General features: G+C 35.7%; 3 protein-coding genes and 1 long non-coding RNA gene across 5 annotated transcripts; all 4 read right to left on the bottom strand.

Annotated features, from left to right (window-relative positions):
* Positions 1-17437: 17437 nt before the first annotated feature.
* LOC117086914 (olfactory receptor 14J1) lies at positions 17438-18542 on the bottom strand. Its single transcript, XM_033216544.1, has one exon. It carries the CDS (start codon positions 18481-18483, stop codon positions 17518-17520), a length of 966 nt encoding a protein of 321 aa, XP_033072435.1. The 5' UTR covers positions 18484-18542; the 3' UTR covers positions 17438-17517.
* Positions 18543-31377: 12835 nt separating this feature from the next.
* On the bottom strand, positions 31378-32322 carry LOC117086913 (olfactory receptor 2B6-like). Its single transcript, XM_033216543.1, is given in 1 exon segment — positions 31378-32322. A coding segment is annotated over 1 exon segment (945 nt).
* A 345-nt stretch (positions 32323-32667) lies between these two features.
* On the bottom strand, positions 32668-60048 carry LOC117086912. 2 transcript variants are annotated; one of them, XR_004438619.1, is made up of 5 exons: positions 59960-60048; positions 58943-59027; positions 57609-57661; positions 35756-35921; positions 32668-32907 (listed from the first exon to the last, which is right to left on the bottom strand). It is a non-coding gene; the product is annotated as an uncharacterized LOC117086912 (long non-coding RNA). The 2 variants fall into 2 exon arrangements; XR_004438620.1 differs by lacking the exon at positions 35756-35921.
* LOC117086911 (olfactory receptor 10C1-like) lies at positions 52479-53574 on the bottom strand. Its single transcript, XM_033216542.1, has one exon. The coding sequence runs from the start codon at positions 53572-53574 to the stop codon at positions 52612-52614; it is 963 nt and encodes a 320-aa protein (XP_033072433.1). The 3' UTR covers positions 52479-52611.
* Positions 60049-72089: the final 12041 nt, after the last annotated feature.

Here is a 72089-nt window from a genome sequence, read left to right as displayed (position 1 = left end):
AGCATAGTGCCTATAGGTATTATGCACTTCAAAATTTGCTAAGAGGGTAAATCTCATGTTGTGTTCTTATCACAAACAAAACAAAAAAGCAGAGGGATTCAAGGAAACTTTGGAAGGTGACAGATGTGTCTATTACTTTGATTGTGGTGATGGTATCATGGATATTTGTATATGTCAAAGTTCATCCAATTGTACATATTAAGTATGTGCAGTTCTTTGCATATTATACTCCCAATAAAGCTGTTTTTTTTTTTAAAGAAAAAATAATCAAACTTAATTTGGGGTAAGACACATTGCTATAAAGAATACTACCTGAGAGTGGGTAATTATAAAAGAAAGAGGCTTAATTGACTCACAATTCTGCATGACTGGGGATGCCTCAGGAAACTTACAATTATAGCAGAAAGTGAAGGGGAAACAAGAACCTTCTTCACATAGTGGCAGGAAAGAGAAGAGTGAAGGAGGAACTTCCAAACACTTACAAAGCCATCAGAGCTCTTGAGAACTCACTCACTATCACGAGAACAGCATGGGAGAGACCAATCCCATGATCCAGTCACCTCCCTCCCTCAACACTTGGGGATTACAATTCGAGTTGTAAGATTTGGGTGGGGACACAGAACCAAACCATATCAACATTCAAAGTGCCAGTTCACATAGCTGTAATATTTCTCTTTTGTCTTTCTCAAAGGTCATCTTTTTAAGGAAACTATAGATTAACCTTTATTTTGGAATAATTATGTTAATATTGCAATACAAGTTCCAGTGACTTGTGTCTGGTTTATTCTTACCATTTATATACTGTTTGTAAGCATTCTACAGTATTTCTCATGTGAAAATTACCTTTATCACTACGTTAAACATATCTGAGGGGAAAATAAATTCCATTTTGTTTTTATTATCTGCAGGAAGCACCTAATGCAAACATGTTCTCTTTTTTCCATTTTACAAAATGATTTACAAAAGAGTTGTTTTAAATAATGTTATTGTTGTGCGTGGCAACCAGGATTTGGAGTATAAATAATTTATACACTGTTATCCAAAAGACTGTTCTGTAAAGCAAAGTGAAACTGTATGTTTCTCTTACTTACAAAAATAATTATGAATTTTTTAATATCATGCAAGTCACTCTCTCTCATGAATAAATAGTTGTTACTTAAAGAGCAATTAACCCGAAAGGTTAGCACATCTTTGAAAATCAATTATTTATTCTTTAGGACCAAAAGGTACATAACTGCATGGTGAAGAAGTGTTTTCATTTGCAAAAGTTCTATCACTAGAAAAATAAATTCAAGCAACATATTGTTTTTTTCTTTTCTTTAACTTAGTCATCCCACCGTTTCCTATCCCATGCTATCATTCTTACATTTTGGAAAGTTTCTTTTTGAATTCTTTGCTCACTAATAAAATTCCTTAGAACCCTAGCAATATATTATGAAAAAGTTCTCCAATACCACTACCTAGTCCTGATATTTCTGTGTTGTCGTTAACATTTGGTTCTTCTCCCAAAAGCTATTTCTCTTATTCTTCAATTCAAAGCTGCTCCTTCTCTCACAGTTTGAGGAGGTGGGTAGGATCAAGGTCTGCATTCTCTAAGTTCCTTATTTTTTTTTTTTCTGACTGTTACTTCTTCTCTTTCATATAAAATATCTTGCCCTTCAAGGCCTACATTTTCTTACCAAAAAATTCTTTACATCTTCTTGTTTTCCTCATATGCTTATTTTCCAGGTATGTTCCTAGCTGCGTATTGGGTGCCTATACCAGTTTTTTCTTTCCAGTATCAAATATGGCCATCACCTAGGCGTCTGTGTTGATGACGCAACCTTCCCACTGACCATCATGCTGCCACAATTAATATCAGGTGGATATCTTGCCTCCCCACATTAACCTCAGACCTCCCTGACCTCCACTCCTTTTTTATTCTTTCTAAAATTATTGTTGATCATCAACCTAGTACAAGACATGGTGGTATAATCCAGATATCAAAAATTCCATTGTGTATAAGGTGAAGTCTCAATTCTCCACCTTTAAATCATTCACCATATAAAGAGAGAAAAGCATATAGCAGATAATTAGAATACGATGTAGTAAGTGCAACAGTTAATATGAAAAGGAGTTACAAAAGTAGTGCAGATGTTATGATCACATCATGAAGATTACCTACGTGTCTACTCTAAGACTGTATCCCACCTTCATAGTCTTTTGTTTGGTATTGGAGTATGCTCTTTGCCATTCTCCCATTACTTCTTTCATTCCAATTTATTTTATAAATGTATAATTTATAGACAGTAACATTCTCTTTTTTAGCATATAATTATTTGATTTTTTACAAACATATAGTCATGTATAGTCATGCAACTATAGACACAGACAAGATATAAAACAATTCTATCACCTCCCAAATCTTCCCATTCCTTTTTATAAACAACACATCACTGATTCTAGCTTCTGGCAACCACAAATTTGTTTCTTTCTTTACAGTTTTTTTATCTCCCCTAATGTAATAATACAAGTAGAATCATATGACATGTATCTTTTTTCTCTACTTCTTTTTTGTTTCTTTGGCTTCAAAGATACTTTCAGTTTCTTAACTCTCCACTTTCCCTAAGTCTTTCAGTTCCTTGTAACTGTACTTATGCCCCTATAGAGCCAGAACTCTATGTCTGTAAAGGGCTAGAACAGTAAGCCAGAGGAGAAAAATTTGCATTTTATTTCTAGGATTTCCAACTTCATAACACATTTATCCTCTACCCACATCTCCAGTGAACACTCCAAACCAGCAGCCAGTCTCTTCTACACATATGGTTCAGAAAATGTGGAGAAAATTCCACACTCACACACTCTGGTGTTGTTTAAAATTAATAGCACTCTTACTTTTCTCTTATTTTATTTGTTGTGGTTACTGCTATCTCCCATTTCCTTCAGGAACTGTCTTAAACATTCACCTTTCCTTCATTACTTTACCCATACTCCCTTCATGCTTGGCAGACAGTCTCACCTTCTGTCCCACAGAAGAAACACAAACCATTAGATAAGTTCATCTAATGCCATTCTCTGTATTTCCAACCACTATTCTGTCTTACTTCAGTCTATAATCAAGTTCAAATACTCAAAGTGTTGTTAAAAATTAGGTCCACCCATGAAACTGTTGCTATGCGCAAGGAATTTATTATTGCCCCTGACCAGAAAAGTTCTGTAAAGAGATACAGGTGGGAACCTGATTTCAGTAGTCAGAGTGAATGGGTAGCCTTTCCCACTCCTCATTTTTCATTTCTTTACATCTAATGTTGAATGAATGATCAACAACTTCTCTTTAACCAACAACTTATTCTTACTTCCATATTGGCTATAATATCTCTAAACTTGGAGGATAAAAGTTATATGAACAAATTTATCTCTTTGCCTTGGAGTAGTTTTCTTAAGTCACAGTGCACCAACTTCGGGGTTTCTCAACAGAAGAACAATTGGCATTTTGGGCTGCATAATTCTTCATGTGTGGGGCTTTTTAAATATGATGAAACAAAGCCACAGAAAGACTAAAGAACTTTCCCTGGCTTCCGGAAACCTTTAGTCACATTTAGTAATGGGTGACATGCTGATTTGAACAAATGATTTTTATGTGTACTGTAAATTTATAAGCAGTTGGTTCCACTATTTCACCTCATTCTCCTATTTTACTGTAGTTTGAATACTTCCACTGGAAAAATGTCGTTTAAATGTCTGGCCAGAATGAGTCTCTAGAGATGGCTCATGATTGATAGGTCCATGACAGATATTAGGATCAGAGTGCAGTCTGAGGTTATATTCCATAGAAGCACACTCTGTCCTCTGCACCAACTAACTTCACACACCAATTATGTAACTCATAACAGCTTAGTGACATGGTACATATCTTTTTCAAAATATAAGCAAATTAATATTAGTAAAGTAATTGCTAAGAGATTCCCATTTGGCCTATGTGTTTGTTTTTGTACCACTACCATGTTGTTTTGGTTAATGTAGCCTTGTAATATAGTTTGAAGTTGGGTAGTATGATGCCTCCAGCACTTTTCTTTCTGCTTAGTATTGCTTTTGCTATTTGGGTTCTTTCTTGATTTCAAATGAATTTTAGAATGTTTTTTTCCAATTCTGTGAAAAACAATATTGGTAGTTTGATAGGAATAGCATTGAACCTGTAGATTGCTTTGAACAGTATGGTCATTTTAACAATATAAATTCTTCCAATCCATGAGCGTGGGTTTTTTCCCCATTTATTTGTATCCTCTATGATTTCTTTCTTCAGTATTTTGTAGTTTTCCTCAAAGAAATCATTCACTTCTTTGGTTACACAGATTCCAATGTACTTTATTCTTTTTGTGGCTATTGTAAACATGATTGTATTATTGATTTGGCATTCAGCTTCAGTGTTATTGGTATATAGAAATACCACTGATTTGTACATTGATTTTGTATCCTGAACTTTATTGAAGTTTTTATCAGCTCTACAAGCCTTTTGGCAGAGTCTTTAAGATTTTCTACGTATAGAATCATATCGTCAGCAAGGAGATAATTTGACTTCCTCTTTTCCTATTTGGTTGCTTTTTATTTCTTTCTCTTGCCTGATTCCTGTGACTAGGACTTCCAGGAAGTACTATGTTCAATAGGAATGGTGAGAGTTGGCATCCTTAGCCTGTTCCAGTTCTTAAGTGTAACACTTCCAGCTTTTGCCTATCCATGTTGGGTTTGGGTTTTTCATAGTTGGCTCTTATTGTCTCGAGGTATGTTTCTTCCATGCCTAGTATGTTGAGGATTTTTTTAATGAAGGTATGTTAGATTTTATCAAAACATTTTTCTGCATTTATTGAGATAATTAAACGGTTTTGTTTTTAATTGTTTATGTGGCGAGTCATGTTTATTGATTTGCATATGTTGAACCAAACTTGCAAACTGGTAGTGAAGTCTGCATGATAGTGGTGAATTAGCTTTTTGATGTGCTGCTGGAGTCCGTCTGCTAGTATTTTATTGAGAAATTTTGCATCTATCTTCATCAGGGATATTTGTCTGTAATTTTCTCTTTTGTTGTTGTGTCTTTACTAGATTTTGGTATCAGAGTGATACTGGTTTCGTAGAACGAATTAGGGAGAAGTCCTCTTCCCCATTTAAAAAAAATATTTCAGTAGGATTGGTACCAGCTTTTCTTTGTACATCTGGCAGAATTTGGCTATGAATACACCTGTTTCAGGGCCCTTTTTATTTTGTAGGTTTGTTTTTCAATTTCAGAACTCTATATTGGTCTCTCCATGGTTTTGATTTCTTCCTGGCTCAATCTTGGGGTGTTGTGACCTTCAAGGAATTTATTCATTTCCTCGAGAGTTTCTAGTTTGTGTGCATAGTGGTGTTTATAATAGTTTCTGAGAATTTTTTATATTTCCATGGAATTGGTTGTTATTTCACTTTTGCCATTTCTGATTACACTTATTTAGATCTTCTCTTTTTGTTGTTGTTAATTTAGCTGGTGTTCTATTGATCTTGTTGACAAGAATAAGCTTTCGGTTATTACTTTGCACGTATTTTTGAGTCTCAATTTCATTCAGTCCTCTAACGAACTTTGGTTATTTATTGTCTTCTAGCTTTGGGACTAGTTCCTGTTTTTCTAGTTCTCTAGGTGTGATGTTAGATTGTTAATTTGAGATCTTTCTAATTTCTTGATGTAGGTATTTAGTGATGTAAGCTTTCCTAACACAGTTTTAGCTATATTCTAGAGATTTTAAAATATTGTGTTTCTGTTTTTATTTATTTTAAATAATTTTCTAAATTTTTGCCTTAATTTTATTGTTTACCCAAAAGCAATAAAATTACTCAGAAGAAAATTCTTTCATTTCTATGCAATTTTTTGGTTTTGAGAGAACTTATTGGTATTGATTTGTATTTTTATTCCACTGTGGCCCAAAAGCATAGTTTGTATGATTTTGAATTTTTTAACTTTATTGAGACTTGCCTTATGTCCAAGCATGTGGTCAATCTTAGCATATCTTCCCTATGCAAATGAGAATAATCTATATTCTGTGGTTGCTGGGTGGAGTGTTCTGTAGATGTCTATTATGTCCAATTGGTCAAGTGTTGAATTTAACTCCAGGATTTCTTTGTTAGTTTTCTGTCTCGATGATCTAACAGTACTCACATTTGTTTCACAATGACATACTCCACAGTTGGCCATGTGATAAGTTTGACCAATGTGACAATCTAAGTAGAGGCTTGCACATGTGGCTTATATTCTTGAAGCACCTGTTCTTCAGATTATCCTTGGAACCTAGCCATCATTTTTTGAGGAGCCCAACCTAGCCATGTAGAAAGGTCATATCGAGAACCATATGGAGGACCAGCCAACATCTCTAGCTGGACTCGGCAAAACCTAATACTAATTTTATTGGAACAGTGGCAAGCTGTCTTTACCAAGCTCTGCTAAAGTAAATAAGTTAAATAGTTATTGTTTGAAGTCACTGTTTTGGGATGTCTCCTTATGTAAAACTAGATAAGTGAAACAGTTGTCCACCTAAAACCTAGGTCAAAACATGTACTCAGTGAGAACAAGACATGACTGTCACTTGTTATCACTTTAATTCCACACTGTTTTGATTGTTGTAGCTGGTGCATTAAGATAAAGAAAATTTATAGGAACTAGAATGGAAATTTAAAAACTTTCCTTAATTATAGGAGCTGTATTTCCCTACTTAAAAAATCCCTAAGAATCTGCAGGATAAAACATTAGAAAAATGAGATAATTTAGCAAATCCCTTGGCCCAGGTATCAAATTTATTTCTATCTACCAGCAACAAAGAGTAAAATGTAGCTTGGAAAATATAATTTTGATAACTACCAAAGTAATAATGTCCAGATGTAAATCTAATAGAACATGGAAAAGCTTTACACAGAATATTATAAAACTTTACTGAAATACATTAGAGAAGATCTAAGTAAACATGGATATTTACCTTGATAATGGTTGAGGAGTTATCTTTAGTAGCTTTATTTTTTTGCTGACATACAGAGTCAATGAAATTTTAATTAAAAGATACTTTTACTTTATAAAAAATTTATTGCACCGATTCTCACATTTCTGCAAAGGAGGAAGAGTGCAAGATAACAAAAAAAAAGTAGAAAAACAGGAACAAAATTCAGAGATTTGTTCTAATAGCAAGAATTTACAATGCATAGGAAATAAGATAGTATAATGTTAGCACAGGAACAGACAGGTAGATGAGTGGACAAAAAGAGAGGGCACTGAAGAGATCTGCATATATGTATATACACACATTGCAAGTCAGTAAATGGCAATGGGGCAATTGGTTTTCCACATTAAGAAAAGAAAAATAAATACATTGAAATATTTCTCACTATACATATATCTAAAAATGAGTTTCAGGTGGATTAAAGATTGAAATATTAAAGTCAAAACTTTAAAACTTTTAAAAGTACCTATAAAGTCATTATCTTTATGTCCTTGGGAATGGAAAACATTCCTTAACAAAAGAACTAAAAAAGACTTTAGCATAAAGCAAAAGACTTATTTTAATAATTCCACAATATAAAATTAGAGCATTTTTACAACAAAGGAAACCACAGAACGAATGAAAATTCAGGCTGCAGAAGGGAAAGAGATATCTGCCACTTTTATTAAGTGGCACAGTTTAGTATTCTAAAGAGACACATAATTCCCTTAAAAATAAGAAAAAGAAAATGACCAAAATGAAAATGAGCAAAAGTCTGCAAAGAAATCCAAATGCCTAGTAAACACATAAACAAAAATGTCTAATAAGATAGAAAAAGCAAATTAAAAGTAGAGTGTGCTATATCTATCAGTATCCTTAGGGTAGTACCTCGTTGGGTAAGTATGTAAAGCTCTGAGAGCTCGTATACAAGGTTGGTAAGAGTGTAAATTGCTAAAACTACTTTGAAGAATAATTTCACATCATATTGGGAAGTTTTAGATATCAAAGGAAAAAATATAATTTTTTCAGAAATTTATAGTAGATACCTTTTAGAAACAGGGGAGTAGGAAAAGGAGCCTAGAGAGCTGTGCATAAAGGGAAATAAAATACACTCACAAAGAATTATGTCTTTAAAAGTTATTGGACTCAAATCTTACAAACTATTAATGGTTATTGTTTCAACCATTATTATGAAATATGAATTTCAGTTGCATTGTTTTTTGTAATCTTCCTTCTGAGGGTAAAAATCAAACAGAAAGATTTACAAAAGTAGGGATTCTGTTTATAATGCTATGACTTTTGGTCCCAAGTTGTGTCATGCTTCTTTATGGAAAGGCTGGAATTCCTTCCCTTTCCTGTCTTAGTCTTTCATTTTCTTTTCTTTCATTTATTTATTTTTTCCCTTTTCTTTCCATCCCATTCCTTTCCTTTTCTTTTCCTATTTCTCTCTGTAAACACATAAGAATACATGCATATTCACTGCACCACTCTGGTAGTGTTTTACTAATATATTCCTGTCCATTTATAAATCAAAATAGAAAGCTGCTATAATTCAACACCATGGACAGCTTTGAAAGATATGGATCATAGGACAATTTTAACTCATGTGTTGATGTGATAATATATCTCATAGAATGTCAACTCAAGAAAGATATAAGACATAGCATAATGTGTGTATGTGCATATTTGTGTCCAAGTTAGTATTGAAAAGTTATATTAAAAATGAACAAAGGGAAAAAGTGCATGAGGTGCAGGGAGTCTAGGAGAAACCAGGAATAAGCTTCTAGGTGTTCTCCTCCAGTGAGTTACATTGATGTGCTTAATGTGCCATCAATGGTATGATGCAGAATAATGTCAACCAGGAAGTTCACTCAAGATTTTTATGGGGGATCAGTCAGGTACGCATATGGCACCTGTGTGACTGACCTCAGCTACTCAGACCCAGCCCACCAGAGCAAAATAGACACCATAAATCACCCTGTTAGCATAATCTATCTGATCAAATTTATATTCAGTGGCCCAAGAAAACAAATTATTTAAAAAAAAACATTTTATTAGGCAGGATATTCCAAGAACTTAGAGCTCCTCTCCCAGGAGCCTGCCAAGAGCCAGTCCCGAATATAGGCCTTTTTTGGGAGTATACAGAGTTCTGCAATACAGACGTGAAAAGTTAACCCTTTTCTGCGTAATGGTTGACTGATATTTTGATATATCAGATGTGTTAGGTGTTTTACAACTGAAAAAAAAAAAGAAGCAAAACTATATTCAAAAAATAATATCGAATTTTTCCTTAAAATACCATAGTGGTAAAGAATGAAAACTTTGGGGCCGAACTGCCTTGAGTTTGAGTCCCAGGGTTAGCTAGTAATTTGCTAGTACTGTAGATAAGTTGATTAGTGACCTGTGCCTTAATTTCCTTATCTTTAAAATAGGCATATCAATATTATTTACCTCACAGGATTTATTGTGAATGTTGAACACAATAATGCCTTTGAAACCTAGAATAATCCTTGGCATAAGTAGTTCTTATTAAGTGTCATTGTTATTATTATAGTTTTATTATACACTAGCATAGGCATAAGAAAGTAGATCTAGAGAGATGAGCAAAAAGTGTTCCAAAAAGCTAAAAGCAAAAAAAAAAAAAAAAAAAAAACTCAAGTTATTTAGGCTATTTTATAATGAGAGAAGTGTTACAGTTTTGCAAGATAGTAACATTAGAGAAAACAAGGTGAGGAATAAAAGAGAAACCTCTGTATTGTTTTTACAAATTTTTTATAGGTTTAAAATTTCTCCAAAGTTTAAAAGTGAGGTAATGTTGTATTCTATCTGAGTAGTAAGTATTAGAAAACAGGGTAGTGCCAAGAATTGGGAGAGCTGAGGAAATGACAGGAACACGTCTGCCCTGCTGGTAGGAGTGCAGCCTCGTGGAAGCATTCTGGAGCACATTCTGGGTATAAAAATTCAAATTAAGTCTCTCATATATTGGACCTGAGCAATTTTGCTTCCAGGTATATATCCTTACACAGGTCCATAACAACACTTGTTTGGCATAATTTATGGTAATGGGGAATTAGAAACAACCCAGATGTCCATCAGTGGGAGAGTAGATCTGCAAAGGCTGAGAATGTACACCATCAAAAAACATGCAAGTTTTAGAAAAAGTGGGCTAGATATAGACATGGTAACATGATAGCTCTTAAAAGTAGTGTGCTGAGTGAAAAAAGTAAGAAACTGAAAAGATTATAATGTAATACTATTTTATAGAATAAAATATCCTAAAACAACAATACTAATAGAAATTAAGAGCCCATAAAAAGTTACACATGAAACTTATAATAATTGTTTTCTTTAGGGGGAATGGTAGTAGAAACAGACAGGAAAGAAATGTTATAAATTAATTAATGTAAGATGAGAGAGATTGTGCACATATTAATGAGGATAGGGTGCCATGAACTGACAAATGTAAAGAATTCAACCTTCTGCACTTCAGATCCAACCACATAATAAAGGGAAAAAACAAATAATATATACAATTTTGTCTATATATATATATCAAAATTAAAATAGTGAAAACCTCTAGGAATCACTATTAAAGAGGAAATTCTTATTTTAATGCTATTTTTACATTTGAAATAATTTAAGGAGCATGATGTGTAATTTTAGTATTCAAAACATAAAATGTGAATAACTAGTAATAAATTCAATAAAGGAACAAGACTGCCTCATAAAGCTATGTAACATTACTGAAAGAAATTAAAGACCTAAAAAATGGGAAGCTATGTCATGTTTATGAATTAAATGACTCAATATTAAGATTTCTATTTTTTCAGAAATGGTCTATAGATTTGATGCAATCCTAATAAAAATGCCAGCATGCTGCTTTTTAGTAGGAATTAACAAGCCAATTCTAAAGTGTATATAGAAATGCAAATGACTTGGAAAATCAAAGCCTAGAAAATCAAAAGATTAGAGGCCTTAAACTATCTGACTTCAAGAATTGTTATAAAGTTGCTGTAATTGATATAGTATGGTATTAGTTAAAAATAAACACATAGATCAATGAAAAAGAATAGTAAGCCCATATATTGACAAGATTCTGAGGCAAATCAATGGGGGAAAATAGTGTCTTTTCAATAAATCACACTAAAAGCTATATATCTGTATAGAAAAAGAATGAGCATTAACACTCATTTTATACTACACTCAAAGATTAACTCAATAGGGATCATGTACTTAATTAAGTATAGAAGCTAAAACTATTCATTTTCTAAATGGTCACTTAGAAAAATATCTTTATAATTTTAGGCTGGGCATGGTGGCTCACACCTGTGATCCCAGCACATTAGGAGGCCAAGGCGGGTGGATCATTTGAGGTGAGGAGTTCAAAACCAGCCTGGCCAACACAGTGAAATCCCATCTCTATTAAAAATACAAAAAAAAAGAAAAGAAAATGAGCCAGCATAGTGGCACACACCTGTAATCTCAGTTACTTGAGAGGCTGAGGCACGAGAATTGCTTGAACCAGGAGGTGGAGGTTGCAGGGAGTCAAGATTGCACCACTGCACTCCAGCCTGGGTGACAGAGTGAGATCCTGTCTCAAAAGAAAAAAAATCTTTATAATTTTAAAGAAGGTATTTTTGGAAGATAGGACACCAAACATGAATTATAAAACAAAAAGTTGATAGATTGAACTACATCAAAATTTTTAAAGTTTTACTCTCCAAAAGAACCTGATGGGGGGGGAAAAAAAAAAGACAACCACAGGAGATTAGAAAAAACGTTTGTAATACATGTATCTGACAAAGGATTTTTATCCAGTATATATGCATATATACACACATACATAAATGTCTTCGTAATAGAAAGATTAACAACTCATTTTAAAAATGGGCCAAGTGTTTGAGCAAACACTTCATAAATGAAGACACACAAATAACTAATAAGTCCATGAAAAGGTGTTCAACCTTGTTGAACAGGGGAATACAAAATAAACTCATCGATATATATCACCATGAATGTGTTTAAAAAGTTATAAGTTTTGAAAACACCTGACAATATCAACTGTTGGTGCAAATGTGGAACAACTGGAACTCTCATACACTGCTTAGAATATTATATTCCCTGGACTATCTAGGGAATATAATATGGAACAACTACCGTAGAAATCAGTATGGGTGGCTGGGAGGATGGCCGAATAGAAACAGCTTCGGGCCGCAGCTCCCACTGAGATCAAAGCAGAAGGTGGATGATTTCTGCATTTCCAACTGAGGTACTCGGCTAATCTCACTGGGACTGGTTAGACAGTGGATGCAGCCCCCGGAGGGCTAGCCAAAGCAGGGTGGGGTATCGCCTCACCCAGGAAGCCCAATGGGTCGGACCAACTCCCTTTCCTAGTCAAGGGAAGCCATGAGGGACTGGCCTGTGAGGAACAGTGCACTCCTGCCCAGATACTATGCTTTCCCCACAGATTTCACAAACCAGGAACAGGAGATTCCCTCGGGTGCCTATGCTACCGGGGCCCTGGGTTTCAAGCACAAAACTGGGCGGCCATTTGGACAGAGACTGAGCTAGCTGCAGTAGTACCACTAAGGCAGTGTTTAAAGGGAAATTTATAGCACGAAATGCCCACAAGAGAAAGCAGGAAAGATCTTTTTTTTTTTTTTTTTTTTTTTTTTTTTTTTTTTTTTGAGACGGAGTCTCGCTCTGCCGCCCAGGCTGGAGTGCTGTGGCCGGATCTCAGCTCACTGCAAGCTCCGTCTCCTGGGTTTACGCCATTCTCCTGTCTCAGCCTCCCGAGCAGCTGGGACTACAGGCTCCCGCCACCTCGCCCGGCTAATTTTTTTGTATTTTTTTAGTAGAGACGGGGTTTCACCGTGTTAGCCAGGATGGTCTCGATCTCCTGACCTCGTGATCCGCCCGTCTCGGCCTCCCAAAGTGCTGGGATTACAGGCTTGAGCCACCGCGCCCGGCCGAAAGCAGGAAAGATCTAAACTCAACACCCTAACATTACAATTAAAAGAACTACAGAAGCAAGAGAAAACAAATTCAAAAGCTAGCAGAAGACAAGAAATAACTAAGATCAGAGCAGAAATGAAGGAGATAGAGAAACAAACAAACAAAAAAATAAATAAATCAATGAATTCAGCAGCTGGGTTTTTTTGAAAAAATTTAACAAAGTAGACCACTAGCCAGACTAATAAGAAAAGAGAGAAAAATCAAATAGACACTATAAAAAATGATAAATGGAATATCACTGCTGATCCCACAGAAATATAAACTACCATCAAGGAATACTATAAACATCTCTATGCAAATAAACTAGAAAATCTAGAAAAAATGGATAAGTGCCTGGACACATAAACCCTCCCAAGACTAAACCAGGAAGAAATCTAATCCCTGAATGACCAATAACAAGTTCTGAAATTGAGGCAGTAATTAATGGTCTACCAACCAAGAAAAGCCCAGAACCAGACGGATTCACAGCCGAATTCTACCAGAAGTACAAAAAGGAGCTGATACCATTCCTTCTGAAACTATTCCAAACAATAGAAAAAGAGGAAATCCTCCATAACTCATTTTATGAGGACAGCATCAACCTGATACCAAAACATTGCAGAGACACAATAAAAAAAGGAAAATTTCAGGCCAATATCCCTAATGAACATTGATGTGAAAATCCTCAATAAAATACTGGCAAACCAAATCCAGCAGTGCATCAAAAAGCTTATCTACCATGATCAAGTCGGCTTCATCCCTGGGATGCAAGATTGATTCAACATATGCAAATCAATAAATGTAATCCATCACATAAACAGAACCAATGACAAAAACCACATCATTATCTCAATAGATGCAGAAAAGGGTTTTGATAAAATTCAACACTCCTTCATGCTAAAAACTCTCAATAAACTAGGGATTGATGGAATGTATCTCAAAATAATAAGAGCTGTCTATGACAAACCCACAGCCAATATCATACTGAATGGGCAAAAGCTGGAACCATTCCCTGTGAAAACTGTCACAAGACAAGGATGCCGTCTCTCAAAACTCCTATTCAACATAGTGTTGGAAGTTCTGGCCAGGGCAATTAGGCAAGACAAAAAAAAAGGTATTCAAATATAAAGAGAGGAAGTCAAATTGTCTCTGTTTGCAGATGACATGATTCTATATTTAGAAAACCCCATCATCTCAGCCCCAAATCTCCTTAAGCTTATAAGCAATTTCAGCAAAGTCTCAGGATACAAAATCAACATGCAAAAACCACAGGCATTCCTATACACCGATAATAATAATAATAATAAAAACAGAGAGCCAAATCATGAGTGAACTGCCATTCACAGTTGCTGCAAAGAGAATAAAATACCCAGGAATACAACTTACAAGGCATGTGAAGGACTTCTTCAAGGAGAACTACAAACCACTGCTCAAGGACAGAGGACACAAACAAATGGAAAAACATTCCATCCTCATGGACAGGAAGAATCAATATTGTGAAAATGGCCATACTGCCCAAAGTAATTTATAGATTCAATGCTATCCCCATCAAGCTACCATTGACTTTCTTCACAGAATAGGAAAAAACTACTTTAAATTTCATATGGAACCAAGAAAGAGCCCACGTAGCCAAGACAATCCTAAGCAAAAAGAACAAAGCTGGAGGCATCATGCTACCTGACTTCAAACTATACTACAATGCTACAGTAACCAAAACAGCATGGTACTGGTACAAAACAGATATATACACCAATATAACAGAACAGAGGCCTCAGAAATAATGCCACACATCTACAACTATCTGATCTTTGATAAACTTGATAAAAACAAGCAATGGGGAAAGAATTCCCTATTTAATAAATGCTGTTGAGAAAACTGGCTAGCCATATGCAGAAAACTGAAACTGGACTCCTTCCTTACACCTTATACAAAAATTAACTCAAGATGGATTAAAGACTTAAACCTAAGACTTAAAACCATAAAAACCCTACAAGAAAACCTAGGCAATACCATTCAGGACATAGGCATAGGCAGAGACTTCACGACTAAAGCATCAAAAGCAATGGCAACAAAAGCCAAAATTGAAAAATGGGATCTAATGAAACTAAAGAGCTTCTGCACAGCAAAAGAAACTATGATCGAGTGAATAGGCAGCCTACAGAATGGGAGAAAACTTTTGTAATCTATCTATCTGACAAAGGGCTAATATCCAGAATCTACAAAGAACTTAAACAAATTTACAAGAAAAAAAAAAAAACAACTCCATCAAAATGTAGGTGAAGGATATGAACAGACACTTTTGGGATTCTCTGGGTTCCAGTGATTCTCCTGCCTCAGCCTCCTGAGTAGCTGGGATTACAGGTGCATGGCACCATGCCCAGCTAATTTTTTGTATTTTCAATTGAGATCGAGTTTCACCGTGTTAGCCAGGATGATCTCAATCTCCTGACCTCGTGATCTGCCCGCCGCGCCCCTCCAAAGTGCTGGGATTACAGGCATGAGCCACAGCCCCAGCCCGACAGACACTTTTTAAAAGAAGACATTTATGCGGCCAGCAAACATGTGAAAAAAAGCTCGTCATCACTGGTTATCAGAGAAATGCAAATCAAAACCATAATGAGATACCATCTCACGCCAGTTAGAATGGCTGTCATTAAAAAGGCAGGAAACAACAGATGTTAGAGAGGATGTGGAGAAATAAAAACACTTTTACATGGTTGGCAGGAGTGTAAATTAGTTCAACCATTGTGGAAGACAGAGTGGTGATTCCTCAAGGATCTAGAACCAGAAATACCATTTGACCCAGCAATCCCATTACAAGGTATATACCCAAAGGATTATAAATCATCCTACTATAAAGACACATGCACATGTATGTTTATTGTGGCTCTGTTCACAATAGCAAAGACTTGAAACCAACCAAATGCCCATCAATGATAGAATGGATAAAGAAAATGTGGCACATATACACCCATGGAATACTATGCAGTCATAAAAAGATGAGTTCATGTCCTTTGCAGGGACATGGATGAAGCTGGAAACTATCATTCTCAGCAAACTAACACAAGAACAGAAAACCAAACAGCGCAGGTTCTCACTCATAAGTGTGGGAGTTGAACCATGAGAACTCATGGACACAGGTAGGGGAACATCACACACCAGGGCCTGTTGGGGGGTAAGGGGGTAGGGGAGGGATAGCATTAGGATAAATACCTAATGTAGATGACAGGTTGATGGGTGCAGCAAACCACCATGGCACATGTATGCCTATGTAACAAACCTGCAAGTTTTGCACATGTACCCCAGAACTTAAACTATATTAAAAAAAGGAAAACAAAATCTCATGTAGAAGATTAAAGAAAAAAAACTCACTAAGGTGTATGCATGTGTAGATATCATAACCGTTAATTCAAAACAATCCTATAAAAACATTCCCCATTACTGAGCAATTGCTCATTCCCTTTGTCATTAAAACATGTAGTTTGATTTACTTCAAAACTGAGGGGACTAGTCCAGTTTTGTACTCTTGGAAATTATGAATCTTTCTTGAAGAAATCTGCAGCATTACACAAAATTGAATCAGATATTCAGATAAACAAGATTTATGCCTCCTTATCTCACACATTCATAAGTTGGATCTTTTCATTTGCAGTTTATCTATATTCTGTTTCATGGAACTAGGGAACATCCCCAGGCTAACTCTGTAAAACCAACTTGTCAAATTCTTGTACAGATCAGAAAAGTAAAGGAATTAATATAAATATCTCCAGTAATAGGGATACACAAGGGTGATGACAATTTTATTAATAGATTATAGTTGTATATGCTTATATTTATAGATTGTACACCTCACACACACACATAAACATACACACCCACATTTGGGTAATAATGCATTTGCCATGAGTAAGGAACATAAATGACCTTATTGTTTGAGTCAGACAAATATTAATTTGAATCACAGCTTAACTACTATTTGTTTGAGAAATCTCAGGAAAATTAATTAATCTTTCCTAAATATATTGCTCCTATTGGCAAAATGGGGACAATATGGCATAGCTAGAAGAGTTGTTTTCTTGAGTCAAAAGAAAAAATTACGTATAAACACCTGATACTTGCTAGGGGCTGAATAAATTGTTGAAATAACCACTGTAATAATAGCAAAAGAACTTAATAAGAATACTTAATATGGATAGGAAACTAGGAGGCCCGCTGGAAAGACCATATATGCACTATCATATTATCCCAGTTAGCTTCAACTATCTCCAACCTATTTGTTAATAATGGATTTAAAATTATACAGGCCAGACTCCAAACTAATTGTCTTTCTCCTTCATTTCAGAAAAATTTCCCAAAGATGACTTAAAATAGCACTTAAATTGGAGGGAGGAAGGAAAGCCAATATTATTAGAAGCACAACATATTAAATTTTGAAGAATTATATTTGAGAGGAATATATGCAATAGACAGCTTGGAAGAGCGTTCTGGGAAGAAATTAGATTCACCCCCTTTCAATCTGAAACATAATAACAATGCCTTTCATTTCTATGGTTCTTTAGAGTTTAAACATGGCTTTTAAACACATCTTTCTCTGAGGAAGCTCTTCCTTTGACAGCATCTTCCTCAGTGCTGCCTTCATGGCGTCATTCCGTAAGCTATAGATGACTGGATTGAGTGTTGGAGGTATCACAGTATAGAATATGGAGAATATAAGGTCCATAGTCGATGAGGAATCAGAAGGCAGTCTGAGAAACTCAAAGCCTGCAGCTGAAAGAAAGAAGGTGACTACAAATAGGTGTGGTAGGCAGGTGGAGAAGACCTTGGTCCGGCCCTCAGCTGATGGGATTCTCAGCACTGTAGAGAATATGCGAATGTAGGAGAGCACAATGGATATCAAACAGATAAATGCTGTAGACGTTGTGAATGCAGCCAGTGCAATCTCGTTAATGGATTCGTAAGAGCAGGCTAGTTTCAGCATCTGAGGAACATCACAGAAGAATTGGTGAATGACTCTCTTCCCACAGAGAGGTATGGAGAAGTTAATGGCAGCATGCATGAGCCCAGAGAGGCCCCCAGCAATCCACACAGCTATCACTGCATGCCTACAGGCACTGGGATCCATAGTGGTCTCATAGTGAAGTGGTTGACAGATCGCTGCATACCGGTCATAAGACATCACTGTGAGAATGGCCACTTCTGATGAGGCCAGAGCTATGAAGAAGAAAACCTGAAGAATGCACTGAACAAGAGAAATATAACCGTTGCCCATAAGTGAATTTGCAATGTACTGGGGGACTGTGACAGAGATGAAGCAGAGGTCCAGAAGAGAGAGGTGCTTTAAAAAGTAATACATGGGGGAATGGAGACGATGGTCCAAGGTAATGACGGTGATAATGAGGAGGTTGCCTGTCAAGGCCAGCAGGTATGTCACCAGAAACAGCAATGCATGTAAAATCTGAAGCTTACGCTCATCAGAAAAGCCCATGAGGAGGAATCCACTCATTGCAGTCAAGTTGACCATAGTCTCTCTGAAGATACCAAGTGTGACTCTGTTTAGGAAGCCAAAGAACAGTAGGAAGAAAATGCATGACATCTAATATATTTGTATGTCAAGTAACTCAATTCGTCAGCATGGAGGTACTGAAATGAGATGAATTTATCTCCATTGTGATTAGTTAATATTCAATTCAAAAAAAATTTAGCAATTATTCAGAAATAGAATCCCTAAATGTGATCAACAAGTCATAAACATTTTCTGGAGCAGAGTTTGCATTGCCAAAAGAGGGAGAAATTGATGGAAATGATAAAATCTTTACCTTCAACAAAGTCAATGAAATACCAATCTCATTACATCTTCTATATGATGCCTTATTATTATAGTTATGCACTATATAGCTTCATTTGCTAACCAGCTAACATGAAGTTATTGATACCACCTTGCAAATGCATCTAGAAACAACTCAGAGGCAGATCTAGAAACAGCTCAGAAGCTAATCTAGAAGAGAGGTTAGCTCAAAGAACAGTCATATTTTTTCCTCTGAAAAGCTCTTAATATCTAAAAAAGATTACATTTGATTGTAATAAACTTCCCATAGAAATTTTGAAAAATGAAATGTCTCAAAATTGTAAAATGCAGATGCCACTGGTATCAGGCATTGAATCCTGAACTTTGGAGATCTTGCAACTAAGTGACAAAGGTTCACTGTCAAAGAACGTTTAATTCTCAAAATTCTTATGACAACTTGGGGTTGGACATTTTCAATCAAATCCATTTGAAAAAATAAAGAGATTTTCTAAAATCTCTGTGATAGGCAGAATGCTAGGTAGTGGAGTATGTATCTTTCTAGTGCTGTGTCTCATTGTGTCTTCTTCCCAAATGAAAAAAAAACAGTATTTTTTTCTCTCTAGGACTTGAAATATATTAGATAGTGGGAGCCCATTGCTTAAAATAACCAACCAAACAAAAGAAACATCTATAGCAGATGTAACAATTGTTAGGAGGATTAAATGATGTAACTTTTCCTATTTCATTTTAAATGTGCTATTATTGTAGAATCATCATCATCATAGAATCATTTTGTGTATCAGAATCACTCTGCCAACTAATTTTTGCCTCTCTTTTTTTTTCTTTTTAAATCTGTGCATTTGTTGAAAGGTCAATCAGTATCATTTTCACTGAGTTTCTTTTGCACAAAGACTATTCCTTCATCATTTCAGTCCATTTCTTCACCCTTGACCAATGGTATCTAACATATAGGTACTAAGTAAATAGTTATTTAACTGGATATCTACATAATTGATTTCACTTCTATATAGATAAAAACTTAATGGCCAAGTTACATGAGTTACTGCATCGGATTTTGAAGTTACTGTATCTGATATTGTAGTTTGTTTCATTTATTAATCTCTAAGCTGTAGGAAACAGTTAAAAATCACTTAAACCAAGATCTTTCTGATTTTGCTGTAATTTATTTTGAGAACTGATTGAAACTAATTTTTAGGAAATATATTTTTTTTCCCACAAGGCACAGTCTCAGGGATAGAAGGGCCCTTAATCCATCACCAATGGTCACATCCCCTGCTTCACGGCAGGAAGAATCAGAGAAAAACAGGGGTTACTTTCTTCAAAGTTTCTCTAGCTTTCTTGCTCCTACAGTTTTCCTGGTCCTCCATTAGATATGGCTTAATTCCCATTGTTGCCAATCTTAATATCTGGCTTAACTTGCTCCAAATATCAGATGGTAGTTTTGGAATTTAAAATAAATAGATTAAAACAATTCACTTATATTTTAAAACTTATTGTCTCTGCTTGAAAATCAAGAGTGTCATGTTATTTACCACTTCTAATACACACTGTTAGTGTAATTTAAGAAAAACCTCTATCATTTAGCCTCCTCATTAAGGTTTCTCCATAGAGGGAAGGAGGAGGAAAATCATTAGAAAAAACTTGAATGCACACACCATATTCTCCTCTCAACAACTCCCACCAACCTATTTTTATTTTTATTTTCTTTGAAGACATAGAGAATAATTTTTATATATGATTAATACATGGAAAATTTCATCATTTTAATTTCATTAGCTGCAAATTGTATTGATTAATTCATCACCTATCAAATAAGAAGGAAGGGAATCATATACATGTGGAGATACACTTAGGATTAAGGATGATACTGTGAGAACATACAAAACCTGTGTTCAATCCTTCCAAGTCATGCCTGCATTAAATACTTTATTTTATAATAAAACTAAACGTTTTTTGGTGGAGAGTATAATGATTCTTTGAATGTTACTTGTTTCCCCCAAGCATTTATTTTCTCTCTTCACTAACCACTTCTATGCAAATTTTATCCTACAAAACATTTATAAACTGTCTGTTTTTTTAATTCTCATATGTTGTTGAAACCCTCAATTTTTTTTTGAAAGTAGTTCTCTTTTAGGTTCAGTGGTACATGTGCAGGTATGTTATGTAGGTAAACTCTAATTCATTCCAGTAGCAGCTCTAGAGAGTTAGCATCCTAAGTCTCTTCTTCTCTATTTTCCTCTATTTCCTGGGAGGTCACATTACCAATAACTTCAGTGAGAAAACATAGGTAATTATATGTTAAATATCTCAGTTTCCTACCTGTATAAATGAAATGATCTCTAATATGATTTAATTCCACCCACTCCAGGGTTTCAAAGGCAGAGAAAGAGCTCTTTTTTTCTTTCCAAGTCAGTGACCAACCCTATGCACAGCCTTATAAAGGGCATCTTTGCCACAGTATGCACTTGCTATCTCTCTGTCTGTCTCTTTCTCTCTCTCTGTCTTTCTCTCTCTTTCTCTCATAAGAGCACACATTTTATGTGTGTGTGTCTGTGTATGTGTGTGTATAAAATTCACACAAACTCCATGTCTAAAAATTCTAATAATGTTGATTTACTGAGATTACTTTTAATGAACCAGATTGTTTCACTATGCTCTATTGATAGATGATAAATGAGAGACAGATAGATGATAGAAAGATAGGTAGATAGATATAGATAGATAGATAGATAGATAGATAGATAGATGGATAGATAAGCAGATGAATATAGACAATCTTAAGACTTATTCACTTTAAAGAAAAAGAAAAGCCTTCACTCCATACTTAGGACTTTCTTATAATGTCCCTTCTCTTTACAGCCATGCTTTATGAGCAGAATAAGGTATCATTCTGTGCCCTGGCACATTTGGTTCAATTGTGAACCCTGTTTATCATGCTTGCCTCAGGAGTCCTCACAAACAGCTCCAGCAAATCCACAAATAACTGTCACAATGGAAAATTCAATGCACTCTTTCTATTTTGCTTTTATTTTAAACTTTCTCAAATATATGACACTATCATACAGTTCTTTGTTCTAAAATAGCTCTTTTCCATTGGCTCTGTGCCACTTAGTTCTGGTTTTCTATTTCTTCTCTGAATATTTTTTCTTTTTTTAAATTTTTTAAAAATGTACTTTATTTTTAGAGCAATTTTAAGTTTACAAAATAAATTGAAAGGAAGATATGGAGATTTTTCATATGCCCCTACCCCACATAGTCACACCTTCCCCCATTACCAGCATCTTCCATTGCAGTAGTACATTTGTTATAACTGATTAAGTTACATTGACATACTACCAGCCAAAATCCATAGCTTACATTTAGGGTTCATTCTTGGTGCTGTACATTCTGTGGGTTTAGGCAATTCATAATGACATGAATTCACCATTTCAATGTCATACAGATCAATTTCGCTGCTCTAAATATTTTTTCTTAGTCTCTTTATCTGAGTCTTCTTTTAACATTTATTGAAATTTAACGGTTTCCAAAATTTTGTCCTGACTCTTTCTGTACTTTTGTTTACTCAAATATATTATTGTGCCTTTTAAAGAAGACAGATTAACTATTTTCTTACAGAATAGAAAATAATAGTCAGCTGTTTTGGGCACTACCATAGGTCTTCTGGGTTGCAGGTCCTCATATCCTACTTCGTGGTTGGTGCATCACTGCCCCTGAATGGGTCCTTCCCATATAAGGACTCACTTCTTCTTCCAGCCGTCTCCCTGCCACTGTTACCTATTTCAAAGAATGGCACAACTTTGCTTTAATCTGTATATTCAATCAAACACCAAAATTTTATTTGCTTACTACCTGTTATAGTTATTACTTCTTGCTGTCACACATACAAATTAGTTCAAACCTTCATTATCTCTGACAATATTTTATTCTTCAGCTTCATGTAATTCTAATCCAACTTCAATGCTGTTGTCAGGATAAATGGTGATGCAAATCACATGTTGTAACATTAATTTAGCTTTTAACTCTTTATTGACTTAATTGATTATGCAAGGATGCACAAAAAGCTTAGGATGGCAAACAATATCTTTACAATGCTTCCTGACTGCCATTCCCTTATTATCTATCACTGTGACTTCTCCAACCCCATGCCAATCTCCACGTTTAATAATGCTGACTGACTTAATTACTCTTAATAAATCAATCAGGTTGTATCACCATGCTGTGTTTGTTTTCTTAAATCACACTATTCCTCCTGTCTGAAAGTCCTCCCACTAGAATCTCGCCTCGTGGCTGGGCACTGTTGCTCACGCCTATAATGCCAGCACTTTGGGAGGCTGAGGTGGGCAGATCACCTGAGGTCAGGAGTTCAAAACCAGCCTGGCCAACATGGCGAAACCCTGTCTCTACTAAAAATACAAAAATTAGCCAGGCACAGTGGTGGGCGCCTGTAACCCCAGCTACTCGGGAGGCTGAGGCAGGAGAATTGTTTGAACTCGGGAGGTGGAGTTTGCAGTGAGCCAAGAACGTGCCATTGCGCTCCAGCCTTGGCAACAGAGTGAGACTCGTCTCAAAAAAAAAAAAAAAAAAAAACTCCCCTCATTTGTTTGGCAAATACTTAACTATCTTTTAACACAGCTACATTGTCTCTTTCCATCTAAAACTCACCTGAGTTTAACTGTCGACCCAAGAAGAATTGAACACTGTTTGGAGCTCAGATTGCATTCATTTCAGATTCCTTATTATTTATACTAACTTTATGACATTTATTTGCATAGATTTTCCAGCTTATTTAACTGTTCTTAGTTAAGGAACGAGAAATTATATACCTTATTTACAGTTATAATTTTGATGACTCGCATAGTCACTGGCACTAAGCAGATGCTACATAAATTTTGGATAAATTTCATAAAATTCGGAGAAGTTTTACTCACCAGAGCGGATTTCTTAATAGAAACAAATCTCAGTTGATCCTGAGACTGAGCCTCTTTGTTCTAGAATCAAGCTGTTATTTCAGTCCATGAACTTTCCATGTAGGGAAAGGACTGAAATGCTTTTATATAGGACCAAACAGGATGTAACTGCCCAGGGACATTTAAATTTCCTATTAACTAAGTGGTATTTGAAATAAAGCCAGTGCTGTCCAGGCACTAGGGACAAAAATCCTGTGCAGGGAAGTTGGTGTTTCAGATAAATACTATGAGTTCAAAGCAGGGGATTTCATGGACCTCTCCCTCAAGGAATTGCCTCATTGGAAAGTAGTTAATTATTATCTTGGTCTAGCCAACTCTTATAGTCGATGCATTTCAGGTTAAAAAATGAATATTATACATAATGTTTTCTGTAATATAAGTTCACAAGTTTTTCTAGTAAAAACTATTTTTTCATTAATTAACAATTTCAGTTTAACTGGTCACTAATAAAATCATGCATGATTGCATTAGCCTTATGTAAAAAAAAAAAAGGAATACTTAGTAATTGTTTATTTACATAAACCCATACATAATAGTAGAATCAAATAATCTCAGAATAAAACCAATACTTAGAGAGCTAAACTTTCTTCAGACATGGTGTCTTTTTTAAAATAACTTGAAACTTATAATCCAGTTCTCATTTTAACAATCCCCAGATGAATATGAATAATTTTTACTCAAAAGCGAATGAATTCCATTCTCAAATATGTGTGATTATGGAAAAGGCATTTTTAAATCATGGTAAGGACACAACATAAAATCTACCTTCTTAGCATTGAAAGAAATTTTTTAAAAAACTTTTAGTATGAAAAATTTAATATATTGTATATTTTACTTGGCAAACATTTAAAAATAGCTCTAAGTTTCCCTGTATATATATGTGTGTATATATATAATTTATATTATGTATATTATATACATATGAATTACATATATAAATACAAGAAACTGAATTGTAAATGTTGCAGACCAATAAACTTTATTTTGATCTCCACTGACAAATATAGTACCACATTAAGCACCACAATACGACAATACAGTGTCTCAATAAGGATCACACATTCTCATAAGGCTATTTATGAACAATAAGAAAGACAATTAATGAATGATCAAAAAAATACTCTGAGGTTCTTTCCATTTTGAGGAAAGAATTTTCTATTTTAACATGGACTTTGATTGTGATCTGATCAATATTTTTGTAAAAGCTTTGGATACAGATAGTAGGTGGATTCAATATTATACATGGTTAGTAGACAAATAGTACAAAAATTTCAACATCCAACAATAATGGATAATTTAGAGAAAATTGTGAGATAGTTCAAATAGGATAAACTTTAATAAAATATTTTCCATAGATAAAGTCACATTAAAGTTTGAGAGATGTGTGTTTTCCTTTGCTTTTTATTTTTTTTAAAAGATTGGTTAAATCTAATTAATACATGCTAAGAGCATCCAATGACAATCAAAGTAAACAGTTAAAAAAAAAACCCTAAGTAATATATTAATTGATGAGTAATATTTTCACTTTACTCTCTTCAGCAGACCGAAACTGAATGAATTGTTTCAGAATTAAATACGTTAAGAAAATTGTAGACAAACGGATCTGTTAGCAAACAAAAGAGATTGTCATTCATTCTAATTACTAGAAAGCTTAGGGTGACCTATATTTTCAATATTAAAAATGTTTGTCTTTTAAAAATAAATTTAAATGTATCTATGTTCCTAGAATCAATCTAGTAATAATGGTTATTAGTTATATTCAGATAGTTGTTTTCTCAACATAAACAATAATTTTCAAAACCTGCTCCTGATGAAACAGTAAACACACTGGTATTAATAAATATTTATTTATTTATTTATTTTTAAAGCAAGGGTTTGAATCCCTTACAAAAGTTCTGTGTAGACCTTTTTGAATTCAGTGAAAAAATCTAATTTCGATATTGTTGTAAAATTCTTTTTTTTTTTTCCATCTACACTTTCAATTTCCAACTCCTGTGTCTACACCTTTAATATTCTGACTCATAATTCAAGCCATGAAGATGTTTTTCCACAACTCCTCCAGGATAAAAGAAAGCCCATATTAATTTATGTTAGTAATAATAACATTGGACAGTCTGAAACTGCTTATGTGGCTTATATAAAAGGGGTTTTCCACTAGAAGTTTAACTCAAGCAGGGTGAGATGGCTCATGCCTGCAGTCCCAACACTTTGAGAGGCTAAGGCAGGTAGATCACTAGAGCTCATGAGTTCAAGATTAGCCTGGACAACATGGTGAGACCCTGTCTCCACAAAAAAATACAAAAATTAGTTTATCTATTATTTTATTTTTTCTATTTTATTAATTTCTATTATTAAATATTTTCTTTATTATTTCCTAGCTTCTACTGACATGGATTTATTTTTCTTTTTTTCCCTAGCTTTTCAAAATCTTCTATCCAGACCACAAAAAATTTTCTCCATATCAGCAATAAGACTGTTTTGCTATCTTATTTATGTGTTTACCGGAGTAGTGCATTTAAATTTTTTTCTATAACTTTTCTTTGCATTCACAACTTGGCTAACTGGTGCAAAAGCCCTAGCTTCTGGCCTGTCTTGGTTTTGATAGGCCTTCTTCACTAAACTTAATCATTTCTAGCTTTTGATTTAAATAAGAGACATGTGACTCTTCCTTTCACTTGAATACTTAAAGGCCATTGTAGGATTATTAATTGGTCTCATTTCAATATTGTTGTGTCTTACAAAATAGGCCTGAAGAGAGGGAGAGATGAGTGGGTGGAGCAATCAAAACATACATCATTTATCAATTAAGTTCAGTGACTTATATGGGCAGTTTGTGGTTCCCTAAAACAATTACAATAGTAACATCAAAGATCACTGATCACACATCATCATAACTGATACAATCATAATGAAAAGTTTGAAATATTGTGAGAATTACCAAAATGTCACATAGAGATATGAAGGGGGCACATGGCATTGGAAAAATGGTATTGATAGATTTGCTCATTGCAAGGTTGCCACAAACCTTCAGGTGCAATAAAGTGAAGCATAATAAAATGAGATAGGCCTGTATTTGGTCGAACATCATTCTGGGTGTGTTTGCGGAGGTGGCTCCTCTCTGCAGGCAGGTCCCTATTGACTTCCCAACTCTCAGCAGAGAGGATAGCTACTCTCTGCAGCTGGTCATCCCGTCATCTCTCAGTTGTCCTCTACCATGCTATTGCTGATCCTGGAACTTTCATTGACCTCAGAGGGGAGGAAGTGCATGTGGATTGGTCCATCCGTGGCCATGGGTGGGCAGAAAAAGGCACCACAAGACCCCACTGCAGTCCACCGGTGTGGCAGCCTGACCCCCAGCCTTCAGACTCTTCCTGGCCTGAGCATGGGGCCTTACAGGGACCCGCTCCCTTCCACCTAGGAACCCATCTGCCTCCTGACGCCTTCCATGGTGCACAGGCTGCTTGTGCCAAGGGGCACCTGCAGGCCAACGTTTCCCCCTCATCCACTCTTGTCTGGCCCAACATCCAGAGGGGGCTGAGGTGGCAGGGCTCGATCATACCCGGCAGGGTTATGACAGTGCCTGGGCTCAGCTCCACCTACTCCTAGGTTGGATCAGGTGCAGAGAGTGGAGAGAGACCAGGCAGTAGGAGCAGGCACTTCCGAGCCTGCAATGGCAAAGGGGGCCTTCCCGGCTCTCAAGAGCACACAGAGGCCCAGGTCTACCGTCCGGATTTGGACAGCTGCAGCTGTGCCTGGGGATGTGGGGCTCCTGCCTGCTCCCAGCCCTCGAGAGCACACGGAGGCCCAAGTCTACAACCCTGACGTCGGCGGTTGCAGCCGCGCCCAGGATAGGCAGGGCTCCTGCCTGCTCCCACACACAGGAGACCCGGGTATGCTGCACAGACTTTGGCGGCTGCAGCTGTGCCTAGTCGGGCAGGGGCTTTCAGGGGCGCCCTGGATAGAGTAGAACGCAGGCCCTGGCTGTAGGGAGTGGCAGGCTCCGAGGTCACCCAAACGCCTGGCGGACCCCAGGGGACTGGCCCTGGGAGGCCTGCGCAGAGCCTCCTCCCGAGGCCCAGGAACTCCAGCATGCCAACTGCAGATCACGGAGCTTCTCAATGTTGAATGCACTATGAATTACATCCAGTGCTTTTAGGTACTATGTATATTTAAACGTTGTGGTTTTCATCTCTAGAAGTTGGATTTTTTAAAGTATCTTCCACATCTATAAATTTCTGAACATATGGTAAACAGTATAATTGTTTTAATGCCATAACTTGAATCATTCTAACATATGTGTCAGTTCTGAGTCAGGTTTGATTTGTTGATTTTTTTCCTTACATCATATTTTCCTGCTTAGTAAATTTTCATTGGAAAATTTTCTTTTACTGGGTGTATTTGTAATCCTAGAAATATCCTTGAATTTCTTCTGGAGTGCTACTAAATTACTTGGATACAGTTTGAAACTTTAGTCACTTGTTTCGAAGAGATTTGTTAGGTACAACCAGAACAGTGTTTAGTTTAGAGCTAATTATTGAAACTCTTGAAGCAAGACACTTTTGATTGCTAAACTCAATGTCTCAGGAATTCTTAGGTTTTCATTCTGGCACATAAATAGCTTGAGAACCCACAGAATTCCCAGCCTTTGCATAAGCACTGGGCACTATTTACCTTAATCCATTAAGTAGTTCTTTCCTCATTCTTGGATAGCTTCCTCACACACATATGCAGATCAGCGCTCAGCTAAACTCAAGCAGTGCCCTCTCTCTGTGTATTAGTCCATTTTCATACTGTTATAAGGAAATACTCAAGACTGGGTAATTTATAAAAGAAAGAGGTTTAACTGACTCACAGTTCCACATGGCTGGGGAGGCCTCAAGAAACTTACAATCATGGGGGAAGGTCAAGAGAAAGCAATGACCTTCTTCACATGGTGGCAGGAAAAAGAAGTGCAAGCAGGGGAAATGCCAGACACTTATAAAACCATCAGATCTCATGAAAACTCACTCACTGTCACCAGACCAGAATAGGAGAAGCCGCCCCCATGATCCAATCACCCCCCTCCCACAACATATGGGGATTACAATCGAGATGAGAGTTGGATGGGGACACCGAGCCAAACCATATCATTCTGCAAGTCGTGAAAGATTTTTCTATGTTTAGCATTATCTTTTCTGACGTTTTTTATGACAAATTCTGCCTTAGTCTGGTTGCTCAGTTCTGTCTCCTTTATTTCTGTTTTGTTCAAAAGTTGTACGCCTTGATATAAAGGTGAATATCTAATTTTATTTCAGCAACTTGTACATAGTTGCCATCAAAAAATATTTACCAAATAAAGGAATAAACATTTTCATCATAAGATAAACTTCGTCATAGCAACAGCTAGTTTAAATGATGCTGTTTTTGTTTCTTTATAACATATGCCAAGTATTTTTATTTAATAATTTACTAATATTATTTTTAAGTTGTGTTGGGTAGTTAATCTAAATCAACAATATATAACTGTGATGAGAGTCAGAAAATTTCTATTGTTTCTAAAAGTATTGGGAATTATCCACTGCTCCTAGAATAAATATGATAGTAGACTTGGTTCTGATATAAATATTTTTACCTTATTGAATATGTTTTCCTGCTGTTCCTACAGCACAGAGCATATTTCTATTTAATGGCTTGCTGGATATTTGCATAATTGATGTAATATTTGATAACTTTTAGTATTTAATAACTTTAATGTTTTGGTAATACTTTCAGGAATACTTAAAATATTTCCTTATTAAATATGTTCAACATTGCCTTATTTTGATTTGCTTACTTGATAGTACAGGTACTATAATTTATTTAATGATATATTTAAATATATAGCCTTCCAAAATCTCAGGCAGCATACATGCAGAAACATTATACCTTTATAAAGTCAAAAATTTTACATTGTTTAAAGATAAAATTTTTCTCTGGCATATCTGTAATAATGAAAGAGAATCAAAATGTATTTTGAGGCCTTTGGGGACCTATCTTGAGCAGCCACCCACATCAGCAGAACATTTTTCCAAGCACCCGTTTTTTTATTTAAAAATACACGAGATTTTCTCAACATAATATATCCATGTTTATTCCAATGCAGAATAGTAGTTTCAATGTTCAATTATTTTGAGCTCTATTTATACTTCTAAGTTAAACAAACAAAAACAAGAATATGTTAACATTTTTATTAAGTGACCCCCCAAAACCCCACAACATTTAGCCTCTGAGAAACATACTCCTTTAATAGAATAAATAAATAAATACAATAAGCATTTTTTTCATAATACATATTAGGATGTATTTTATTTCATGCCAATAGCAGACTCCATGTGAAAACGAGTCATGGGTTGGGAAAAATACTGTGATCCAAAAAATTCATAATGTCTAGGATCCTTTTCCAGATTATACTAGAATTAAGGAAATGAACTCACTTTCTCTTATATAGCCACGGGCCTTCAAAAGTGTTCCCAAAAACCTTTTCTCTGTGTTCCAGCTTCTCATCTGTCTTAACACCGGGAGCCACAGAAAGTGGACATGCGCACAGTACAGGAAACAGAGATTTGCACTGTTCTTTTAATGACGTGGATTTTCTGGTGAACTCACTCTATTTTGTGGTGGTATCTTTGGTTCATAGGTTTGTGAAGCAGTTTATAGCAACAGGCTATAGAAGTTTTTTTTCTAAATGAAGATAATAGATCAACCAAAGTTTTGAATTCCACGTGGTATTCTCAAACCCCCACACTGAAATAGGACTAACTTGCCCAGTCAAGTGGTGAAGAAAGTTTCCTTGTCAAAACATGTAAATTCCTGCTGAGTTTGTGTCCCTAAATTAGAATTTTTTCCATCTCAGGTTTTTCCCCTGCTGATCACTGTCCAAAGCATCTCACTGTTCATCTTTCCCCCCAGAGTAAGTTCTACTTGTATTGACCTAGGCCTCGCTGTTGTGTACCATGAGGGCATAAGACTGACTAAGGCAAAATATTTATGGCAAAAAAGAATTTTAAAAGAATTCATGGCAAAAAAATTATATTTAAAATCATCACCTCTAAATTTGTTCATTAATTTCTCTTTCCATAATTTCATCTTAATGTTTTTGAGCTAATTGTCTCTTGATTTTACTTGCCTCTGAGACCTTAAAAAAGTATTTGAGGGTGATATAATTGGACATTGAATGTTAGAAGATGGCTAAATGGTGGCAATACTTGTTGATCAAAATTAACTCACGATAGTACTGACATGTTTTTCTAGGAGTTGGCATCATTTCTAATTTAATTGGGATTCATTTATAAACAATTCGTGCTAAATATATTTCCTAAACTTTCTAAGTATCTTTTTCTCTAGCTATTATACCGTTTTCCCCTACTTTAACTAGATTAACTAGTCATTAGGAAAAGGGAGAAAAAATGACTGACTTGATGGAATTCAATATTGTAAAGCAGGTATTCTCATAAGTGAAAAAATGCTATGTAGATTTTACCAAGAGTTAATTGCTTTTTTCTTAGTCTTGTTCCACTTGTGAACTTTGTGTCACTTGATACTATTCCCTCATCAATTCCATGTCTGACATCTTTCTGAAAGTCAAACATATCTATCCTTGCTTCTTAGGACTTCTTCTCAGAGATCATCTTGTCTTAATCCAAAACTCTTTAGTCAGTGACCTTCTCAGGGCAGCTTTCACATCCTTGTTTCTCAATGTGTAGATGAATGGGTTGAGGGTGGGTGTGACAATGCCATAGAAGAGAGCCATGATCTTCCCCCGGTCACGAGAATAGCTAGAGGGAGGCTGGACAAACACACTGATGGCCGTGAAGTAGAAGAGGGAGACCACCAGCAAATGTGAGGCACAGGTATTGAAAGCCTTCCAGCGACTTTCAGCAGAGCGGATTCTCATTACTGTCTGAGCAATGAACACATAAGTGCCCAGGATGAGGGTGAGTGGCACCAGGAGAAGCAAAGCGCCTGGTACATTGAGCTCAGTTTCATTCACACCAGTATCAATACAGGCTAGTTTCAAAAGGGCTGGAACTTCGCAGAAGAAATGGTCCAACACCCTCTGTCCACATCTTGGGGCCACCACTGTGAGAGTGGACTGGACAACGGAGTTAGCAAAATCACTGATCCAAGTGCCAGCAGCCATGTGGATACAGTGTCTCTGGTTCATGATGACTGGGTAGTGAAGGGGCTTGCAAATGGCAGTGTAACGGTCAAAGGCCATGATGGCTAGAAATATGGATTCAGTAGAACCCAGGGCCAAAAATATATAGAGTTGGGCAACACAACCCCCATAGCTAGTGATCTTTTCTGCTCCCCGGAGGTTGACCAGCATCTGTGGGACAGTACTGGTGGTATAGCAGAGGTCCAGAAAGGATAGATTGGAGACAAAAAAGTACATGGGACTGTCAAGCTGGGGATCCAGGCAGGAAACTAGGATAATGGAGATGTTTCCAAATAGGGAAAAGATGTAGGCCACCAGAAAGATTACAAAGAAGGGTGTCTCTAGCTAGAGACGGTCAGAAAATCCCAATAGGATAAAATCATGTAGCGAGCTTTGATTGTTGATCCACATGTCAGCACTGGTAGGTGAAATTCCAGCTGAGACCTCTAAATACCCACAGTTAGGGATAGACATCAACAGTAAGAGGAAACCACTGAGAATTAGAGATCAGAGATGCTGAGATTAAATTTTCATTTTTGCTCTAATCTGCATCTGTATCTTCATGACAGTAAAATGTCATTTGCATTTATATCCTGGTTATGATAAATTGTGGAGACAACATCATCAATGTAATATTGAAAGATTACTAAGAAAGGAATAAATACCACACCAGCAACATAGTTGGGAATTTTGCTTCTTTAATATATGTCTTCTGGTTAGCTACTCACTTCATTTGAGTTTTCATATTTTCTCTTCTAAACAGTTTTATTAGTACCACCATCAACTCACATTCATGGATATTTAATGGTGGCAACAGAGTGTAGATTAAAACAGAAGGAAAAGGCAGAGCTTCCCACAAACAGTTCAAACGAAGGCCAGCATGAAGACTACAGGAGGATCAGCAGCCAGGGAGAGCAAAGACATCTCGGCATGTTCATCCGCTTTATACAGATCATGGTCAGAAAACACCGTAAGAACTGCAGCATTTCATAAAGTCTGCATGATAAAAGGATGGAGTGTCAGGACTCGTTTTACCCCTTTCAAGTTTTAATGCTAGTCCTACTCAGAAAATTTAAAAATAGGGAGAAAAAAGCCAGAAAAATCAAACAAAGTTACACACACACACACAAATCAGTCCTTAGAAATTTGTTTGCTGTGAAAATGCAACTTTAAAAGTATCTGGATAAATCTGATGAAACTTTGATCTCTGGAAGAAATCACCAGAAAGAGTTTTAAATATTTAAATCCTTGAAATTTGAGGATATATATGAATTTCTAGTCCCTCAGGATCATTCTCAGCACATATAAACTTAATCATTTTCCCTCTCTCTCCCTTCTTTATTCACATATTTTCTAATTACTGATACTATTTTTTCCACCTAAATTGCCTCTACCCTGCTCTTTGCCCATCCAAATTACACAATTCCTTTATTATATAATTTCTAAAGAATAACTCCAATTGCAAATTTTTCCATTCCCTACAATCCCAAATTTCTTGTTTCTGTTTGACTCTTTTTTTTTTTTTTTTTTTTTGAGACGGAGTCTCGCTCTGTCGCCCAGGCTGGAGCGCAGTGGCCGGATCTCAGCTGACTGCAAGCTCCGCCTCCCGGGTTTACGCCATTCTCCTGCCTCAGCCTCCCGAGTAGCTGGACTACAGGCGCCCGCCACCTCGCCCGGCTAGTTTTTGTATTTTTAGTAGAGACGGGGTTTCACCGTGTTAGCCAGGATGGTCTCGATCTCCTGACCTCGTGATCCGCCCGTCTCGGCCTCCCAAAGTGCTGGGATTACAGGCTTGAGCCACCGCGCCCGGCCGACTCTTATCTTTTAGTAAATTTGTCATGTTTTTCTCTAGTTGTTTTATAAAAGACATTTATAAAAGACTGGGATTTCCTCCAAATCCCAGTCATTCCATTCATCAGCTGTGTGACCTTGGATATGTCATTTAATCTTCATGTGCTTCAATTTTCTCATCTTTCCAATGAGCATAATCATACCCATCTCATAGAACCGCTGTACAAATTAAGGAATAGAGGGTACATTGCAAACATAGCTCAGTTCTTGTCTTCTACTAATAATTCAATGACTATTAATGATTATTATACACTTACCTAATTATGAATCCCCAGATATATTACAATTGTTGTATTTTTATGCATTTATACACAGTTTATAATGATATTTGTAATAATAAATATTTATTAGAGGATAGTAAACAAAATGTAACTGCTGTGAAATCAGCTCAGATCCTCTTTTACTTTTCTGATCCTCTCATTTGCCCTATGTCATATTCTTCTTGTGATCCTGACTTAGTAGAGTTCGTGTACTTAGTTGGCCAGCTCTATTTTTCAAATTGTGTCACCTGAGTTATGGACTTAGACCATGTGAATGACCACGTGAGTGACAGTGAGAAATGATGGGGATAAAAACTTGCTTCGCAGCTAAACGTAAGAATCACTAAATTCAAAACTGATTTTAGTATCCATTCATTAACACTTCTAATTTCTTCATTTGCTTATAGAATAACAATTCTTTTGGTATGCAGAGGTCATCATTCCCTTTGAATTATAATTGTATACATGTCACATAAGATGTCAGCTGGACTCATTTCTTCTTTACCATTGTCTCTCAAATCTATCCATTAAATCTGTATCTATCTGAAAACATTAAGGCAGACATATAGAAAATAGTTCAGTGTCCTATGATCTCTAAGTTTCAAACTATTATTCTTACTTACAATTGTTCTCTCATCTTCAAAACAACCTAGCTGGTTTGGAGAACAGCCTTTCCATTGTTCAAATGTGGCCATGTACATTTCAGTGCAAAATTCTTCAGTGGCTCTCCATATTCTGACACACTATATTAAAATGCACCCTTGGACTCAGGCCTCATATAACAAGCACTTGAACCAGTGCAGACATATTCACTGATGCAACCAAACTTGTGACCTTCCCCTTCACCCCTTGTATTTAGGCTGATGCGAAATGCCATGGTTGTTTTGTATCCTGTAAGGATCATCTCAAATGCAAAAATGTCCTTAAGTATTTCCTGCTCTCCTTTCTTACTGGTCATCCAGAACATTTTATTTGTAATTTCTTGCTGATATACTCATTTATATATACGACATATATCTATGATTTGATAATTTTTTCATGACATATTCATACATATATACTCATATATAGATATATACCCATATATGGGAGAGAGAGAGTTTTTTTTCTGTCATTTTTGTACTTGACATGTTTTCTTGACTGTATCGATTACATACTCTTTTGAAAGAGTCAGCATGTGACTTTTAGAAGTAAGAGTATATGTTAAATATAATAGATATTTACTATGTGTTAATCAGTTTGAATTTAGTTGAAACCAGCAATCATGAAGCTTTTTCCTTTGGTGCTCTGATATGTTATTCCTAGATTACATTAGCATTTTTATATCGTTATTTTTCACCTGTGACCTCAATCAGTTTCACTCATATTTCATCACAACCAAACCCATATACATCATTTACTAATTCAGAGCCCAAGAGGTCAAAGCAGAGTCAAAATATGCCCTATTGGCAGTTTTAGGGTTTTATTGCTAATTCTCAAATTGACATAACTGATTAACCAATAAATACATTTATTTTACTTACTAAAAACTAATGGACTTTAAATATGTCACTTCATACCCTTGTGACCTGGTTTGTTCAACCAGATCAAGAGAATTAAAATACTTGCACATAAACTCCATAGTACTTCAATGACAATTAGACATATATTTCCTTTGTAAATTAAAAAAAAAACCTATACAAGACTGTATATAATACAAAAGCAGTAGCTGCAATGTTAGTAGGACTACTCACATGGTAAAATTACATAGAAGTGATTTTAGAAACTTCTGGGACTTCTCCTTTTTTAAACCTTGCCATTTTGTATCTCTATAATGCCACTCTTCATTCAAACTGGTGCTATCCAATTCCTTTCTTCTCCCATTTCTCACCTGGGACAGTGAGTCTTTAGGAATAGAGCCTTAAAAATATGATTACATTTTGTATTGTATCCCCAAAGAAATGGAACACATATCACTGCCAGTTGATTAGAAGATTATTATATAAATAAATTTTGATTCAATACTGAGAAATAATTTTATCTTTACATATATATTTCTGAATCCAATTTTGCCTTATCTATTATGGTCAAAGGAAGACTTCTTCTGCGTTGTAGGATTGCTTATAAAAGAATACTTCTTAATCAGTATTCAAGTAATTCCTTGTCCAATTAAATTCCTAAAAAGACACTTTTGGAATGCTACCTTCATTCTGTCTGGATTGTTTTCTTACTAGAATCTCTTTCAGAATCTCATTTAGTTAGAACTCAGAAAATGTTCTAAATCTGAAGAAAGCTGTGTTTCTTTTCCTACATTTAAAAATTAGTAATAACATTTTCACAATCTTTATATTTTCATACTGCTTCTCTTCCAGTAGGCACAGCTATTTGTTTCTATTAAGTGCTATTAAGTTTCTGGGATAAGTTTGGAAAATTATGAATAAAATTAATTATATACTTTACCCGATGAAAACAGTAAAGTTATTAAAGAAGTATATGTAGCCTGTTCCCCTGGTGTTCCATATACTTCATTTGTGCCTAAATATTGAAAATGTGTAGGAAATAGAGGTAAAGTGAGTAATAAGGAAATAATAGCAGTAGATAAACTCATAGAGTTAAGAGAGAAGAAAAATGGAAAGGAACGAAAAATAAGACAGAAAAAAGAAGTATATAAAGATAGTAAATTTTTGTCTAATACATAATAAGTCACATAAGTAACTGTCAAATATACAAATACAAAAAGAAATGGAAGAAAAATAGAAAATAAAAATGAAAGCTCTAAGACTAAATTCAGTAATTCAGCTTAAATGTCCAGAAAGGACAGCAGGGAGTATTTGCCTTTCTGACTGTATAAGAATCAAATGGAAATAGGAGAGTTTAATTTGCCTAAATCAGAAGTTAAAAACATGCTGATGATCCCCTTGAGGGTGAAAAACTGGACCTGGGAGACAGAAGAATCTATAGATCTCTGGCAAATGGGGTGCACAAAAAAACGAAGTGTGAGCAGAGAAGTATCTGACCACATGGTTTAAGAACACATGAAGCCCATTATTTTAAATGTTTACATCCTAATACACTCTTCATTGACTTTCTAAGCATGGCTCTAATATAATATGTTAATAAACAAAACTGAAACAATATTTAGATTTTCATTCCACTTGACTTATTTTATATACTTCTTAAGAACTTTTGCTATAGGTTTAATTCCATGCTCTCTATCTATCAGGTTCCCTTGTTCCAAATTTTCATAGATTTAAACAACCTTTTGTTGTTGTTGTTGTTTGTTTTGGGGTTTGGTTTTGTTTTTGAGACAGAGTCTTGTTCTGCCACCCAGGCTGGAGTGCAGTGATGTGATCTCAGCTCACTGCAACCTCCACCTCCCAGGTTCAAACGATTCTCCTGTCTCAGCCTCCAGAGCAGCTAGAATTACAGATGTGCACCACCACGCCCAGCTAATGAATTTAAACAACCTTTGATTTATCTGAGTGGTAGGGCTTTCAGAGCTAAATTTTCTCAAAAATCAATATCTTAATATCTACAATCTTTGTAATGGAAATAGCAGTTTCAATCCAGAAACGTGGTTAAAAAAAGTACACCTAAAAATATTTAAATGAAAATATAAAGTTTCAAAGGTAAATAACATGATTGGTAACACATATTTTTCCATCAGTCTCTTCATAATAAAATAGTATTTAACAAAGATTGGCAAACACCAGATAGTTCATATCAAATTTTCTATCCATAAACTTAAAATTTTAAGTATATAATTGCTTTCATACCAGTATGTTCGTTTTCTTCTTATAATATGCCTCTAAAGTAAGAATGATTTATTTTATAATAGAAGAGAGGAAACTCAGGCACTAAGAGGTTATAGGACTTGCTCAAGCTTATAGATCTAGTAAATTCAGAAGAAAATATTTGAATAATACAATATTTTGAATCCTACATCAGTATACTTTTCATAAGCTTATTGTTCTCTCAAACAAAAATGTACGTGGCTTGTAGAATAAACCTTTTACATTTAAAAAAATTTTTATTTTATAGTTCTACTCCTGAGTGCTCCCTTTAGCCTACTCCATGAAGCGATGACAACTTTGATTAATGTTCCCTCCCCAAATCCCTTCAGCATTCACCTGATGCTGGGTTGTAATCCATCAGTTCATCTGGAATGTGAAATGGAGATGAGGAGTCCTGGAAGACTGACCTGGGGCCCAAACATGATCCTCAGACCAGTTTGTTGTTTGAATTTCTTCTCAGCCCTCTTTAACATCAACCCAGTTCTCTCTGACCTACCAAAGGGTCTACCTCAATAAACCAACTTAAACTTATGGCCATCCATTGATGAAAGCTCTTCAGGGAGCATTCATGCCATTACTACCTCACTCTCATACTTCTGTTTAAGCCTCTGAGATTCAAAATAATTAGCCTCTACTGCTGCCAACATGTCCAGGGGAAAATAACCAGAGGGACTAGAAAATGAGGACACCACAAAAGAAACCAAGAAAATGTTTCTAACGAAATACAAACTTTGGGCATGTAAATTTGGAGAGTCGTCTAAGAAGAAAGAAAATTAGTTCAAGCAAGACTAAATCTCATGGTTGCCAAGATGATTTTTTTTCATTATATTTTAAGTTCTGGGATACATGTGCAGAACGTGCAGGTTTGTTACATAGGTACACACATGCCGTGGAGGTTTGGTGCACCCATCAACCCGTCATCTACATTAGGTGTTTCTCCTAACGCACCCCACCCCCTAACAGGCCCCAATGTATGATGTTCCCCTCACTGTGTCCCTGTGTTCTCATTGTTCAACTCCCACTTATGAGTGAGAACAAGGAGTGTTCGGTTTGCTGTTCCTGTGTTAGTTTACTGAGAATGATGGTTTCCAGCTTCATCCATGTCCCTGCAAAGGACATGAACTCATTCTTTTTTATGGCAGCATAGTATCCCATGGTGTATATGGGCCACATTTTCTTTATGCAGTCTATTATTGATGGACATTTGGGTTCCAAGTCTTTGCTATTGTAAATCGTGCTGCAATAAACATACGTGTGCATGTGCATATAGAATAATTTATAATCCTTTGGGTATATATCCAGTAATGGGATTTCTAGATCAAATGGTATTTCTGGTTCTAGATCCTTCAGGAATCACCACACTGTCTTCCACAATGGTTGAACTAATTTACATTCCCACCAACAGTGTGTAAAAGCACTCCTATTCCTCTACATCCTCTCCAGCCTCTCTTGTTTCTTGACTTTTTAATGATCACCATTCTAACTGGCATGAGGTGGTATCTCATTGTGGTTTTGATTTGCATTTCTCTAATGACCAATGATGATGAGCTTCATTTCATATGTTTGTTGACCACATAAATGCCTTCTTTTGAGAAGTGTCTGTTCATATCCTTCACCCACTTTTTAATGGGGTTGTTTTTTTCTTGTAAATTTTTTTAAGTTCTTTGTAGATGCTGGATATTAGCCCTTTGTCAGATGGATAGATTGCAAAAATTTTCTTCCATTCTGTAAGTTAACTGTTCACTCTGATAACAGTTTCTTTTGTTGTGCAGAAGTTCCTTAGTTTAATTAGATCCCATTTGTCTATTTTGGCTTTTGTTGACGTTGCTTTTGGTGTTTTAGTCATGACGTCTTTGCACATGCCTGTGTCATGAATGGTATTGTCTATGTTATCTTCTAGAGTTTTTGTGATATTGGGTCTTATGTTTAAGTCTTTAATCCATATTGAGTTAATTTTTTATAAGGTGTAAGGAAGGGGTCCAGTTTCCGTTTTCTGCATATGGCTAGCCAGTTTTCTCAACACCATTTATTAAATAGGAAATCCTTTCCCCATTGCTTGTTTTTGTCAGGTTTGTCAAAGATCAAATGGCTGTAGATGAGTGGCATTATTTCTGAGGCCTCTGTTCTGTTCTATTGGTCTATATATCTGTTTTGGTATCAGTACCATGCTGTTTTTGTATCAGTACCATGCTGTTTTTGTTACTGTAGCCTTATAGTATAGTTCAAAGTCAGATAGCACGATGCCTCCAGCTTTGTTATTTTTGCTTATGATTGTCTTGGCTATGCGGACTCTTTTTTGGTTTCATATGAAATTTAAAGTAGTTTATTTCAAATTCTGTGAAGACAGTCAACACTAACTTGATGGGAATAGCATTGAATCTATAAATTACTTTGGGCAGTATGTCCATTTTCATATTGATTATTCCTATCCATGCGCATGGGGTGTTTTTTCATTTGTTTATGTCCTCTCTTATTTTCTTGAGCTGTGGTTTGTAGTTCTCCTTGAAGAGGTCCTTCACATTCCTTGTAAGTTGTATTCCTAGGTATTTTATTCTCTTTGTAGCAATTATGAATGGGAGTTCACTCATGATTTGGTTTTGTGTTTGTCTGTTATTGGTGTATAGGAATGCTTGTGATTTTTGCAAATTGATTTTATATCCTAAGACTTTGCAGAAGTTGCTTATCAGCTTAAGGAGATTTGGGTCTGAGACGATGGGGTTTTCTAAATATACAGTCATATCATCTGCAAGCAGAGACAATTTGACTTCCTGCCTTCCTATTTGAATACCTTTATTTTTTTCTCTTGCCTGATTGCCCTGACTAGAACTTCCAATACTATGTTGAATAGGAGTGGTGAGAGAGCACATTCTTGTCTTGTGCTGGTTTTCAAAGGAAATGCTTCCAGCTTTTGCCCATTCAGTATGATATTAGCTGTGGGTTTGTCGTAAATAGTTCTTATTATTTTCAGATATGTTCCGTCAATACCTAGTTTATTGAGAGATTTTTAGCAAGAAGAGTTGTTGAATTTTATTGAAGGATTTTAAAATAAACAACCTGACATCACAATTAAAAGAACTAGAGAAGAAAGATCAAACAAATTCAAAAGCTAGCAGAAGACAAGAAATAACTAAGATCAGAGCAGAAATGAAGGAGATAGAGACACAAGAAACCCTTCAAAAAATCAGTGAATCCAGGAGCTGGTTTTTTGAAAAGGTTAACAAAATAGATAGACAACTAATCAGACTAATAAAGAAGAAAAGAGAGAAGAATCAAATAGACACAACAAAAAATGATAAGGGGGGTGTCACCACTGATCTCATAGAAATGCAAACTACCATCAGAGGATACTATAAACACCTCTACACAAATAGACTAGAAAATCTAGAAGAAATTGATAAATTCCTGGACACATACACCCTCCCAAGACTAAACCAGGAAGAAGTCTAATCCCTGAATAGACCAATAACAAGTTCTGTAATTCAGGCAGTAATTAATAACCTATCAACCAAAAAAGAAGCCCAGGATCAGACAGATTCACAGTCGAATTCTACCAGAAGTAGGAAGAGGAGATGGTTCTATTCTTTCTGAAACTTTTCCAAACAATAGAAAAACAGGGAATCCTCCGTAACTCATTTTGTGAGGCCAGCATCATCCTGATACCAAAACCTGGCAGAGACACAACCAAAAAAGAAAATTTCAGGCCAATGTCCTTCATGAACATCGATGTGAAAATCCGCAATAAAATACTGGCAAACTGAATCCAGCAGCACATCAAAAAGCTTATCCACCGTAATTAAATCGACTGCATCCCTGGGATGCAAGGCTGGTTCAACACACACAAATCAATAAATGTAATTCATCACTTAAACAGAACCAATGTCTTTACTATTAGAAGCTAGCTACATACCAGGTAAATGAGACTTGTTTCTCTTTAATAACCGGTTATTTTCCTTAACAAATACAAATATTTTTCTTTTTTTTTTTTTTTTTTTTTTGAGACGGAGTCTGGCTCTGTCGCCCAGGTTGGAGTGCAGTGGCCGGATCTCAGCTCACTGCAAGCTCCGCCTCCCGGGTTTACGCCATTCTCCTGCCTCAGCCTCCCAAGTAGCTGGGACTACAGGCGCCTGCCACCTCGCCCGGCTAGTTTTTTGTATTTTTTAGTAGAGACGGGGTTTCGCCGTATTAGCTAGGTTGGTCTCGATCTCCTGACCTCGCGATCCACCCGTCTCGGCCTCCCAAAGTGCTGGGATTACAGGCTTGAGCCACCGCGCCCGGCCACAAATATTTTTCAACATCAGTTACCATTATGTATAATGTCAGTGGCTGAATAATGCTCCATTACAAGGATGTCCCAAATTACTTGAGTAAATGCCACATTATTGGTTACTAAATTTGTTATAATTTTACTTTATATTAAGAACTGCTGTGATAAAATATTTTTATAATTAAATATATGATTTATAATTAAATATGCACACATACTATGATGTTTACTTAGAAATAATATATGAGGCAAAAATACGGCATTGTCATATCTAAAAGAATTTTAAAACATCCATCTATGTCTCTTAACACTTGTGCAAGAGAGCCTCCCCACCTCCCCACTGCCAATTCCAATTCAATGATTATTTTTGTCTTATAATCTGTTAGGTAAAAAATAGCATATCATCATGACTTTTAATTTGATTTATAAAAAATTCCAAATCCCAAGTTTATGCAAGAATTTACATTTTCTCCCCATTCTTCAAGTAAGATTCACAGTTTGCAGTGAAATATTTATATATTTAATCCTTTAAATATTTAATATATTAGTTAAATCATTGAGTCAGTAATCTAATATCATCATTATTTTAGTGGGTCATAATTTGATCCATTAAATAATGTATTATTTTGTCATTGATTTTAACTACCAGATTTATGACATTTTAAATTATTTCAGACAATTGCATTTTTATTGCAAAGTTTATGACTCTTCTAGTGATACGTTTCCCAGAAATATATCCACTGATTGTACTGATTAATGAAAATTTTATAGTGCATTTATTACTGTTGTTCTGTTTTAATTTCACATGACTTTTAAAATGTATGTATGCCCATGTCTCAGAATTCTTATCCAGTTACTGTTCCAAAATTATACTAGGTAGTAAATCTTTTTAAAAAGAGTAAATAATTGTGATAAATGCTGACAATCTTGACTTTTTCCTGATATTAATGAGATTTCTCTAGTATTTCTCTAATTAACATGATAGTAGATTTAGTTTTGAGTAAACATTTTTGTCTCATTAAATAATTTTCCTACTGTTCCCTACAATGTCACATGTCACCAAGCATTTTTAAAAATTGGTAAGATATTTTGAATTTTAATCAGTGTTATTTACTCATTATTTGGAACAGTAATCTATTGAAACACTCTTGAAGAATTTCTCAAACAAATTCCACTTGGCTATGGCATATCATTCTTTTAATTTATTCTTGAATTTCATATAAAATGCTTCCACTTGTGGTAATGGGATTTCCATTTTTGTAAACATCCTGTAACCAGTTGGAAAATATAATAGAAGAAAAGATATATCTGCAGTAGTGCAAATAAACTAGAAAGCCTAGAAGAAATGGATAATTTCCTGGACACTTACACTCTCCCAAGACTAAACCAGGAAGAAGTTGAATCCCTGAATAGACCAATAGCAGGCTCTGAAATTGAGGCAATAATTAATAGCCTACCAACCAAAAAAAGTCCAGAACCAGACGGATTCACAGCCGAATTCTACCAGAGGTACAAGAAGGAGCTGGTACCATTCCTTCTGAAACTATTCCAATCAATAGAGAAAGAGGGAATCCTCCCTAACTCATTTTATGAGGCCAACATCATCCTGATACCAAAGCCTGGCAGAGACACAACAAATAAAGAGAATTTTAGACCAATATCCCTGATGAACATCGATGCAAAAATCCTCAATAAAATACTGGCAAACTGAATCCAGCAGCACATCAAAAAGCTTATCCAACATGATCAAGTGGGCTTCATCCTTGGGATGCAAGGCTGGTTCAACATTTGCAAATCAATAAACGTAATCCAGCATATAAACAGAACCAAAGACAAAAACCACATGGTTATCTCAATAGATGCAGAAAAGGCCTTCGACAAAATTCAACAGCCCTTTATGCTAAAAACTCTCAATAAATTCGGTATTGATGGAACGTATCTCAAAATAATAAGAGCTATTTATGACAAACCCACAGCCAATACCAATATCATACTGAATGGGCAAAAACTGGAAGCATTCCCTTTGAAAACTGGCACAAGACAGGGATGCCCTCTCTCACCACTCCTATTCAACATAGTGTTGGAAGTTCTGGCTAGGGCAATCAGGCAAGAGAAAGAAATAAAGGGTATTCAGTTAGGAAAAGAGGAAGTCACATTGTCCCTGTTTGCAGATGACATGATTGTATATTTAGAAAACCCCATCATCTCAGCCCAAAATTTCCTTAAACTGATAAGCAACTGCAGCAAAGTCTCAGGATACAAAATCAATGTGCAAAAATCACAAACATTCTTATACACCAGTAACAGACAAACAGAGAACCAACTCATGAATGAACTCTCATTCACAATAGCTTCAAAGAGAATAAAATACCAAGGAATCCAATTTACAAGGGATGTAAAGGATCTCTTCAAGGAGAACTACAAACCACTGCTCAGTGAAATAAAAGAGGACACAAACAAATGGAAGAACATATCATGCTCATGGATAGGAAGAATCAATATCGTGAAAATGGCCATAGTGCCCAAGGTAATTTATAGATTCAATGCCATCTCCATTAAGCTACCAATGAGTTTCTTCACAGAATTGGAAAAAACTGCTTTAAAGTTCATATGGAACCAAAAAAGAGCCCGCATTGCCAAGACAATCCTAAGCCAAAAGAACAAAGCTGGAGGCATCACGCTACCTGACTTCAAACTACACTACAAGGCTACAGTAACCAAAACAGCATGGTAGTGGTACCAAAACAGAGATATAGACCAATGGAACAGAACAGAGTCCTCAGAAATAATACCACACATCTGCAGCCGTCTGATCTTTGATAAACCTGACAAAAACAAGAAATGGGGAAAGGATTCCCTATTTAATCAATGGTGCTGGGAAAATTGGCTAGCCATAAGTAGAAAGCTGAAACTGGATCCTTTCCTTACTCCTTATATGAAAATTAATTCAAGATGGATTACAGACTTAAATGTTAGACCTAAAACCATAAAAACCCTAGAAGAAACCTAGGTAATACCATTGAGGACATAGGCATGGGCAAGGTGTTTCATGTCTAAAACACCAAAAGCAATGGCAACAAAAGCCAAAATTGACAAATGGGATCTAATTAAACTAAAGAGCTTCTGCACAGCAAAAGAAACTACCATCAGAGTGAACAGGTAACCTACAGAATGGGAGAAAATTTTTGCAATCTACTCATCTGACAAAGGGCTAATATCCAGAACCTACAAAGAACTCAAACAAATTTACAAGAAAAAAACAAACAACCCCATCAAAAAGTAGGCAAAGGATATGAACAGACACTTCTCAAAAGAAGACATTCATACAGCCAACAGACAAATGAAAAAATGCTCATCATCACTGGCCATCAGAGAAATGCAAATCAAAACCACAATGAGATACCATCTCACACCAGTTAGAATGGCAATCATTAAAAAATCAGTAAACAACAGGTGCTGGAGAGGATGTGGAGAAATAGGAACACTTTTACACTGTTGGTGGGACTGTAAACTTAGTTCAACCATTGTGGAAAACAGTGTGGCGATTCCTCAAGGATCTAAAACTAGAAATACCATTTGACCCAGCCATCCTATTACTGGATATATACCCAAAGGATTATAAGTCATGCTACTATAAGGACACATGCACACATATGTTTATTGTGGCCCTATTCACAATAGCAAAGACTTGGAATCAACCCAAATGTCTATCAGTGACAGACTGGATTAAGAAAATGTGGCACATATACACCATAGAATACTATGCAGCCATAAAAAAGATGAGTTCTTGTCCTTTGTAGGGACATGGATGCAGCTGGAAACCATCATTCTCAGCAAACTATCGCAAGAACAGAAAACCAAATACTGCATGTTCTCACTCATAGGTGGGAATTGAACAATGAGATCTCTTGGACACAGGAAGGGCAGCATCACACACCAGGTCCTATTGTGGGGAGGGGGTAGGGGTGAGGGATAGCATTAGGAGATATACCTAATGTAAATGACGAGTTAATGGGTGCAGCACACCAACATGGCACATGTATACATATATAAAAAACCTGCACGTTGTGCACATGTGCCCTAGAACTTAAAGTATAATAAAAATAAATAAATAAATAAATAAGAAAAAAATAATTTAAAGTATCTGGAAACTGGGGCAACATATAAAGCAGATACTCAAAAAGAACATTTTAAAATTCAAAAAGTTGATTAGACATCTGCTATAACCATATGCTCACATACTTTTTCGTTAAGAGTTAATCTAGCTGTTTTCAAGATGTGAATTCCCTACAAAATAATTACAATGCAATTTCAATAAAAATTTTCATAGGATGATTGAACAGCTCAGCAAGCTGTTATGAACACTTATGTGGAAAAATAATATTCATGTGTAGCTAAATCAATGTGAAAGGAAAAAAGAATGGACTTGTCTACCAGATATTAATACATTGTCTACTAGATATTGTTGTGAAGCCATATAATAATAAAAACATAGTAGTGACACTACAGTTGGAAAAGTCTAATGACTTGTGAAATAAACTTGAAAATCCAAAACAGACTTAGAGAATTGGTATGTGAAGAGGTCAACACAAATCAGGAACCAATCATTGCTTTTAGGACATATGTTTAGGAATATTAGCCAATTATATAGAAAAAAAAGTTGTATTACCCACCTCTTAGTCTGTGTAAGTTAAGAACTGAATCTGAAGGGCACAAATGTAAAGCCAACAGGAGGAAAGTAGCAAATTATTTTGTGTACTTGTAATGACATAAAGGTTTTTGTTGATCAAGATATGAAAAATACAAAATAAAAATTTTAAAAATCAATACAATTAACTACATAAAACATAAAACCAATGTTTTTTTTTTTTTTTTTTCTGTGAATAATCCTACCGACAAATTAAGAGATGAGTAACAACAGGCTAGGAGAAGACAAGGAAAAGATTTAAAACCTACATAGAATTAATGTCTTTTAGACAGGGATGTCCTGAAAATTAATATTTGAAATATAGGAAATTTGACAGAAACATTGGTGAAAGGCTATCAATCCACTAACACATAAATAAAAAGATGCTAATTTTAACTATAATTTAGAAAAATACTCTTTATATCGGCATATTTCAGAAAATAATATGGCAAAAGTTGGTAATTATGTGGGAAAATGAGAACTCTGGCTGGAGAGTAAAATGATTCAATTATTCTGAAAATCGGTGAAGATTTAGTATGCATGGTCCCTGTTGCATATGTCCTCAAAAAACTGAAGGATAGATTCATAAAGATAACTTTGAATAACAATGTTCAGCACAGACATTTTTGCAGTGTTGCAGGTGTTCATTTGCACAATAATGGATAAATTGAAGTTGGTGAATGCATTAACTGACATACTATGATGTAGTCAGACTCAATAAATGAATATGCCATGTATACTTTAATTTTAAATACAGTTATAAATACAAAAATAGCACACAAAATGAGATCAAGACCACATGTTGTTTGTTTGTGCCTGTGTATGTGTGTGTACATATATAAAGGTACATCTACATATGTTCTCAAGTATGAATTCGTATCCAAGGCCATGCATCTTTAAATTTGTGCTGGGAAACTACAGAGGAAAGGAGGATGAAAGCTGGATGAAGAATAAAGGAGAAGTATTCATACAAAACATGGTACCACAACATAAAACATCCTTGCAATGACTATTATGCCAATATGCAACACAAATGTAATCTGTGATTAACTAATATTTCCATCCCTGAGGTCCTTAAACTTCATGTTGAAAATGAGAAATGTCATTTACAATAGCATTAAAAGATAAATACCTTGGAATATGTGTAAGAAATGTGTATATTGTCTATGAGAATAACTTTGAGGCTCTAAGTATTGAAAAGCTTGAGTAAATAGTTTGTTCTTAAATGACAATTCAACATATCAGTATAATTTTGCATAATTGACATAATTCTCTACTTCATCTGGAATAAAAATGCCAGCATATTCTGCATATTTTAGGAAAAAGACAGTGTGAGTTTGCATAACAGCACAGAAAATGGGAGTAAAAGTGAAATGTCCATACCATAAAATCATAACAGTTTTAAAGCTAGAGTATTTTAAGTAATATTGTATTTGTATAATATTGATTCTTCTTATTGAATAACAAAAAATCTATTTAATTCATCTTCATATGGTTCATTTATTTTAAAAATTGCTTCATGAGCTAAAAGTAGGCAAAATGCACAAATAGCGTGTAATTCCCATTGTCATTTCTCCCTAAATCAATCCTTTAAAAATATAATTTTAGAAAAAGTATTTTACTAAACACTATTTCGTTTGGAAATGTACTTTAAAGAAAACAGAAAATGACAAATTTAAAGGTTTAAATGTTTGAGATAAAATTTTTAAAAAGGTAAAATACAATGATAAAGGTTCTTTTGAGAAAAAATAAATCCACGAAATAGATGACAAAAAAACCTTAGCAGATCAATAGCTGTCATCCTTAACATCCTCATCTTCCTTGAATTAGGTCAGTAATTATACTAAATGGTTTACTCTTGTCATCTCACCTAATTCTATTTCAAACCTCTGAGAAAATGATTGTCTCCGTTTTACAGATGGAGAAACTGAAGCTGAGATAGCTGAGTTGTCTCTTGTTCCAAAAAGAGTAAGCACATGTTCCAAGATTGGGCTCTAGGATTTCCTGGCTTTGGATCCTGAAACTACAATGTAACCATGTAATAGTAATGCATACTGAATCAAAATAAGGTGACCTTTGGCATTATGGTTATCGTTAAGGACCACAATTTTAATAAGTTCAATAAAAGTTAAAAGAAAAGTAGTACACACCAAACATTTGTATTCAGTAAAAAGAATATAAAATGTAAAATGGATTATATATTGTCTCATTTTCTGAAGTCTGAGAGAGAAGGAGGAAGAGAGGGAAAGAGGGAAAAGAGATAATCTATTTATTACTCTGAGAGGAAAAATATAAATTACTTATACCTATGGAATGTAACTACTGATTTTTGTCCCATTTTACATTACTTTCAGATTCTGTATACTGAATATTTATTACTATTAAATGGAAATGAATACATTTTCAAATATAATAACCTGGATGAGGGTAATGAATTTTCTTAGTTCTATCTATGGCTAATTCATATATTATGATGTATTACATTATGGTAAAATTTAATTTTCATATAGTTTTTTGGAAAATAGAGATACATCTGTTTAACATGTGACTTAATTTTTTCTTTAAATTATAAACTATCATTATTTGTTTGGCTGCAAATTGTGTTAAACACAAAACACAAATTCCAATTATTGGGAATTTTTTCATGTTGTTTCCTGTGTCCTTTGAATATGCCCCATCCTTTCTGAAATACTTCCTTACTTTCTGGCACCACAGATTTTTCAGGCTTATTTTATATATTTTTTGCTTCATTCCTGGAATCTAACACTTCTCCAGTGAGCCCTGGTTTCTTTAATTGGAGAATGATATTTAGAAACCATTATCTGGGCATTAGGTGTATTCTTTGTTACTGGGCTGTCATTGCTTCCAGGTTCCCTCAACACAGAGAGGTAGGAAATTATGTATATATAAAATATGTATACACTAACCCATATATACACACACATTTATGTGCATTTTTTTCTCTCTCACACAACAGATGAATAGATAGATGTGATATAATGATGTATGTTTACATATATATGTACATATAATATATATAAAACCATGAGATCTTACCAATACTGTCAATTATAATTCAACATCACAAGGTTCATTCAACCATTCTCTCATTCTTTATTTGTAATCTTTTCCCCCAAAATGAGAAAATTTGCTCTCATCTTCTGCAGTATATCATTTATTTTGAGACTTAGTAAACACACAAAGTACTTTCAGAATAGCTAACCTTGAGAAATAGATATTAACTACAGTACAGTATTTGTGTAGAGTTCTTTTGTCTTTAGCCATATGTATTTACTAAAATATTTTTTTCCAAAATTATCTAGGTTAGCTCTTTTATGTCCCCTTTTAAATATGGTTATGCTATTTATTTTACATACTTTTAAAATTTTATTAGCTTATATCATTTTTGGGCTTCAGTCATATCCTGATTGGTTTTCGTTAGTTATTTATTTGGAGAACATTTGAAACATGACTGTGGTTCTAAAGTCAGAGTTATACAGAAACATATACTCAGAGAAGTGTCACCGCTTCATCATCCCTGCTAACCTCTTCACATCCCATTTGTGTTTTACACCTTTCCCACCCATCTCTTGTATGAAACCACTTCTTAGTTTCTAGTTTTTCCTTCCTGTGTTTATTTTCTTTGCCCAAATAAGCAGCTATGCATATTTCATCACTGTTTTTCTTACTTGAATGGTAGTCCACTGTTGATAGATACTTTTTATACTTTGCTTTTTTCACTTAATAACAGAGTAGAAATTATTCAAAATTGGTTTATAGAGAAAACAAATTGCCAAAAACACTAACTTAAATTAACCTACATAGATCAAAGATGTGTCTTGTAATTTCTAACATAACAAGTAAAATAATGGTAAAATAATGTATTGCAAATGACCTAAATGGTGAGGAAAGTGTAATAATAAAACGATATTTGATTAAATGTAAAGAAATGCAGTAGAATGAAACATAAACATAGATTGGACAAATAGAAAATGCATAGAAGAATGGTATCTACAAATCCCAATGTAGCAGTTATAAAAAATGTAAATGGCCCAATTCTACAAATAAACACAAAAATTTTCAGAACATATTTTAGAAAATATATTAAGATAGGGGAGGGGCCAAAATGGCCAATTAAAAGCAGCTGCAGTCTATGGCACTCACGAAGAGGAATGAGAGGGGCGAGTGAATACAGCACTTTCCACTAAAATATCCAGGCTACAATAAATTAACTCAAATATTTACATTGATTATTGCTGGGTTGCAAGAATATAACTCAATTAGATTTTAATTTTTAGATTTTTGTATATTTTATAAATTGTCCTGAAAAGCATGTATTACATTTGTTTTAAGAAAAACCTCAACAATTTGTAAGAAAAGGGAAGGAATATATAAATAAAAAAATAAAAACAAAAAAAAGAAAAAGGCTTTTAAAAAGAAGTCAACAATTTAATATTTTACATCTTTATTCACATGACATACATATTTATTGAAGATATTTCAGAAACAGAGAGAAGAAAAAAATTCACCAGTAATATAACTGCCTAAAGAAACTACTGTTGACATATCATTTGGATCCACTCAAATTTATATATAAAGTTCTTGCAAAAACAAGAGGTCATACTATACAACTATTAAAACATGCTCCATTACTTAATATATCACATTTACATTTCTTTCTAAACTTATAAACATACTTATAAATTAATAACTAAATATAATTTCTGTTTTTAATTGTAGTCTGTGTTAACTAGTCAGTTATTCTTGCCTGTTCAGATTATTTATATTGTCAATTATTATACACGCAGTATAAATAAAAACCACAGTTTTACGTTTACATTAAGAAGTCAGGTTTTCATAAAATTGGGATATCCAGCAAAACATACACCTTGGTCATTAGTGAGCATCACCATTATTCCTCAATAGTAGAAATACCACATTCTGAGAGAAGATTACATCTCTCTATTTGGCAGATAATCTTAAGCAAGATCATGGAAGTATCACAATTCTCCACTGTTTCTTCTATTACAACTATTACATGAGTAGTTATTAATTCCTCATAGATCAAATGTTAACAGAGCCCCTCTCTGAGAACTAGACGTTTAAATCCAAGGCAATGCTTCTGTAGGTGCCTAGAGCTACAGAATTGTGCTATAACCATGTTCAGTCCTCTGAAGAGCAAGTTTTTGGATGATCTCCAAATCTATTGCATCAGGATCCATCTGCACATATATACATTTTTAAATTACATTTTAAAAAGTTTATATTAATTTTAGTTCCATTTTCTTTCTCCATCTTTGCATTTTAATACTATTTCTCTTTTTAAAAACATTTTACCGTGAGAACTCTCAATAAAAATTGCCCATATTTTTCTTTTAATATTCTGTAACAAATGCTTCTGAAACTTAAGAGGGTGCTTTTTTTTTAAGGTTTACATATTTTATAGTTACATGCAAATCACAAAAAATAATTATTTGACTCTATGTACCAATAATTAAAGTTGAATTTTAAGACATTTTTATGGAAGGAAATAATAAACTTTCTAGAATTATTAGGTAATTAAGAATCATAGGGGACAGGCACCTTTAAAAACACACCCCTTTGTGACCAAAGCAAAAGTCAGATAGGCCCCTCAGGGGCTAGAAAATGCCTAAGAGTGTAGAGTAAGAATTTGCCTGGCTTCTCAGGTGTAAACTGGTAATTTTATACTCTAAGTACAGAGATGACTCAAAAATTACCATCACTGTAACTAAAGAAGCTCCTTACAAGACATGTGGAAGAGTACACAGCTTTTTGTTTGTTTGTTAACTTTTAGGATGTTTGTACATCTTTTCCAAGAAGCAAATTTTCAAAGCCCTCTGGTACCTAACTATGGGTCAAAATTTTTTTCTTGCCCACGGTTCTCTGGAGAGCTGCCTTAACTTCCTTGTTCCGTAAACTGTAGATGATGGGGTTGAGCATGGATGTCACCACTGTGTAGAAGAGAGCTAGGAGTTTATCTGTTCCTGGTGAATGGCTAGCCTTGGGCCTCAAGTAGGTGACAGATCCTGAGCCGTAGAAGAGTGTTACTACAAGCAGGTGGGAAGAACAGGTGGAAAGAGCTTTCCGGCGGCCTTCAGGTGAGGGCATGACCAGCACTGCAGCTAGAATTCTGCCATAGGAAGCAATGATCAGTAAAAATGGGCTGGAAATGCAAAGGATTGCCACGACAAAGACTGCAGCTTCATTATAAGATGTGTCCCCACAGGCGAGTGCCAGGATAGGTGGGAGGTCACAGAAGAAGTGGTCTATTTCACAGGGACCACAGAAGTCCAAGGAGAAAATACAGTTTGTCTGGCCCAGGCCCACCATGCATCCTACTCCCCAAGAAACTATTGCCAAGTGGGCACACACTCCACGATTCATTCGTGTTGCATAGTGCAGTGGGGAGCATATGGCCATGTAGCGGTCAAACGCCATGGCTGCCAAAAGGCAGCATTCACTGATAGCAAACAATGTAAAGAAAAACATCTGTGTGGCACAACCCTCCCGAGAGATTCCTCGGGCCTCGCTCACCAGGCTCTGCAGCATCTTGGGTATGACTGAGCAAGTGTAGCCAATCTCCAGGAAAGACAAGTTGGCCAGGAAAAAGTACATGGGGGTGTGGAGGACTGGGTTGGTCCAGATAGCAAGGGCTATGAGAGCATTGCCTGTCAGTGATGCTAAGAACATGAGTAGGATGAGGGTAAATAGAAGGAAACACTGTTCAGTGACCTCAGAGAATTTGGCAAATGCAAAGTGTTTGACAGACATGCTGTTGTCCTGCCACATGGAACAGTTAAGACTCATGACCTGGGAAAGAGAAACACCAAAGTCACTAAAAAGATTCCTTTGGATGAGGGAAATAAGTCATTATTATTTTTAGGAATTTTAGTAAATCAGAGAAATGAATTTCTTACCTGCATTATAAAATTCAAAAATTACACTCATCCCCATACCTTTTCAAACCAAATCCTATTCTGTGTTCACTATCTCAGTTGATTTGTCCAAAATATAATCACCAAGCATAAAATTTTAAAATGTTAATTTTAGCTTAATTCTCCCTTCATCCCTTCCTTTAATCAGTTGTCAAATACTACCAAATAAAGGGTCTCTTGTACATATCCATTTATCTTGACGCTGACTTGCTTTCTTCATTCGTTCATTCAACAAGTATTGAGCCAGAGTATTTTGCAATTACTGTTGTCGATCTTGGGATTCAGCAATAAACAAAAAGCATTTCTCCCCAAATGGAAATTATACTTTAGTACAGTAAAACAAATTAATTATTCAATAAATAAATAATTGCTATGATACAGAGAATTAAAATGAAGGCATGTCCTGATGGCCAACCAATTTAGATTAGGTGGTCAGAGAGGATTCTTGAGAATGAGAAGTGTGAGCTAAGATGTGAAAGACAAGAAGGGACAGCCATGTGAATGGTGCATCACAGCCATTCAAATCCTGTCTATATTGTACTGTTTAGATAATTTTTGTCATAGCAACTAATGTTTTTACTTTTAATATTTCTCGTCTACCACTCTTTCTCTATCAGACTGTTCTTTGCTAAATAAAAATTACCATCGCCTGCAAGTGAAAATTCAAAGTGCTTAACAAGATTTGAGAAAATCTATGGGCTGGGCCACTGACAATTGATAGAAACTTTTATTTCATCCCTTACCCAAATGGGCCTCATGTTACAGTTATATCAAATTACTTGCGTATTGAGTATATGCCTTGCTTACACATACTTTTTTTTCTTTGTGCTCATTTTCCCATGGGGGCTGGACACTTGCTTCACTAATTGTCCACCTAGTAAACTGCCTATCAATATTCAAGTTCCAGCATAGTTTTGTCTTCTTTCTGGAAACTCTTTCCGATTCCCCTTCGCCTTCGTCCCCATAGTAGTCAGTTACATGACCCCCCTTCCAACCCCGCTGTGTTGTCACCACCCTGTAACAGCTGTGATAGCACTTTTACCACTCTGGTGACAATTACTTGCTAATTTCTTCCTGACAATAGCCGCAGACACAGGTACTGCATCTGGGATTTCATTTATTTATTTTTGCTTGCCATTATACCTAGCATCCTTAACAATTAAGATCTCATGTAATGAAAAAAAAATTTTTAATGCTAAGTTTTACTATGGCTGCCTATATATTCTGCCCATAGGTACATATTCTATTTTCTGAAATTAAATCTGGTCTCCCTCAAGAATCTCAAATGTTACAGTTATTTTTCTCTCAATCTAATAATTATCTACTCTTGACAAAATATTCCTTGTCGTTGGTGTACTGCAGTTTGGATTCCTCATGAGGTTGCTGTGATGATTAAGTTAATTCCCACAATCACTTAGGAAAGTAATTAGGTGCTCAATAAGTACCAGGTATACCAGTACATATACATATATGTACTGTCACAATACGTTTATCTTCCTCTATTTTACCTATTGGGAATTTTACAACACACTTCCTAATCGTTCCTTCTATTTATCGTCTTCATCTCTGTTTTATATCTTTGTCTATTCATCTGCCATCATGGAGAGAAGAAATGCAAGAAATACAAACACACATACATACATACATAAACATGCCACCTGAATGCTATGTCTTAGGGAAAAATAGGTGTATATTAGAGATCATTTAAACCTATTAAATTGAGTACTATTCACCTAAGCAACTTTTAACTAAAAAGTTAAAGATGAAGAACAAGTGGATTGATCAAAACACTATTAAATGTGAAGTAGCAACTCTGCATGATTGCATGGACCCTCAAGGCATATGGCTATTGGAAGAATTGCCTGCATATTGAGTAGTCTATTATAATGCATTCACACACATAGTAAAGCCTGTATAAACATTGTCCTTGCATTGCAGTTAATTTTAATATTTATATTTCTCATGAAGCAACACAATTCACTTCAGGCTGAGCCAAAGAAAACTGAGACAATAGCCTACCTATCTTTCTGTGTGTGTGTGAACACAAAAGAGTTCCTTAAATTGATTAATTATTCAATAATATTTAATACAGCTTCATAGAAAGCTCTGTATGTGGAAAGTTTGTCATCTCACTTGTCAGTTAAATGTGCAGCTATATATCTTACTCATTGTATTTCCCTACTTCCAAAGTGACTATAGTTTTTTCAGTGGCACTGATGGAAGGACAAAAAGGAAAATCCAGTCAGGAAAGAAGAATGTCTGATTGTTTCTTAACTGGTGATAAGATGAAGATTTCCTTTCAAAAAAACCCTTGTCCCATTTAGATGGTGTACAACAAATGCAAATGTCTGTGTTGGGGATGAGGGTTAGTTAGTGGGTGTTGGGGAACAGGAGGCACCTAGTAGTGGGCCGGACACAGTGAGGACTGACCACAAAGGCTAATGCACTCTGCAAATCGCTTGATACTTTTAAGACTCACAGGATGAATGAAAGCATGCATCCAATGATAAGTACAGTTTAAAATCCAACAAAGTTCAGTAATAACAACTAAAAAGTATACGATATCAGACATAGTGAATGTCTATGAGTACTTCCAAGGAAACTGACAATGCATGGTATTCTATCTAGGAATAAATACCAAATCGTATAAAAATAAATGTATGGGACTCACTGAAAGGGAGAATACAAACAAATGTAGCAAAATTCTCCTCTCCCTTCCTATCACTCAAAATAGCACTGAACTAGGTAAAATCTGACTTTTAATTACACTTTCTACTGTTTTTTAGGACTCCTTACCTATTGACCCTAGTCTAGGCACGCTGAGGTCTATGTAGTAGAGGTCAACTTTGTAAACATACCAAAAATGTTTTATTTTCATCACTACCTTTGGAAGAAGAACTGTCAGGGGCCTGGAGAAACATTGGTAGGTAGTAGAACAATTTGGCATGGATATTGTTTCTGTCTCTCATCTGATACGTTTTCTTGACCTAAAATTTCTGATTTATCGTTTCTTTGTAAAGATAGAATGATGAAGCACTTTCTGTTTTTCTTGATGAATTGTTTTGATTTAAGAATGCAAACAGGCCAGGCACAGTGGCTGATCCCTGTAATCTCAGTACTTTGGGAGACTGAGGCAGGTGGATCACTTGAGGTCCAGAGTTCGAGACCAGCCTGGCCAACATAGTGAAACCCTGTCTCTACCAAAAAACACAAAAGTTAGCCGGGCATGGTGGCGATTGCCTATAGTCCCAGCTACTCAGGAGGCTGAGGGGGGGAGAATTGTTTGAACTCAGGAGGCAGAGGTTGCAGTGAGCCAAGAACTCACCCCCACTCTCCAGCCTGGGCAACAGAGTGAGACCCTATCTCTAAATAAATAAGTAAATACATATGCAAACATTGTAGAAGCAAACCGTGAATAAAAAGTAAGAAATGGCTATTAAAATGCAAAATTTCTGCCCTTTAAAGCCTCATATTAATGAACTCATAGGACATTGCATGGAATATTCTGTTACCATCAACCTATACAATAATCTGTATTAAGAGTCAGTAATCAAGTCATTCAAATTGGCACTGTAACATAATCTGAAAAGATGGAGTTTCACACCCATTGATAAATTACGCTTTATAGATTCTTATTTAATGTTACAAAACCTTAAGTTGGCACTGAACGCTGGAAAGTTTCTGAAGGTTTCAATAAGAAGATGAACTTTCAGTGATTGTTGGATTTATGAAAAAGATAGAGGAAGGAGGTAAGTTAATTTTGATAGGTCAATGACTTATCCTCATGCCACCTTACACAGACTCCAGATCTAAGATGAACACACTCTATATAGTTATACTTTAGAAATAATCCAGCACAAGTCACTCGTTTCAGGTTGGCTCTGCATATTTAGAAGTGTTCCTTACCTGGTTCAGTCCCTTAGTTCATCTGTTTTCATGGTGAAGTGTTTCTCTGTTTCCTATCAGCAGAAAGAAAACATGTGATACACTATTAAATATTGTATCCAAAACACTTAATGCACTTTCTGGCATACAAAATACAATAAATGTTAACCTTAATTATGATATAATCCTTTTAAACACTTTAGAAGTGCATATAATTTATGTAAATTAGTTATTAAAAATTATGGATAGGACTACCCATTGTTTTCTACTATTTCCCCATAGTCACTTCATCAAGGACTTAATGTTTAACTGGGTGATATCTTAACCCCTTAGAAACTGTTTTATCTTTTGACAGAATTACCATGTACAAGATAATCGTATGTCCATTCCCCAAAAATAAGAGCTATGTCAATGTCCTATGAAATAATTAATTTAAAACAACTTATGGCAATTTTGTGACAGGAGTACTAAGAAGCTGAGTTGTACTTCAGAGAAAGAAAAAATAACTAATTTAAATAATGACCTGAACTGACAAATTCTTTAGGTATTGGCTGTACATTTTTATACCTTAATTCACTGTCTTGCACAGCCCTCTTTTCTTTTTTTTTTTTTTTTGAGACGGAGTCTCGCTCTGCCGCCCAGGCTGGAGTGCAGTGGCCGGGTCTCAGCTCACTGCAAGCTCCGCCTCCCGGGTTTACGCCATTCTCCTGCCTCAGCCTCCCAAGCAGCTGGGACTACAGGCGCCCGCCATGTCGCCCGGCTAGTTTTTTGTATTTTTTAGTAGAGACGGGGTTTCACCATGTTAGCCAGGATGGTCTCGATCTCCTGACCTCGTGATCCGCCCGTCTCGGCCTCCCAAAGTGCTGGGATTACAGGCTTGAGCCACCGCGCCCGGCCCAGCCCTCTTTTCTTAAGGCATCAGCTATGTTGCATACCTTTAATCATAACATTTGAGAGAAAAAAATAGATGATTTTTGCTTCCGATGAACCACTTCCTGATTTTCTCTGCACCAGCTCCTTATAACTTCCCAAATTCAGAGGATGTAAATCTGCCCCATCTTCACTCCTAAGACTGTGCTGAGAAGCCTTTGTTGCAGTCAGAAACAGTGTCTGATCTCAGGAAGACTGTGTGCCTCGTGAGAGTGCACCACATCTCTTCCAGCAATGCCCTCAGCTACACGCGCACACACACACACACACACACTCACTCACAGAAAGAGAGAAAGAGAGGCTGTGCTAGTTACATAAGGATTACATAATTCTTCCTAAAAAGCAGTGGGATATGAATACGTCATACTTCAGTTCTCTCTGTGTTTTGAATCCCTATCCTGCCACACTCCTCCCTAGAGACTTACATTGTCTTCTCACTGGAGAATATCAGGAAACAGTTTGACTGAGTCTCTCAACCACTTCCTGATTTTCATGGACAGCTCTGTCTCACTTGGGAAGCAAAAGTAGTAAATATAAAATGCAGATTAATCAACAGTTAAGTAAAATGAATAACCTGTATTAATTGCTATCACAGGCTGTGCACACAGTACAATATGAATTAAAGTGAAATGTGCTATTGCAACCAATTCTTTGATCACTCTAAATTGTTAAAATATTCAGATTTTAACTTTTGTATGAATTAAGCATAATAATCATCAAAAATAGTTAAAAAACTACACAAGCAACTATCATGTCACATTTCGTTGATGAAGTTAATATTTATACTGATTATTATAAGATTCAAACTAATAAGTTATAATCTTCTAATCACAAATGAGTTTCACAAAGCATCCACTTTTTCCTATCAAAAGTAAACATAACAAAATAGAGAAGCAAAAGTATATATTAGGAAAGATAATGAATTCGGTAAGGTACCCAGTTTTAAAGAAAAGTGAGTATGGTAGTGAATATATATCGTTTAAATGACATAAAGGAAAAGGAATAGGGAAGAGGAAAGTGTCATTTGGGTAGGAAACTACCCTTAGTATAACCCCCTTATAAAATAGGCACAACGTCCTCTTTGGAATTTTTTATTGCCCTAATCTTATATTATCTGGCTTGCTCTTTTTAGTACCTTTGAACTAGAATCTGATTGCTTGAAAATGATTAAAATGTAGTTCTTACAGTTATCATTCTCTGGATTACATATAAAGCCAAGGGATTTTTATTAGGTTTATGGGGATAAGCAAGACAGCTATCTTCTCTAGCGTTCTCCACCTATTTAGTAACAGAATAATGAATTTACCCAGTGTGGCAAATGCATTCAGAAATAATCTATTTCTCAGCTTCTGTCCCAGCTTGGTGCATCCTACAAATCATTCTGACTGATAAACTGTAAATTGAAGTAGGTTGGGAGAGCTCCTTAAAGGGAAGTGGCATACCTTATTTTCACTCTTCATCCATTCAGCTGTCCTGGAACTCAATGTGATGTCTGAAGCGCTAGTCGACAGCTTGCACAAGAAGGACAAGTGCCAAAGCTAAGGGATGTTGAAACAGAAAGATAGAAGGAGGCTGAAATCCAGACAAACTGAACTTTTTTGGGTGAGAGATATAAACTTCTATTTTTTTAGAAAGGTACTGGTATTTTAGGATTTTCATTATGTGCCCCAGAGGCTAACCCTTACAGATTCAGGAATAACCTCTCAAGCAGATGATTCCATTAAGTTGAGAAAAACTACTGCAATTGTGCATACTCTCTATTCTCGACACATAAAGTTAGTTCTCCCTTTCAGTCAGCACCAAAGAGCACATGTACTTGCTGGGACATGATAAAACACATCCATTAATTTGCATAAAATTAAATAATTTACTCAAGCACTGAAGGAACACTAAAGGCCAGTAGCAAGTTGAATTAATAATGGAAATTTTTGTTGATGAAGAAAAGATTGAAAGCAGAAGGATGAGAGAAGAAAATAAAGATAAGTTTTCATAGCTACTAGATATGTTTGTGCAGTTGGTGCATTGTACAAAGTTGTGTAATTAAGAGATGCCTGGCTAAAAGAAGTGCTATCGTTGCCTTTTTTCTTCTAAAATACTCTGGTGCCTTTATCGATAAGTACAATCAGGTGTTGTATGTTTTATTGACCCCTTGTCCAGTGGGTAGTTTGCAAATATTTTCTCCCATTCTGTAGGTTGTCTCTGTTGATTGTAGAGCCAATTAACAATAGAGTCCATTAACATTTATTCAACATGATAATATATTAAAATATTTTTGATAATAGGATAATTTTAAAATTAAATGAAAAGTATTATATTTGTTATTTTAGAAAAGATCAAATACATTACTAACTAACCAGTATGTATTTATTTTGTGGCATTGCTAGTTTGGAGTTAATTTTTTTTGTTTATTTTAATTTTTTTTTTTAATTATACTTTAAGTTCTAGGGTACATGTGCATGACGTTTATATCATGTATAACTCCCCAATGCAATCCCTCCCTCCTCCCCCCTCCCCATGATAGGCCCCAGTGTGTGATGTTCCCCTTCCCGAGTCCAAGTGATCTCATTGTTCAGTTCCCACCTATGAGTGAGAACATGCGGTGTTTGGTTTTCTCTTCTTGTGATAGTTTGCTAAGAATGATGGTTTCCAGCTGCATCCATGTCCCTACAAAGGACGCAAACTCATCCTTTTTGATGGCTGCATAGTATTCCATGGTGTATATGTGCCACATTTTCTTAATCCAGTCTGTCACAGATGGACATTTGGGTTGATTCCAAGTCTTTGCTATTGTGAATAGTGCCGCAATAAACATACGTGTGCATGTGTCTTTGTAGTAGAGTAATTTATAATCCTTTGGGTATATACCCAGTAGTGGGATGGCTGGGTCGTATGGTACATCTAGTTCTAGATCCTTGAGGAATCGCCATACTGTTTTCCATAATGGTTGAACTAGTTTACAATCCCACCAACAGTGTAAAAGTGTTCCTATTTCTCCACATCCTCTCCAACACCTGTTGTTTCCTGACTTTTGAATGATTGCCATTCTAACTGGTGTGAGATGGTATCTCATTGTGGTTTTGATTTGCATTTCTCTGATGGCCAGTGATGATGAGCATTTTTTCATGTGTCTGTTGGCGGTATGGATGTTTTCTTTTGAGAAATGTCTGTTCATATCCTTTCCCCACTTTTTGATGGGGTTGTTTGTTTTTTTCTTGTATATTTGTTTGAGTTCTTTGTAGATTCTGGATATTAGCCCTTTGTCAGATGAGTAGGTTGCAAAAATTTTCTCCCATTCTGTAGGTTGCCTGTTCACTCTGATGGTAGTTTCTTTAGCTGTGCAAAAGCTCTTTAGTTTAATTAGATCCCATGTGTCAATTTTTGCTTTTGCTGCCGTTGCTTTTGGTGTTTTAGACATGAAGTCCTTGCCCATGCCTATGTCCTGAATGGTACTACCTAGATTTTCTTCTAGGGTTTTTATGATATTAGGTCTAACATTTAAGTCTCTAATCCATCTTGAATTAATTTTCGTATAAGGGGTAAGGAAAGGATCCAGTTTCAGCTTTCTACTTATGGCTAGCCAATTTTCCCAGCACCATTTATTAAATAGGGAATCCTTTCCCCATTTCTTGTTTCTCTCAGGTTTGTCAAAGATCAGATGGCTGTAGATGTGTGGTATTATTTCTGAGGACTCTGTTCTGTTCCATTGGTCTATATCTCTGTTGTGGTACCAGTACCATGCTGTTTTGGTTACTGTAGCCTTGTAGTATAGTTTGAAGTCAGGTAGCATGACGCCTCCAGCTTTGTCCTTTTGACTTAGGATTGCCTTGGCAATGCGGGCTCTTTTTTGGTTCCATATGAACTTTAAAGCAGTTTTTTCCAATTCTGTGAAGAAAGTCATTGGTAGCTTGATGGGGATGGCATTGAATCTATAAATAACCTTGGGCAGTATGGCCATTTTCACGATATTGATTCTTCCTATCCATGAGCATGGTATGTTCTTCCATTTGTTTGTGTCCTCTTTTATTTCACTGAGCTTTAATAACATTTGTTTTATTGCAGCCTTTTGAAGAAAATGGGCCTAATTGGAGCATGGTAATATCTACTGGGTAAGCATTTGTGGACAAGTACACAGGTACAGCTTCTGCTGTTCAAAAGCATAAAATACTATTAATTCACTAGAGCTGGTTTTAAGTCCTTTAGAAATTTTGATATTCTGTTAAATTTATTTTGCTGCCAAAGCTAATGTGAAAACTTGTAAAGCTCTGTAACTTCATGGTCTCTTGGAACATGCCACTGAGAAGGAAGAAATACCTGGCACACACGCTAACACTCTATCCTATGTTCACAGCAGACATAGTTAATCAATCCCAGCACTGGTGCTGAAGTGGGACATTCCTTCAGAATCCTCCCCATTTGGCAAAGGAGATGAAGATTCTTTGTCATTCCTTTCCTGGAATGCAAAGGATACAACCATTTTTACAAGCTGTGCAGTCAGTCTCTGCTACTTCCCAACATCAGTTTCAAGTTCTTCTCCTGGGAATTACCTCATGATTTCTAATTTTATTTGTTTCATTTTATTTTATTTATTTTTTCAATCTTTGTGGGTACATAGTAGGTGTATATATTTATGGGGTGCATGAGAGGTTTTCATACAGTCATGCAATGTGAAATAATCACATCATGGAGAATGGGATATCTATTCCCTCAAGCATTTATCCTTTGAGTTACAAACAATCCAATTACACTCTTCAAGTTATTTAAAAATATACAATTAAGTTATTATTGACCATAGCCACCCTGTTGTGCTATAAAATAGTAAGTCTTATTCATTCTTTCTATTCTTTTGTACTCATTAACCATTCCTAGTTCCTCCACCATCCCCTGACACTTCTGAGCCTCTGGTAACTATTCTTCTATTCTCTATGTTCATGAGTTCAATTGTTTGGATTTTTAGATCCCACAAATAAGTGAGAACATGCAATGTTTGTCTTTCTGTGCCTGGCTTATTTCACTTAACATTATGATCTCCAGTTCCATCTATGTTGTTGCAAATAACTGGATTTCATTCTTTTTAGGTCTGAATAGAACTCCATTGTGTACATGTACCACATTTTCTTTATCCATTCATCTGTTGATGGACATTTCATTTGCTTCCAAATCTTAGTTATTGCAAACAGTGCTGCAACAAACATGGGAGTGCAGATATCTCTTTGCTATACCAATTTCCTTTCTTTGGGGTATATACCCAGCAGTGGTATTGCTGGATCATATGGTAGCTCAATTTTTAGTTTTTTTCAGAAACCTCCAAACCATTTTCCATAGTGCTTGTACTAATTTACATTCCCACCAACAGTGTACAAAAGGTTCTCTTTCTCCACATCCTCACCAGCATTTGTTATTGCCCGTCTTTCGGATATAAGCTATTTTAATTGGAGTGAGATGATATCTCATTGTAGTTTTGATTTGCATTTCTGTAATTGTCAACGATATTGGGCACCTTTCCATTTATCTGTTTGTCATTTGATCTTTTTCTCATTTTTTATTAGATTATTAGATTTTTTCCAGTAGAGTTGTTTGAGCTCCTTATATACTCTCATTATTAATCATTTGTCAGATGGAGAGTTTGCAAATATTTTCTCCCATTCTGTGGGTTGTTTCTTCACTTTGTTAATTGTATCCCTTGCTGTGCAGAAGCCTTTTAGCTTTATGTGATCCCACTGGTCCATTTTTGCTTTGGTTTCCTGTGCTTGTCGGGGCATTGCTCAAGAAATTTTTGCCCATACCTATGTCCTAGAGATTTTCCCCAAAGTTTTCTTATAGTAGTTTCATAATTTGCAGTCTTAGATTTAAGTCTTTAATCCATTTTGTTTTGATTTTTTTATATGGTGAGAGACAGGGGTTTCGTTTCATTCTTCTGCCTATATATATCTAGTTTTCCCAGCAGCATTTATTGAAGAGACTGTCTTTTTCTCAGTATATGTTCTTGGAACTTTTGTTGAAAATGAGTTCACAGTAGGTGTATGGATTTGTTTCTAGGTTCTCTATTCTGTTCCCTTGGTCTACGTGTCTGTTTTACACCAGTGCCCTGTTGTTTTGGCTAGTATAGCTCTGTAGTATAATTTGAAGTCAGTTTCAGGTAATGTGATTCCTTCAGTTTTGATCTTTTTCCTTAGGACAGCTTTGGCTATTCTGGACCTTTTGTGGTTCCACATACATTTTAGAATTGTATTTTCTATTTCTGTGAAGAATGTCCTTGGTATTTTGATAGAGATTGCATTAAATCTGTAGACTGCTTTGGGTAGTATGGACATTTTAACAATATTAACTCTTCCAATTCATGAACATGAATTTTTTTTCCATTTTTTGATGTCTTGTTCAATTTCCTTCATCAGTGTTTTATAGTTTTCATAATAGAGATCTTTCACTTCTTCAGTTAACTCCTAGGTATATAATTTTGTGTATTACTATGATAAATGGGATTACTTTTTTATTTCTTTTTCACATTGTTCACTGTTGGCATATAGAAATGTTACTGATTTTTGTATGTTGATTATGTATCCTAAGACTTTATTGAATTTGTTTATCAGTTTTAGTGGTTTTCTTGTGGATTCTTTAGTTTTTTCCAAATATAAGATTATATTATCTGCAAACAAGGATAATTTGAGTTTTTCCCTTCCAGTTTGAATGCCCTTTATATCTTTCTCTTATCTGACTGCTGTAGCTTGAACTTCCAGTACTATGTTGAATAACACTGGTGACAGTGAGCATCCTTCTCATGCTTCTGATCTTACAGGAAAGGCTTTCAGTTTTTCCCCATTCAGTATAATACTAGCTGTCTGTCATATATGGCTTTTGTTGTGTTGAGGTGTGTTCCTTCTATACCCAGTTGTTTGGGAGTTTTTACTATGAAGGGGTGTTGAATTTTATCAAATGTTTTATCAGCATCAATTGAAAGTAAGCATCATATAGATTTTTCCTTCATTCTGTTGATATGGTGTATTGTACTGATCGACTTGTGTACGTTGAACCATTCTTTCATCCCAGGGATAATTCCCATTTGGTCATGATGGATGATCTCTCCAATGTATTGTTGAATTTGGTTTGCTAGTATTTGGTTGAGAATTTTTCCATCAATATTAATCTGAGATATTGGCCTGTAGTTTTCTTTTTTTTTTTTCGTGTGTCTTTGTCTGACTTCGCTATCAGGGTAATACTAGCCTCAAATAATTAGTTTGGAAGTATTCCCTCCACTGTTTCTTTTTTTTTATTATTATTATACTTTAAGTTCTAGGGTACATGTGCATAATGTGCAGGTTTGTTACATATATATACTTGTGCCATGTTGGTGTGCTGCACCCATCAACTCGTCAGCACCCATCAACTCGTCATTTACATCAGGTATAACTCCCATTGCAATCCCTCCCCCCTCTCCCCTCCCCATGATAGGCCCCGGTGTGTGATGTTCCCCTTCCCGAGTCCAAGTCATCTCATTGTTCAGTTCTCACCTACGAGTGAGAACATGCGGTGTTTGGTTTTCTGTTCTTGTGATAGTTTGCTAAGAATGATGGTTTCCAGCTGCATCCATGTCCCTACAAAGGACACAAACTCATCCTTTTTTATGGCTGCATAGTATTCCATGGTGTATATGTGCCACATTTTCTTAATCCAGTCTGTCACTGATGGACATTTGGGTTGATTCCAAGTCTTTGCTATTGTGAATAGTGCCGCAATAAACATACGTGTGCATGTGTCTTTATAGCAGCATGATTTATAATCCTTTGGGTATATACCCAGTAATGGGATGGCTGGGTCATATGGTACTTCTAGTTGTAGATCCTTGAGGAATCGCCATACTGTTTTCCATAATGGTTGAACTAGTTTACAATCCCACCAACAGTGTAAAACTGTTCCTATTTCTCCACATCCTCTCCAGCACCTGTTGTTTCCTGACTTTTGAATGATTGCCATTCTAACTGGTGTGAGATGGTATCTCATTGTGGTTTTGATTTGCATTTCTCTGATGGCCAGTGATGATAAGCATTTTTTCAGAATCTCTGGGACACATTTAAAGCAGTGTGTAGAGGGAAATTTATAGCACTAAATGCCCACAAGAGAAAGCTGGAAAGATCTAAAATTGACACTCTAACATCACAATTAAAAGAACTAGAGAAGCAAGAGCAAACACATTCAAAAGCTAGCAGAAGGCAAGAAATAACTAAGATCAGAGCAGAACTGAAGGAGACAGAGATACAAAACACCCTCCAAAAAATCAATGAATCCAGGAGTTGGTTTTTTGAAAAGATCAACAAAATTGACAGACTGCTAGCAAGACTAATAAAGAAGAAAAGAGAGAAGAATAAAATAGATGCAATACAAAATGATAAAGGGGATATCACCACTGACCCCACAGAAATACAAACTACCATCAGAGAATACTATAAGCACCTCTACGCAAATCAACTAGAAAATCTAGAAGAAATGGATAATTTCCTGGACACTTACACTCTTCCAAGACTAAACCAGGAAGAAGTTGAATCCCTGAATAGACCAATAGCAGGCTCTGAAATTGAGGCAATAATTAATAGCCTACCCACCAAAAAAAGTCCAGGACCAGATGGATTCACAGCTGAATTCTACCAGAGGTACAAGGAGGAGCTGGTACCATTCCTTCTGAAACTATTCCAATCAATAGAAAAAGAGGGAATCCTCCCTAACTCATTTTATGAGGCCAAAGCCTGGTAAAGACACAACATCCTGATACCAAAGCCTGGCAGAGACACAACAAAATGGAGAATTTTAGACCAATATCCCTGATGAACATCGATGCAAAAATCCTCAATAAAATACTGGCAAACCGGATTCAGCAGCACATCAAAAAGCTTATCCACCATGATCAAGTGGGCTTCATCCCTGGGATGCAAGCCTGGTTCAACATATGCAAATCAATAAACGTAATCCAGCATATAAACAGAACCAAAGACAAGAACCACATGATTATCTCAATAGATGCAGAAAAGGCCTTTGACAAAATTCAACAGCCCTTCATGCTAAAAACGCTCAGTAAATTCGGTATTGATGGAATGTACCTCAAAATAATAAGAGCTATTTATGACAAACCCATAGCTAATATCATACTGAATGGGCAAAAACTGGAAAAATTCCCTTTGAAAACTGGCACAAGACAGGGATGCCCTCTCTCACCACTCCTATTCAACATAGTGTTGGAAGTTCTGGCTAGGGCAATCAGGCAAGAGAAAGAAATCAAGGGTATTCAGTTAGGAAAAGAAGAAGTCAAATTGTCCCTGTTTGCAGATGACATGATTGTATATTTAGAAAACCCCATTGTCTCAGCCCAAAATCTCCTTAAGCTGATAAGCAACTTCAGCAAAGTCTCAGGATACAAAATTAATGTGCAAAAATCACAAGCATTCTTATACACCAGTAACAGACAAACAGAGAGCCAAATCATGAATGAACTTCCATTCACAATTGCTTGAAAGAGAATAAAATACCTAGGAATCCAACTTACAAGGGATGTAAAGGACTTCTTCAAGGAGAACTACAAACCACTGCTCAGTGAAATCAAAGAGGACACAAACAAATGGAAGAACATACCATGCTCATGGATAGGAAGAATCAATATCGTGAAAATGGCCATACTGCCCAAGGTTATTTATAGATTCAATGCCATCCCCATCAAGCTACCAATGACTTTCTTCACAGAATTGGAAAAAACTGCTTTAAAGTTTATATGGAACCAAAAAAGAGCCCGCATTGCCAAGACAATCCTAAGTCAAAAGAACAAAGCTGGAGGCATCACGCTACCTGACTTCAAACTATACTATAAGGCTACAGTAACCAAAACAGCATGGTACTGGTACCAAAACAGAGATATAGATTAATGGAACAGAACAGAGTCCTCGGAAATAATACCACACATCTACAGCCATCTGATCTTTGACAAACCTGAGAGAAACAAGAAATGGGGAAAGGATTCCCTATTTAATCAATGGTGCTGGGAAAATTGGCTAGCCGTAAGTAGAAGGCTGAAACTGGATCCTTTCCTTACTCCTTATACAAAAATTAATTTAAGATGGATTAGAGACTTAAATATTAGACCTAATACCATAAAAACCCTAAAAGAAAACCTAGGTAATACCATTCAGGACATAGGCATGGGCAAGGACTTCATGTCTAAAACACCAAAAGCAACGGCAGCAAGAGCCAAAATTGACAAATGGGATCTAATTAAACTAAAGAGTTTCTGCACAGCAAAAGAAACTACCATCAGAGTGAACAGGCAACCTACAGAATGGGAGAAAATTTTTACAATCTACTCATCTGACAAAGGGTTAATATCCATAACAAAGAACTCAAACAAATTTACAAGAAAAAAACAAACAACCCCATCAAAAAGTGGGCAAAGGATATGAACAGACATTTCTCAAAAGAAGACATTCATACAGCCAACAGACACATGAAAAAATGCTCATCATCACTGGCCATCAGAGAAATGCAAATCAAAACCACAATGAGATACCATCTCACACCAGTTAGAATGGCAATCATTCAAAAGTCAGGAAACAACAGGTGTTGGAGAGGATGTGGAGAAATAGGAACACTTTTACACTGTTGGTGGGATTGTAAACTAGTTCAACCATTATGGAAAACAGTATGGCAATTCCTCAAGGATCTACAACTAGAAGTACCATATGACCCAGCCATCCCATTACTGGGTATATACCCAAAGGATTATAAATCATGCTGCTATAAAGACACATGCACACGTATGTTTATTGCGGCACTATTCACAATAGCAAAGACTTGGAATCAACCCAAATGTCCATCAGTGACAGACTGGATTAAGAAAATGTGGCACATATACACCATGGAATACTATGCAGCCATAAAAAAGGATGAGTTTGTGTCCTTTGTAGGGACATGGATGCAGCTGGAAACCATCATTCTTAGCAAACTATCACAAGAACAGAAAACCAAACACCGCATGTTCTCACTCATAGGTGAGAACTGAACAATGAGATGACTTGGACTCGGGAAGGGGAACATCACACACCGGGGCCTATCATGGGGAGGGGAGAGGGGGGAGGGATTGCAATGGGAGTTATACCTGATGTAAATGACGAGTTGATGGGTGCTGACGAGTTGATGGGTGCAGCACACCAACATGGCACAAGTATACATATGTAACAAACCTGCACGTTATGTACATGTACCCTAGAACTTAAAGTATAATCATAATAAAAAATAAATTAAAAAAATTTAAAAAAAGAAATTTCTAGAACTTCATATACATGCAACCATGAAGTCTATAGTCTTTGGGGATCAATTTCTTTCACTTAGCAGGACATTTATTAGATTCATTCATGTTGTTGTATATATTAATATTTAATTCAATTTTCTTGCTGAGCATTGCTGAAATTCCGGCTTATCCATTGGTTTATCCATTCACCAGTTGATATGGCTATTTCCAGTGTGAGCCTGTATAAATGAAATCACCATGAACATTTGAGTGTAAGTCATTGGGTGGACTTATGCTTTCCTTTTTCTTGGATAAATATCTAAGTATGGAAATGCTGGATCATATAATAAATATTGTTTAACTATATGAGAAATCTCCATACTGTTTTGCAAATATACTGTAATATTTTTGCCTCCCTACCATCAGTGTTTCAGATTTCCAGTTGCTACATATTCTTGCCAATATGCAGTACTGTCATGAGTCTTTTTAACTTTAATCATTCTATCTGATATGTAATGGCATCTTACTGCGTTTTAATTTGCATGTCTTTGATGTCTAATGATGTCTTTTTAATTTTAAAGAAATTAAGTATTTTGTGTTTATTTTAGATTTACAGAGAAGTTGTAAGGATATTATGGAGAGATCTTACTTATCTTTCATCTAGTTTCCCCTAATGTTAGCATCCAACAAAGCCATCGTATATTTGTTACAACTAAGAATATTATATAACACAACTAAGTTATATTCTAATTAGTAAACAACAGATGGATATCTGTATCTGGATGTCACCAGTTTTTCCACTAATATCCTTTATTCTGTCCCATGATCCAATTCAGGATACTGCTTATTAGCTAAGTATTTTTTATGTTATTGTAAATGAAAAGTTTTTTTAAATATCTAATTATTTATTCCTAGAATATAGGCAAAATTGAATTATTTAATGTTTTATTTCAGTTTTGGGAGTACAGGTGGTTTTGATTATATGGATAAGTTCTTTAGTGGTGATTTCTGAGGTTTTAGTGCACCTGTCACCTAAGCAATATACACTGTACCCAATGTGTAGCCTTTTATCCATCACCCCCTTTCCAACCTTCCCCAGTGAGTCCCCAAAGCCCATTGTATCATTCTTATGCTTTGCATCCTCACAGCTTAGCTCCCACTTGTAACTAAGAATATACGATATTTGGTTTTCCATTCTTGAGGTACTTCACTAAGAATAATGGTCTCTCATTATGGAAAACAGTATGGCGATTCCTCAAGGATCTAGAACTAGATGTACCATATGACCCAGCCATCCCACTACTGGGTATATACCCAAAGGATTATAAATTACTCTACTACAAAGACACATGCACACGTATGTTTATTGCGGCACTATTCACAATAGCAAAGACTTGGAATCAACCCAAATGTCCATCTGTGACAGACTGGATTAAGAAAATGTGGCATATATACACCGTGGAATACTATGCAGCCATCAAAAAGGATGAGTTTGCGTCCTTTGTAGGGACATGGATGCAGCTGGAAACCATCATTCTTAGCAAACTATCACAAGAAGAGAAAACCAAACACCGCATGTTCTCACTCATAGGTGGGAACTGAACAATGAGATCACTTGGACTCGGGAAGGGGAACATCACACACTGGGGCCTATCATGGGGAGCGGGGAGGAGGGAGGGATTGCATTGGGGAGTTATACATGATATAAACGTCATGCACATGTACCCTAGAACTTAAAGTATAAAAAAAAAAAAAAAAAGAATAATGGTCTCCAACTCCATCCAGGTTACCGCAAGACATTATTTTGTTCCTTTTTATGGTTAAGTAGTATTCCATCGTGTATATATACCATCTTTTCTTTGTCCAGTCATGATTGATGGGAATTTGGGTTGGTTTCATAACTTTGCAATTATGAATCGTGCTGCTATAAACATGAATGTGCATGTGTCTTTTTTGTATAATGACTTCTTTTCCTTTTGGTAGATACCAAGTAGTGAGACTGCTGGATCAAATGATAAATATATTTTTAGTTATTTGAGAAACCTCAATACTGTTTTCCACAGAAGTTGTACTAATTTACATTCTCACCACTACCATAAAAATATTCCCTTTTTACCACATCCATGCCAACATCATTGCTTTTGGATTTTTTAATTATGTTCATTCTTGCAGGAGTAAGGTGGGATCTCATTGTGGTTTTAATTTGCAGAAAAAATTGATTTTTGTATATAGGGCTGAGTTGTTTGGACTTGCTAAAATCATGTATTAATTATAATAATTTTGTAGGTTTCTTAGAATTTTCTATATACATG

This window comes from Trachypithecus francoisi, unplaced genomic scaffold, assembly GCF_009764315.1.
Source record: "Trachypithecus francoisi isolate TF-2019V2 unplaced genomic scaffold, Tfra_2.0 Lachesis_group10, whole genome shotgun sequence".
NCBI classification, from domain to species: domain Eukaryota; kingdom Metazoa; phylum Chordata; class Mammalia; order Primates; family Cercopithecidae; genus Trachypithecus; species Trachypithecus francoisi.
The sequence above is the reverse complement of the archived record's forward strand: the minus strand, read 5'-3'. Positions and strand labels throughout refer to the sequence as shown.

What these genes read in the sequence shown, in the direction of transcription:
- LOC117086914 (XM_033216544.1), bottom strand. Translation starts at nt 18,483, where the DNA reads ATGGTCAACTTGACTGCAATGAGTGGATTCCTCCTCATGGGCTTTTCT.
- LOC117086911 (XM_033216542.1), bottom strand. Translation starts at nt 53,574, where the DNA reads ATGAGTCTTAACTGTTCCATGTGGCAGGACAACAGCATGTCTGTCAAA.